At 54.1% G+C, this 69,551-nt stretch overlaps 12 protein-coding genes across 12 annotated transcripts; 7 read left to right on the top strand and 5 right to left on the bottom strand.

Annotated features, from left to right (window-relative positions):
* Positions 1–3,350: 3,350 nt before the first annotated feature.
* On the top strand, positions 3,351–5,436 carry KRP23_13157 (uncharacterized protein; the record flags this gene model as incomplete). Its single annotated transcript, XM_067883834.1, has 5 exons — positions 3,351–4,029; positions 4,090–4,627; positions 4,700–4,903; positions 4,974–5,174; positions 5,247–5,436. 5 exons carry the CDS (start codon positions 3,351–3,353, stop codon positions 5,434–5,436), a joined length of 1,812 nt encoding a protein of 603 aa, XP_067739241.1.
* A 157-nt stretch (positions 5,437–5,593) lies between these two features.
* Positions 5,594–6,832, bottom strand: KRP23_13158 (Alcohol dehydrogenase 1; the record flags this gene model as incomplete). The annotated part of the gene is made up of 1 exon (XM_067883835.1): positions 5,594–6,832. One exon carries the CDS (start codon positions 6,830–6,832, stop codon positions 5,594–5,596), a length of 1,239 nt encoding a protein of 412 aa, XP_067739242.1.
* A 605-nt stretch (positions 6,833–7,437) lies between these two features.
* Positions 7,438–10,771, bottom strand: KRP23_13159 (DNA-directed RNA polymerase 3, chloroplastic; the record flags this gene model as incomplete). Its single annotated transcript, XM_067883836.1, has 2 exons — positions 7,438–8,940; positions 9,212–10,771. 2 exons carry the CDS (start codon positions 10,769–10,771, stop codon positions 7,438–7,440), a joined length of 3,063 nt encoding a protein of 1,020 aa, XP_067739243.1.
* Positions 10,772–11,276: 505 nt separating this feature from the next.
* KRP23_13160 (uncharacterized protein) lies at positions 11,277–12,236 on the top strand (the record flags this gene model as incomplete). The annotated part of the gene is made up of 1 exon (XM_067883837.1): positions 11,277–12,236. The coding sequence occupies one exon, from the start codon at positions 11,277–11,279 to the stop codon at positions 12,234–12,236; it is 960 nt and encodes a 319-aa protein (XP_067739244.1).
* Positions 12,237–12,945: 709 nt separating this feature from the next.
* KRP23_13161 (Adenylate cyclase type 10) lies at positions 12,946–17,799 on the top strand (the record flags this gene model as incomplete). The annotated part of the gene is made up of 2 exons (XM_067883838.1): positions 12,946–13,859; positions 13,944–17,799. The coding sequence occupies 2 exons, from the start codon at positions 12,946–12,948 to the stop codon at positions 17,797–17,799; spliced, it is 4,770 nt and encodes a 1,589-aa protein (XP_067739245.1).
* A 287-nt stretch (positions 17,800–18,086) lies between these two features.
* Positions 18,087–21,008, top strand: KRP23_13162 (RING finger protein PSH1; the record flags this gene model as incomplete). Its single annotated transcript, XM_067883839.1, has 6 exons — positions 18,087–18,485; positions 18,558–18,589; positions 18,653–18,803; positions 18,888–19,418; positions 19,501–19,582; positions 19,672–21,008. The coding sequence occupies 6 exons, from the start codon at positions 18,087–18,089 to the stop codon at positions 21,006–21,008; spliced, it is 2,532 nt and encodes an 843-aa protein (XP_067739246.1).
* Positions 21,009–21,285: 277 nt separating this feature from the next.
* Positions 21,286–21,707, top strand: KRP23_13163 (uncharacterized protein; the record flags this gene model as incomplete). The annotated part of the gene is made up of 2 exons (XM_067883840.1): positions 21,286–21,427; positions 21,493–21,707. 2 exons carry the CDS (start codon positions 21,286–21,288, stop codon positions 21,705–21,707), a joined length of 357 nt encoding a protein of 118 aa, XP_067739247.1.
* A 112-nt stretch (positions 21,708–21,819) lies between these two features.
* On the bottom strand, positions 21,820–22,302 carry KRP23_13164 (uncharacterized protein; the record flags this gene model as incomplete). Its single annotated transcript, XM_067883841.1, has 2 exons — positions 21,820–21,889; positions 21,956–22,302. The coding sequence occupies 2 exons, from the start codon at positions 22,300–22,302 to the stop codon at positions 21,820–21,822; spliced, it is 417 nt and encodes a 138-aa protein (XP_067739248.1).
* Positions 22,303–22,543: 241 nt separating this feature from the next.
* Positions 22,544–23,581, bottom strand: KRP23_13165 (uncharacterized protein; the record flags this gene model as incomplete). Its single annotated transcript, XM_067883842.1, has 2 exons — positions 22,544–23,089; positions 23,576–23,581. The coding sequence occupies 2 exons, from the start codon at positions 23,579–23,581 to the stop codon at positions 22,544–22,546; spliced, it is 552 nt and encodes a 183-aa protein (XP_067739249.1).
* Positions 23,582–24,837: 1,256 nt separating this feature from the next.
* On the bottom strand, positions 24,838–25,461 carry KRP23_13166 (uncharacterized protein; the record flags this gene model as incomplete). Its single annotated transcript, XM_067883844.1, has 1 exon — positions 24,838–25,461. The coding sequence occupies one exon, from the start codon at positions 25,459–25,461 to the stop codon at positions 24,838–24,840; it is 624 nt and encodes a 207-aa protein (XP_067739250.1).
* A 14,306-nt stretch (positions 25,462–39,767) lies between these two features.
* KRP23_13167 (uncharacterized protein) lies at positions 39,768–40,476 on the top strand (the record flags this gene model as incomplete). The annotated part of the gene is made up of 2 exons (XM_067883845.1): positions 39,768–40,391; positions 40,459–40,476. 2 exons carry the CDS (start codon positions 39,768–39,770, stop codon positions 40,474–40,476), a joined length of 642 nt encoding a protein of 213 aa, XP_067739251.1.
* An 8,902-nt stretch (positions 40,477–49,378) lies between these two features.
* On the top strand, positions 49,379–49,705 carry KRP23_13168 (uncharacterized protein; the record flags this gene model as incomplete). Its single annotated transcript, XM_067883846.1, has 1 exon — positions 49,379–49,705. One exon carries the CDS (start codon positions 49,379–49,381, stop codon positions 49,703–49,705), a length of 327 nt encoding a protein of 108 aa, XP_067739252.1.
* Between the last annotated feature and the right edge of the window lie 19,846 nt (positions 49,706–69,551).

The following is a 69,551-nucleotide window of genomic DNA, read 5'->3' on the forward strand; positions in this document are numbered from 1 at the left end:
GTCCCAACAGGACGATAGTGCTTGGATTTCATCCAGGGTTCTTTTTCAGGTGAAAAGGCGACCAGCTTACCCAGATACACTTCTTGGAGTAAAGCTGGAGGTGTTCGTTGTGGTGGCCCAGGCGATCTTGTCGTGATAGCTGTCGTACCGGTCTGCGGTGTACTCACGTCATACACCTCCGATCGATTTTGACCACTTGGACTTGCCGTCACTGTGTATCAATAAAATCAGTAAGCCTACATATTTGCAACAGCAACGACAGTTCAAAGGGTGAGCTCTATTCCTACCTGGCGTAGAGGTTGAAGCTGGACTGCGACCTGTGCGTCGTTCTCGTCCACGTCCACCGATGACACCGCTCGGACTGGATGCCGCCTCGTTTGATGCTCCCACAACACCTTCCTGCGCACTAGTCGTCGTCGTTACGCTCGTACTCAATGCCGACATGCGTCCACGTCCAGATTCGGCACCTCCACGGCTCGCACCATGTCCTCGCCCTCGTCCTCGTCCTCGTGAAGCTCCGGCGTATCGGTCACCGGCAGTGCTGCGCGGTGCAGGCTCTGACTGCCTGGCTCTCGGGTCGCGCGCTGGTGCTTGGGGTTCGTCGCTGCCGACGTCACCACCGACCGATCGGGTTGCTGCGGCTGCCACGCCACACATACACACGCACAGCATTAGCAACAGCTTCACAAACACGAACACGACCGCAGACCCACTCACCACCTTTTGCTCCGCCACGGCCTCCGCCACAGCCTCCGCCACGGCCTCCGCCACGGTCGCCACCACGGTCGCCGCCACGGTCGCCGCCACGGTCGCCGCCACGGTCGCCGCCACTGTCGCGGCCTCGTCCTCGTGAAGCTCCGGCGTATCGGTCACCGGCAGTGCTGCGCGGTGCAGGCTCTGACTGCCTGGCTCTCGGGTCGCGCGCTGGTGCTTGGGGTTCGTCGCTGCCGACGTCACCACCGACCGATCGGGTTGCTGCGGCTGCCACGCCACACATACACACGCACAGCATTAGCAACAGCTTCACAAACACGAACACGACCGCAGACCCACTCACCACCTTTTGCTCCGCCACGGCCTCCGCCACAGCCTCCGCCACGGCCTCCGCCACGGTCGCCACCACGGTCGCCGCCACGGTCGCCGCCACGGTCGCCGCCACGGTCGCCGCCACTGTCGCGGCCTCGTCCTCGTGAAGCTCCGGCGTATCGGTCACCGGCAGTGCTGCGCGGTGCAGGCTCTGACTGCCTGGCTCTCGGGTCGCGCGCTGGTGCTTGGGGTTCGTCGCTGCCGACGTCACCACCGACCGATCGGGTTGCTGCGGCTGCCACGCCACACATACACACGCACAGCATTAGCAACAGCTTCACAAACACGAACACGACCGCAGACCCACTCACCACCTTTTGCTCCGCCACGGCCTCCGCCACAGCCTCCGCCACGGCCTCCGCCACGGTCGCCACCACGGTCGCCGCCACGGTCGCCGCCACGGTCGCCGCCACGGTCGCCGCCACTGTCGCGGCCTCGTCCTCGTGAAGCTCCGGCGTATCGGTCACCGGCAGTGCTGCGCGGTGCAGGCTCTGACTGCCTGGCTCTCGGGTCGCGCGCTGGTGCTTGGGGTTCGTCGCTGCCGACGTCACCACCGACCGATCGGGTTGCTGCGGCTGCCACGCCACACATACACACGCACAGCATTAGCAACAGCTTCACAAACACGAACACGACCGCAGACCCACTCACCACCTTTTGCTCCGCCACGGCCTCCGCCACAGCCTCCGCCACGGCCTCCGCCACGGTCGCCACCACGGTCGCCGCCACGGTCGCCGCCACGGTCGCCGCCACTGTCGCGGCCTCGTCCTCGTGAAGCTCCGGCGTATCGGTCACCGGCAGTGCTGCGCGGTGCAGGCTCTGCCTGCCTGGCTCTCGGGTCGCGCGCTGGTGCTTGGGGTTCGTCGCTGCCGACGTCACCACCGACCGATCGGGTTGCTGCGGCTGCCACGCCACACACGGACAGTATTAGCCCCAAATCACGAACTTGTACGCAAACCCGGCTTGTACCTGTCTTCTCGGCAGCATATTGTAGAACAGCTCTCTCTCCTAGAAGAAAATCGACACCTTCCACGCCTTCTAGGTCACCTCCCGGTCGAATGTAGCGGTGACGCAGGTCTAAACTTTTTCTGGGGGGCGGTTTCGAGTGCCAACCGAAGCTTCTTAGCCACGCCCACGCATCGTTAAACGCCACTACACCACCTAGATCCCCGACAGCGCCAGCTGAATGCAGTTCCCCTCGCCGCCGCCGCTTCCCCGCGCTTCCGCCGGCATCGTCTCGAGCCCTTTTTGGCATGCTGCCGAGGGGGCAATTTCGGTTGTGTGGTTGGATAGCGTGTGGTATCGCATGTCTCACATATATCAAATGAAACAGGGCTGATTTGCGACGCAAATGGTCTTTAACTATTATATGATATCGATCTTTTTCAGGAGGTAATCCGTTCATAGGTCCGCGCCAAAATTTTGCACCCAGATCTGTGGATGAGAAAAACAGTACGTCAAATAGTAAGTTCAAGATGTATGCACCTATCCGTGTTTACCAAAGAGCGGGAAAGGATCTGTGGATGAGAAAAACAGTACGTCAAATAGTAAATTCAAGATGTATGCACCTATCCGTGCTCACCAAATAGCGGCAAAATACTTGCATACGCAAGGCCAATCACATGAATGAGCTACATCCTGTAGGAAGTCTCTGAAATCGACAAAATGATGTTCTAAATGCAAGGTGTGGTCTGTATAACATACTCGGCTTCGTATTAGCGTTTGATTCTGGCTAGTCTGCCTACTCGACTCGGCCAGGCAGTCTTTCCGACCCAGCACTTTAGCTGGTTCGGTTTAGCGTCGCTGAGCTTGCGTGCACGTCACGAGGGGCGCGTCATCGTGCGGAGACAGGGCACATGGTAAACTACGAAGGTTGCTGGTTTATGACGGCAAAAAATACGCTGGATTTCAACCAATGAACATTCAATTGTCTGACCAACGCACCGAAAAAAAGATATTAGCCAATCAACAGTGCGCTAAAACAACTACCGTGAAAAGTTAAAAGGGCGCATTTTGTGCCCTTTTGGACCGCCCGCCTTTCTCTATCTTGCATCCGGGAGGATAGTGATCAGCACTTGTGTCTCCGGAGAGTACCGTGAAATCCTTAAAGGGCGAATTTTGTGTCCTTTTAGGTCAAAGTATCTTGACGTTGTATAGTATACTTTAGCCAAGGGACTCGCGAAAGGGTTAAATCAATCGTATGGCCAATCAAAATGCAGCGATCTTCCGTGCCCCTCCAGTCGCCGACATATCCTTTCGTGCAAATGCGACTTGAGCTGTCCACGGGCGAAGTCGTCTTCTGCCTCTGCGCCGTCGCTCTAGCGCTCTACATCTCCCCGTTCTTCATCGACAATGGCTCCAGCGCCTGGGAGTTCCTCCTCATCTGGGACGACGAGGAGAATTTTCTGAACAACGACGTGATCCAGAGCTTGGGGCTCGACAACCTCTACGCCATGTTCACCATGACGAAAATCAACGTGTACGAGCCGTTCGGCTGGTTAGTCAAGGCCATCGAAGTGCAACTTGTCGGTCTTGACTCGTGGTATATCCGCCTTGTGTCGGTTGCATTTCATTTCACGGCTGCAGCCGTGCTGGCTCGAGCTTCGGCGGTGCTGCTGGACGTGAAGGAAATCCTGTCGGCTTTCATGTCGGGCGCTGCAGTAGATGGAGAATTGCAGCGAGAGAGAGAGAGACGACACTGGCTCGGCTGCTGCATCAGTGCAGTGGTGTTTGCTATTCACCCGGTGCACGTGGAGGTGATGGGGTGGCCGTCTGCGCAGCCGTACGCGCAGTGTGCGCTGTTCAGCAACCTCGCGCTATATGTCTACGTGCGAGCAGTGTATCGGAAGCTGTGTGAGGTGGCGATAGACGAGAGAAATGTCAAGACGGTGCTGATGTCGAGTATTTTCAGTGGCCACGGACGGAGTGATCTTCTGTGTTGTGGTAAGTAGTGCCAAGCATGGATATCCTAGACTTGGTCCAAGTTAACGCTTGTTTTTGTAGTATTCTACTTGAGCGCGTTGCTGTCCAAGAGTGTGTGTATCCTCCTGCCGGCGGGTTTCTTCCTTGTGGACGTTCTAGTGTTTGTGACTTTGCAGCCTCACCTTCCCAGACTCGGTGCAAACCATCTCTGGTCGTATGTCGCTGGAAAACTACCCGTGGCCGCTACCCTTCTCACGTTTCTTGCTGTTATGTTGATGTCGAACTACCAAGGAATGCATCGTGATGCTGACGTGTTGTCACTGACGCTAACGGAGCGAGTGATCAAAGCGATGGCAATGCCAGCCTGGATCGTGCGTCAGATACTGTGGCCTACGAAGCTGCGGCCACACTACCAAATTCGCCCAGGAGAGCTGAGCATGGCCAACGCGGACTATCTACTATCCATATCGGTTCTGGTGGCACTAGTGTTGTTCACCCTCTGGCTGTTCCAGCATCGATGTGCACCGCAGCACCTGCTAGCTTTGGCATATTTTACTATCATGGTGCTACCCGTATCGGGTCTCATCCAGCACGGCATGGTTTCTGCTGGATGTGATCGGTACGCGTACTTCTGCAGCATTGTTGCGGTTCCTTATGGGGGTTCTTTGTTGGCACATCGATTCTTTGGCAGTTCGTGCAACAATGTCAAGGCGGTGGAAGATGAAAAACCCGAGCACGTCCACAATCGAGACGACCATCACCCAAAAATGCCAGACCGCCAAAGGCTCGTGAGCACGAGTGTTGTTCTCCTCATCGCGGGAACTTGGCTGTACATCTCGACAGGCTTGATGAATAATTGGCGAAATGAAGACGTTCTTCTCAGGTACTCACTTCGGTACGTCGTTATTTGTAAGCTCGTAGGTTTGGCTGTGGTTTTGGGGCTGACCTTAGTGCTTCATGGCCAGGATGGATCCGACAGATTGGAGGATATTAGACCAGCAGGCTACGCACTTTATTACCAGTAGTCGATGCACCCGTGAAGATGAAGAATGTCGGCATCTTTGGGAATTGTCGTTCTATTTCACGCCCAGAGGCACGCTCAAATCGGATCTCCAGCGTCTCAAACTGCTCGTGTGGCTGGACAAAATGGACCTGGCGTGTGAAGGGTACATGAAATTGCTGGAGCTTCGGCCAGAAAGCTGCCACGTTCACAACAATGCCGGTGTGTGCTTGGTCAGACAAGGTGACCTTAGTGAAGCACGACAAGAGTTCGAGCGAGCACTGCAAACTCCAGGTTACGAACACGTGTATGCAGCCCCCCGAGCGAACATCAAGCGGTTCGACGAGTGGGTAGCGCTCAAGGAGGACGCACAGACTCGTGGTGAAGAGGAAAGTATGCTGCAGATGTCGACTCAGATTATGTATTAGCAGGCAAAGACAAGGGCAAGTGATTCACGCGAAAAGGGTCGTTGCTTTGCTTTTTGCCTCGAAGCAGTTCATTGCAACTCATACACACACTACAGATAACGACCAAGGACACCTTCACAGCGTGCTATACAACCTTGGTCCCAAGCGAAGCCAGATCTTACGCGCAGTCCACCACGACGCGGCCGGCCAACTTGCCAGCTTCCATGCGCTCGAAAACGCTCGGCAGGTTGTCCAGCTTCTCGATGGAGTAGTTCGTGGACACATCGCCTCCAGCAGCCACCTTCAACGCTTCGATCGAGTCCTGGCGGTTGCCCACGTACGAACCGATGATGCGGTGCGCGTTCAAGACGGAGCCGAAGACATCGGCCGTGACAGTCGCGTTCTTGGGCAAACCAACCATCACCACTGCGCCGTGTGGACGCAGGAACGAAAGTGCGTCGTTGTAAGCTTCGGGGTTGGACGCCACGACCACCGTCGCGTGTGCACCGCGGCCTTCAGTTGCAGCCAAAACCTTTTCACGGACGTTGCCGTCCTTAAAGTCGATGAAGTCCTTGATGCCGTACGACTCAACAAGCTTGCGCTTGTCGGCGCCGGTGTCGATAGCGATCACGCGGTAGCCCATGGCACGCGCGTACTGGCAAGCGTAGTGACCGAGACCACCGCCGGCGCCCGGGATCACGACGGAGTCACCACACACACCTCCGATCTCCTTCAACGCCTTGTAGACCGTCACGCCGGCACACAGGATCGGAGCCGCCGCAGCCATGGGCAGCTCCGTAGGGATCGGAGTCACGTGGTCAGCGTACGACACACACCACTGCTGGAAAGAACCGTCGACCGAGAAGCCGTGCTGGTCGACCTGCGTGCACGTGTGCTCGTAGCCCTTGCGGCAGTCCTCGCAACCCAGACACGAGTTGGCGATCCACTTGACACCAACAGCGTCGCCGATCTGCAGGTGCGAGCGCGTGTGGTCCCCGATGGCAGCAACGTAGCCAGCACCTTCGTGTCCTCCGACCAGAGGCAGCTTCGGGTCCATGGGGAAGTCACCTTTCCAGATGTGCAGGTCCGAGTGGCACACGCCGCTGTAGGCGAGACGAATGAGCACTTCGCCGGGCTTCAGGTCCTTCTGCTGCGTCACGGGCCAGTCCTTGCGAACCTCGAGAGGTGCGCTGGTCTTGTCGAAGATGACGGCCGTCTGCGTCTTGGGGATGTCGTAGTGCGACTGCGACTTGACCGAGAACGAGCGCGACTGGCAACGAGGGCATGTGCAGCCCATAGCGTGCTGCGCGCAGTTGCCGCAGCGGCACTGCATGTTGTGCGCGCCAGCGAGCGACTTGCTGGAGGTCTGGACGACGCGGCGAGCAGGCTGGTTGAAGCGGGACACGATACGCAGCATGGCGGCGGGGTTGGTAAAGAAGGAGGCTTGAAAGACTTGGTGATGGGAGGGGCACCGGGTGAATTGGAGAGTGAGCATGAAAGCTTTTCTGGTCAGCCTTCTTCACGGCGTTTTCGTTGTTGGCGCCTCCATTTCGCATCGGCTCTCGTTGAAGCTGCCATGTACGCTGGGGTTCCGGCCAGCACTTCAACGTGCGTGAGTCTCCAGTCGCGCTTCAACGTGCAACTCGCTCACGCCATGGTGTAAGGCCTTAAGCTCCAGGGCCTCACAAGTCCGAGCGTTTTGCTATTGAGTTGGTGACTCGCTCACCAATCGTGAACGACAGCTTCAACATGCAACAGGCTCGCGCTCTCGATTTTCAAAGTTCAACCACTTTCGTGCTACCTTGTTAAACGATGTGTAAGTGCCGGTGATTAACGAAAGTACCACGCAGGTGCAGACTTGAAGCACTGCCACCAAAGCATGTCACGAGACCACCAGCAGCAACAGAAAGGTTGACAAGTTGGTCAAGCTCGGCTCTGATTGAACTTTGTTACACTCTAGACATACCCAACGCCGCGTAGGGTCATAAAATAGCTACTTGGCCAGCCCTACTGCACGAGAACTTAGTTAAAGAAGTACGGGCTCTCCAGCACACTGTGGAGATCCAGGTTGCCCAGCTCAGGCACGTCGTCGAACTCCATGTCCGGGAAGCGCAACCGCAGCTCCGTCAGCAGATCCTCCAGCAGCGGCTGCTCGTACAGGCCCACAAACTCTTCGCGCAGTCGGCGGTTCATAGTGTCAACGGAGCACGCGTGGGTCCAGTAACTGTCGTGCACGGCCGCGAACGCAATGTTATCATCCTCGAGGCAGCGGCGCGCCGTCAGCATCATGTGTGTCGAGTCCAGCGAGTGGACAAAGTTGGGCGGGAACGCAGACTTTTGGCGGCCGATGCTCACCGGCCGGCCCTCGTTGTCCACCATTAGCACGTGCTGCACCTTGGTGCGCACCTGCTTCGTCGACTTGCTGCGGTACGGCTGCACCACAGGCAAACCCAGGGGCGTGATCCACGACATAGGCTGACCGCTCTCGCCCACCTTCGCGGCGCACTTGGCAAGCCACGCCATAATGCTACGGGCGGAGTTGAACAGGTCTCCCATCGAGCCCATCGTCAGCTCGGCACAGTAGCAGGATGCATGGTAAATATCGTCCTCCAGCTTCTCATCCATAATATGCCCCTTGGTGAGGAACGTCTCGTGAAGACGTGCCGAGATCTGTTTGCGGGCACCGATGTACGTCACACCATACACACTCGTCATCACCGTCTGCTTCACCACCTTACGTGTAATGATGCCGTGGAGGAACTGAGCGTTCTTCTTCCTCTGAGCCTGATCCAGAAGTGTACGAAGCTTCGTCTTGCGGCTAAGCGATTCCTGCGAGTTGTCATCAGGCACGTCAGCGATCATCGCGCGCACCTCCTCGACGGAAGGCAAATCCACCTCAGCGTCGTGTTCCACCTTAGCCATGACCTGCGTTGCCACACCCATATACACATCACTCGGTCGTGGAGCTGGTACCAAGTTCACCTGTTCGCCACCCCGGCGGTCACGACCCAGAGCAGCGTAATGTTGAAGACCGTTGCAAGAGCCATCCTGGTGAATGGGGATGTTCGACTCGTACTGAGTCGGGTCAGGAGACTCGATAGCGCGCTTCAGTTCGAAGCACACGCCCAGAGCCAAGAACGGGTAGTCGGCACCCTTCCACCACGCACTATCGCCCTCACCAAGCGGGTCACTCGCGGACGCCATAACCTTATCCAGATGCGCGTCAGCGAACACCACACGCTCGTCAAACGAACATTTGTCCACACCGAAAACGTTTGCGAGGTGGATCTTCATCCAGCGCAGACCGTGCTCGCCCAACGGCTTGCGGTCGCGGAAGATCAGCAAACTACGCGAAAGATCAGATCCCAAGTGGTTAAGGTTCGGCGGGATCGGATACACGCGGCCGCGGAAGTCCATGTTGTACGGGTAGTACAGCGCGGGCTCATCCTTAAACTCCTCGGCCACCTGAAGCTTGTATAGAGTATCGCATCGCAGCGAGTGGAACTCCCGATTCAATTGCTCGATCTACACGATTCAGAATCATACCAGTCTGTAAGTATCTCGCTTATTTCATATACACATCGCAAGTTTGGGGATAAGGAGTGTGGGTCACAAAGCTCCATAGTTGGAGCCTCTCGGATGGCTCAAGGGATGTCAAATACCCACCAGCCTCCAAGCAGCAACCGCTTGCTTTTGCAAGCAGTTTGAACCCACATGACGTAGGGTGTCATCATGTGGGCTTGATTCTGTTGCGGTTCAAACATGCAAAATTCAGACAAAGATAGGGGGGCTTTACCTTGCGAACGTTCTTGTAGTAAAGAGCGGGGTCTTCCTTGAACTCGGGGCTTTCGGGGTCTGGGAGCGGTACATCTGTGCGCGTGGGCAGGTCACCGAAGTTGCCACCGTCTTCCCAGACCTGGAGAACAACGTTCAGTACTTCCTTGTTGATCACCCAGGGCACATCAGCCATGAGGTTCAGGGCTGTTAGAATGCCGCCCATGTCGCCACGCTGAACGCAGTCCATTTGCCAAGCCGAGTCACGCTGTCGCATAATCTTCGTGCGCAGCTTCAGATACCCACCGTTCACAATGCCATCCCACGGACGCGGGGGCACAAGCATCGGCAGGTAGCGCGCCGTCCACGGCAATACATTCGCATCAGGAGACGTCGCCAACACGGTGTCGGCCATTTTCTGGTGGATCTGGATCACGCCGGCGCGACGGTTCCGGTCAAATACATAGTTGTGGATAAAGGCCGGCTCAGGCGCAGGCAGGCCCTTCGCTGCGCAGAGCTCCGGCGTGGACACGTCTCCGAACTCATTCGGCACATAGCACGTGCGCTGAATGCAGTCCACCACCGCGGCTCCAACCTTGAGCTGCAGGCGCTTGTCCCACCCGCCCACAGTGTCGATGTAGTCCTTCATGCGAGTCTTGAGGCTCTCTAGTTTAATGTACTCTGTCGCGTTCAGGTAAAACTTGTCTGCATCGCCATTGTTGCGCTTGGCCATGGCTTCTTTTCGTGTGATGATTTCCTCCTGCACGGCCTTGCCCATGGCAAGCGCCAGCTTGATGAACTTAGGTCCCTTGGCCTCCATAAGGCACATGTTGAGCATAATGTTCATACCAGTGGCCGCAAGCACGTCGGGCTTGAGCAGCATGAGCGCTGGTCCGTAGATGTTGCTGTCTGTACTGTGCTTCCCTGCCTTGATCTTCTTCTGCTCTGCGTCCACGTACTTCTCGGTCTGGGGCATCCACTTGCGGATGAGCTCCTTGGCGGCGTTGGTCTCGGTGGAGCGGCCCAGCTGCCGCACCTTCTCGTGTGACGATGAGTACTTGTCCATGGCCATTTCGTACACAGAGCACTCGAGCCTCAGCTGCCGCGCGTAGCGACGACGAAGCTCCTGGACCTCTTGGGGTGTGGCGCACTTGGCCAATTGATCATTGGGGAGCGTGAAATCATGTAGCCACTTATCCACGTCCTCGTCCGACATAAAGGAGCGTGCGCTCTTGGCGATCTCTGCCGGGGTGGACAGCTCCTGCTCCGCTCTGCTCATGAACTCCTCGAGACCCAGCGTGAGCGGCGCAAGCTCGTACGGCTTCTCCATCGTGGTGCGAGGGATCAGCTGCTGGGCGCGGATCGCCCAATCCGCCTCTGCAAGGCGGCGCGGCGCCACATTCTCCAGGAGCGGCTCGAACTCCTCCTCGGCCATCGCCGGTTCGGGCGCCAGAGAGCTCGTGGAGCGCACCAAGCGTCTCAACGCGCCGCGCTGCATGTGGCTGCGGCTCTGTAGGCTGTTGGAGACGCGGCGCAGCGCAACACGCGCCACGCGCGCCGACGTCAATGAAGAAGTCTGCATGGTCAGCTGTGTGTAGGGATCTTCTCAGCCGCTAGAGCACGAAGGAGACTGCAACTTGAACGAGAAGACGCGCCGCGTAAAGACTGAGATGGCGGTACGACCGGGAGCAGGGACGGAGATCTACAGAGTGTGGCACAGACCGAGACGCGACGTCAACGAGCAGCTGATCTCGTTCTCCGGGCTTTCGAGTGTGAGGCCAGCAGCGGATTCCGACGCCGAAAAGGATGACTGGGCCAGGGCGGCCGTACTTTTTTTCGCCAATCAGATGGACGGGATTCCGATTTTCCAGCCAATCGCGTCAGTGCAAGCAGAATTAAATGCACCCATCTCCCGTGCGGTAGACACTGTAGTTGGCGAAATTCTAGAAGAAGTCTCAATACACTACGACAACAGTTAGTTGTAGCCGATATTCAGGAGGACTGCCTTTTCGCATGTGTCGGGCTTGAGTTGCACATGGCGTGATTGACCACCTTTTGCAACTCAAGCGGATCATTATCCGGAAGCGATGGCGACGGCGATGACACCTGCCCAGCAAGGCGCTTCCTGCGCACACGACGGCCACGCGCACGACCACAAGGACGACTCCTACGATTTGGAGGACCTGGCGTTCGACCCGACGCTGGCCTCGTGTTGCGAGCGCGACGAGCACGAGTACAAGAAGGCCATGCAGCTCAAGGCCGTGCTCACCGCCCATGACCGCACGTCCGGGGCTGTGCGGATGCGCCAGCAGCTGTTCCAACCGCCGGTCACTAGCTCCGCAACGCTTCAGCCTTCGGTGGTCGCTCCACAGCCTCCGCTCGAATCGGACTCGGACTTTGACGACAGCGACGACGAGTTTGGCGTGGAGGCCATGCTGTCAGCGAGACGTCAGCAGCTCCAGCAAGCGGCACAGGATGCGGTCGACGGGTACGGCGTGGTGCTGGATGCAGGGCTGCTGCAACTAACACAGGAGCTGCAGAACGAGCCACAAGTGCCCCGTGTAGTGCTCGTGGTGGACTGCTGCGAGGAGTCGGGATTTTTGCGTATTATGCGCGGTGAGATGGCTGCAGTGGCGCGGCGATTTCTAGGTACAAAGTTCTACGTGGTGAGGGCGAGCTGCGAGCGCGACGACGACGAGTTGCGACAATTGCGGCTCTCCTCGTTGCCGTCTTTGGCGGCGTTCCGCCGTGGCGAGCGCGTGGACTCCATTGTGCTGGACCCAAAGGCGTTGCTCACGGAGCTCGAGGTGCTCTGGGAGGCGCGCTTCTTGCCATGGCTGGCCAAGTGCAGTGTGCTGACCAGTGAGCGTCAAACTTCTCAGAACAGACGCCGCGCCAACAGCAAGAAAGTTGTCGACGAGGAGGAGACGGGCTTCGACTGCGGCGTGGAGAGCTGCCGCCTGCGCTTCGGCTACGAGCACGAGCATGTCGGGACCTCGCAGCAGACCAAGGACGAGATCGCTTCGTGGCGTCAGACGTCCGCATAACTTTAAAGGAACAATATCAACTAGCGATTACCCTGATGTGGGCGGAGCTGCTGGCAAGAGCCTGGTTTCCATGAAAGCGTCGAGGGAACATTCCAGGTCTCCACACGCGAGTGCCTTACGCCGCTGCACATGGTGCAAGCAGCCAACTTTATATCGAACAACGGGGCATTTCGTGGTCAGCTGCGGCATTCCTCGCAGCATGGGAATTTTGTCTCTGGCCACGGGGCTGTCTGGCGGGTGGCGTTGCCGATCGCGGGGCCACCTCAGGGGCCCTAATTGAGCTTACACGGCGGAAGCTGAACATGTAGCCGGTGGATTTTGATCCGAACTCTTGCCCTGATCGTCGCTTCAGTTTCCAAGTGTGCACACGTCACAGACGCGGCCTTTCGTCAAATGATAACTCCTCGACGTCGAAATGGAGGCGCCGCGTGGCTCGAGGCCAGCGCCGCACTGACAGTCGTGCGGTTGTCGCGCAGCTCTCCGCATTATCAGAGTCACCGGCACTGCGACAGCTCGCTTCCATGGAAGACCAACCGGCCATTGTTGCCCCAGCGCGCAAGGGCAAGGGATAAGGTCAGAGTGAACGTCCTTCAACCCGCGGTTTCCGCATCGAGTAACGCCATTTCCTATTTGGACGCCGAGTGCGCAAGGCGACGAGAGCGAAGCCTGCAAGGCTGCCTATATTTAAGAGGCCATACACAGATCGCCGATGGTGGAGCAACAGGAGGACGAGACGAGGGCGGCCCGCGACCGGGCGAGCTCTGGCATGCTACGCAAGGAGTTGGACATGCGCCTCACGGCCTATCTGCCGGCCGTGGTGCGTCGCCACCTGGAGCGACAGGACATGCACCACCCGCTACCCATGCCCACGACGCACCGCACGACGGTCGTGAGCATGTTCGCGGACGTGTCAGGCTTCACGGCCATGACGGAGTCGCTGGCGGCGCGCGGGCCCGTGGGCGCCGAGGACCTGGGCAAGCACCTGAACTCGTACTTCGAGCAGCTGCTGCGACTCGTGTCCAGCGCCGGCGGAGACGTGTTCAAGTTTGCAGGTGACGCCATGCTCATCTTCTGGCCAGAGAGCAAGGAGGACACGCTGGACAGTCTGCTCCGTCGCGCGCTGCAGTGCGCACTGCGGATACAGTCCCATTTGCACGAGGCCGAATTGGCCAGAGGAGTGGTGCTGAGTGTCAAGGTGGGCGTAGGGATCGGCGAGGCCACGATCGCCCACCTGGGAGGCGAGAGTGATGGGGCCACTACTCGCATCGAGTATGTTGCGGTTGGGCCCGCGCTGGAACAGGCCTTCAGTGCAGAGCACCAGGCTGAAGCGGGAGATGTGATTTGCTCCAGTGAGTGCTGGAAGCGGGTTAGCGGGTTTTTCGATGGCGCACCCGTTCAAGGGCATGGCAGTGACAGCAACTGTTTCCACAAGGTAACAGGCGTGAACAAACCGGTGAAGATCTGCTCGAGACGGCCATCGTTCACTCGCCACGACGCACTGTTGCATACACGTATGAAGCAATATGTTTCTCGGGCGGTGTGGCCCTATCTCGACGCGCACGATGAGTTCTGGGGATCTGAACTCAGGGACGTCACAGTATTATTTATCAATCTCGGCTTCAGGTACGAACTGCCTTATCCTGAACAACATGGATGAGGTACGGCTCCGAGGCTAACTGATGTTTGCTTGGTGTTTCTTTGTATCAGTGAACAGGACTTAGCACAAATGCTTGGAGCAAAGGAGCTGCAGCGACTCCAGGACGCATTTTCCAGTGTGCAAAAGTGCGTGTACGACTACGAAGGCACCATCAATAAGTTCCTCGTGGATGATAAAGGCAGCACAGTTATTGCTGCGTTTGGATTGCCGCCAGTGACTCATGAAAATGACCCCATTCGCGGCATCTTGGCATCTCTCGCGATCTGTGCATCTCTCGGAAATACTGACCTCAAGGCCTCAGTAGGCATCACGACAGGAACGGCGTTGTGTGGGGTTGTGGGCCACCAAGGAAACCGGCGTGAATACACCGTGCTGGGAGACATCGTGAACCTCTCAGCTCGCCTCATGCAACGCGCAAAATCGGAGGGCGGTGGGGTGATCACAGATGCCGCCACCAAAATATATACCCAGGACGTGCTGCATTTCGAGATGCGACCGGAGATCATGGTCAAGGGCAAGAATGAAAGCATCAAGATCCACCGACCGTATCCACGAATGTCCATTCTGCTGGACTACCATCTATCGTCGTCCACCCAACAGTCCTCTCGAAAGCCCAAGCCCAATTCTGTTAGGCCTGTGGAAGGCATTATTGGTCGAGCAGGGCGTGCCAACGCGCTGTCTGTTGTGAGCCGAGCAGCGCCGATTCAAAACTTGATGGAAAACATGCATCGCGTGCAGGTGCGCGACGCCCAGCGACGACTTTCGCTGCGAGCTGAGCGGCAATGCCTACCTGCCGAAGAACTTGTCGAGAGCGAAAGCTTCATTGAACTTCGTGCGGCACTTTTGGATAAGTGCTCACGCCTTAACCGGTTTGCTCCCGGTGGTGCTTTTATCCTTGAAGGTGATATCGGTGTGGGCAAGACCGTGTTGCTTCGATCAGCTTTGGCAAGCCCCGAAGCAGGGGACTACCAGGTTTTGGTTGGTACAGCGAACCCGTTTGTCACGAAGAAGCCGTATGCTGTTTGGTCTGAGCTTATCACCAGAGGTGCGATGGATTTGTGTGGAGTGAGCCAAACACAATCAGAGCCTGCACCTCCACTCTCCCCGGAAGTTGGATCGGCAGCAGTCTCGAATCCTGTTGTGCAGGCTCCGAATAGAGTGGCGGAAACGGAACGCCGCGCATGTGTGGCGAGGTTTGTCCGACAAAAGATTCGTGAAGGCGCTGCGCCTAACACGACGCTAGTCCGGTACGCGCACTTGCTCAATGCGATCTTGGACACGGATTTTGACGGCTACCCTGATCGGTGCGACGATAACGACGAAGCAGTGGATGCTTCCAGGGAGTCCAATTCAAGCACTACAAGACTGAAGAATGACGGCGAGAACAATTGTGCCCCTGCGAGTGACCCAGAAGATGAGCGTTCGGCCACCAACCAGAACGAAGAGGATACCGAGACGGAGGATCAACGCCAAAACGAGGAAGAAATACGAGCATGCGGATATGCGTTTGCTGAAAGCACTGGCAGGACCCTGAATGTAAAGGAGGAGGAGATTGCGTCGTGGTTCCTCGGTCTGCTGGAAATGGATCTGGCTCAAAAAGAGGAGGCTAGAGCGTCGTTAGATAATTCGTCATGCGCCAATTCAAGCAATGAAGACACTATCGGAGGCGATGAGCAAGAGGGCGAGTGGAGACCGGCAGACCTGGATATCAGCGGTATTCTCTTGCTTTGCGCACTGCACGCTATGTCTCGTGAGCGCGCGACGGTGTTCTGTCTTGACAGTGCGATGTACATGGACGAAAAATCGTGGATCCTGGTCACGATTATTGCGAAGTATTTCACCAACTGCCTGGTCGTTGTTGGAACGCGACCACCGAGTTTGGCGCTGGGCGAGAATACTGAAAGCTCCTCGTTTCGCAAGCAGCTACGCATGCTGAAGCGCATGAAGGCGTCGACGAGCAAATCTATTGACACGCTTACCAGTCACGAGATCGAGGAGCTTTCAAGGCAGATCCTGAAAGTTCCTGTCATTCCTAAAAACCTTCTAGCCATTCTCGGCTCACGCTCACAAGGAAATCCTCTCTTTCTGCACGAAATCATCGCAGAGATGCAAGAGCAACAAGTGATCCAGATTGATGAAAAGAAGCGCACGTGCGAGCTGCACGTGCAAGAATCTTGGGGTGACAAGTCCAAGGCACAATTTTGCTTCGCTTGCCATGCCAGCTTCGCGAGTTCCAAGAAGGAAAAGAAGTCCAATGACAAGGATAAAGACATGAATCCCTCAGGGAAGGGCAAGCTTGAAGAAGTAAGGAAGACGAAGCACCGATGCAAGTGCTGCGGATACGTCTTTTGTGCAGAGTGCACCCCAAACGCGTGCCAAGCCAAAATTCCCGGGAAGTCCAATGAGTCTGTACGCCATTGCCGCACGTGTTATAACCTTTCATCGTCACGTCGGTCCAGCGGTTCATCTCATGGCCTCGGGGCTGCTGTTGGAATTACTAACGATAAGCGAGCCCGTCCAAAAAGCCGCATTCGCTCCATATTTCAGTCTGGAAACAACGGAGGTCATTCCTCTTCTTCGCCAGCATCGGTAATGTTTCCCCCGGTCTCAGGCTCCGAAACTCTCACAAACCGCATCGCGCTGCGCCCTCCTCGGACAGTCAAAAGTGTGCTAACTACGATGCTCGATCAGCTAACGGTATCACAGCGAATGCTGATGAAGACTGCGAGTGCCATTGGACCTAGCTTCGATAGGGAAATGCTTCGTGCCACTTGCCCTATCGAGGCGCACCTTTCTCGATTTGCGCAAGACCTTGAGGATATGGAGCAATTAGCGATGATCCGACGGATCAACACGTTCATCGGAGGTGTCCCCGCGTCATCTAAGCCATCTTTGACGGCTAGTGGTGCAATCCTCACGACGAGCCAAACAGCACCACCCAGCAGCCACGTGAAGGTAAAGTTCGAGTTCAACCATGGCTTCATGCGCGGGGTCATCCGCGAACAAATGCTTCGAGGTCAGCTGGACAAACTCAACGCGCGCATTGCTGATTTCCGCGAGCAGCAGCAGAAGGAGCTTCGACACAAGTTTTTTAAGGCTACTGAGAGCCTCTCGCGTCCGCTGCAATTGACCATTCCACCTTCGCTTGCTGAAGGTGGTGAGATTGTGCAAGGCGTTCGTCGAGCACTTACTCCTACTCGAGCAGGTATGACTGGCGTCGCACGATCTCCCGTGGGCATTGATGGAGGCCGGCGGCGTTTGCGGCGGAACTCACACTCAGGTATCGAGTCTATAGGCTTCAACGTCTCCAGCAATACAGCGACTGCTTCTGATTCGTCTTCAGAGTCATCTACGACACAGGCGCTACAAGATGAAAGCGAGTACGACGACGGATTATCATCAGTGGTCAGTCCGGGTAACACTTCCATCATTTCGTTGCTCTCGTCAAACACACAACACTCCGCGTCTACGTTCATTCGTCTCAAGTCTGGTCGCGTGCTCGTGAAGAAACACTGCAGCGTGTTCTCGCATCTGAAGCTGAAGGGGCTCAAGAACGCGCGGCAGTGGAAGACACGATACGCTGTCTTGCAAAATGCACGCTTGCTGCTGCAATACGAAGAAAACGACCCAATTGGCAACGCAAATGTGCCTAAGCCTGCCGAGCTACAGCATGGCCCTCGGCAAGGCACATCACTTTTTCTCAAGGGTGCCAAAGTGAGCGCGTGTGACCCTGAAGTTGCTACGAAGGTGAACTGCTTCCAAGTCGAGGTCTCAAAGTGGACGAAGGGCAGGTATCTCATGGAGCAACGACGTTCCTTCGTCATTGGTGTTGAAAGCGAAGAAGAGGTCGAGAGCTGGGTCTATTTGATCCGCTACGCCATCGAATCCCTTGAAGCCAACCCGTGAACCCGCAGCAGAACAGTAACTTGACGTCACCATTCTTTTAAAAAATACTGGACATTGATGTAGCTGTAGGAGCAGTAAAGTCTTCATATATATTTCTCACTGCTACCTATAATGGCGCGGAATCCCATTTATAGCTTAGTCGACCGCTGGTAGTATTGCCAAAGGCAACAAGACCTTACGTCGACGATGAAACTATTCGGATACGCATCATTTTTGTCATTTTTGTACGGTATTGTAATTTTCCCACCGTCTCCTTTGGCGCGAATTGTTATTTTTGAAGCCAGACAATGTTTTTGCCGACAGCAGAGGCAGCTCCGGCGGACATGATGATGCTGGCAGAAGAAGAACAAGAAGAAAAACAAGAAGAAGAAGAAGAGGCAGTGAATGAAGAGGGGACAGCAAACAAGGAGGAGGAGGACGACGACGTAGACCAGGAGGTTGTGGACGTGGACAGGGAAGAAGAGGAGGAGGTTCAGTTCGTGGGCAGCGTGGAGGGGCCACACGGACGTGATGAGGACGAGAAGCGGCAGGAAGAAGAGGACGACGACGTGGTGGTGGTGGAGAGTGGAGAAGACCAGCGGTCGAGAGCTAACTCCAATGCTCTCATGGCAGCCAACGGGTTCGTGACGGCGGCGACACTGGAGGCGGAGCTCCAATGCATTATTTGCCAGTACACCATGTTCAAGGTATTGCATTGAATATTTATGGGGGGTTAGAAGAGATCTTGAGGATATTTGTTGTTGCTGTTGTTGTTGCAGCCAGTGTCTGTGATTTGTGGCCACTCGTTCTGGTGAGTTTCTTTTGGGGAATTGTTTTGGTTGTTTTAAGTGATTTATTGCTGTGGTGGTACCAGCCGTGTCTGCCTTATGGATTCTTTCCTGACAAGATCCATTGAGGAGGCGCAGTGCCCAATCTGCCGAGTTGAAATTTTGCAGCCATTCTCAGCCAAGTCATCGCTTTCGTCGATATTCTCCATCAATGTGACATTGTGGAACCTTGTCCAGGTAAGAGGGTGCTAGGCGCTCACAAACTGTGGCTGACGATAATACTGATTGCTTTTGTCTTTTGTTGCTGTTGTGGTGATTTAGCTCCTGATTCCTCCAATTTCCGAACGTGTTGCTGCGCACCAACAAGAGGAAGAAGAGGAATTCACACACAAGCTGGACCAGCTGGATGCCAAATGGAAGATGTTTACCCTTAGTGAGCGAGCGGCGAGGTATCACGGGGACGATGACGATGAAGATGCGCGGTCATCGGACAGAACAAGATCACCCAGGTGGGAGGAGAATCATGAAGGGCACGAGGAATACCCGGTGGTGAAAGTGGAGGACACCGAAGAGGGCAATCTGCACGTCTCGCGGAATGTGGTGCTGGACACGAACGACGAAAACGAAGATGGCTATATCAATATGCGCGTCGGCCTCTCAATTGTGGAGTTTCCCAGCATTTTTGAACTGTACAATGAGCACCAGGAGTGTTCTGTGAACATCATCAAGATGGAGGAGGACGAAGAAATGGCAGATGGGATGCCATTTTTCATGAGTGAAGACGGGGACGACGATGGGTTTGTTTGCAGCTCGTACTACAACGAAATTAGCCTTCGCGTGTGCGATGAAGCGGTGCGTGATGCTGATGCACGCTTCTTGTATAAAAAACAGGGATTTGTTACTCATTTGTGGAATGCTTGGCAACAATATGCAGGGAAATTGCGTGATGGAACGGACCCGTGGTGCTCAAGGCGGGGTGGTGACTTTTCCTGGGCTGCGTCTCGATGTTCCGGGTGGTACGCTTACTTCGAGCATTTTTGTTAGGATGAACTTTGTTATTCACACTGAGCGCTATACTGTGTCGGTTGTGTTCTTGCCCGACTAGGTGTGTACACGTTTCGTTTCGTTGACGATTTGTATGGACTGAAGCTCAGCATCACTACGCGTTTGCGCGAGCCGCATGAGCTTTCGGACACCCCTGTCGCCGATTATGTCACCCTCATCCACGATGAGGCAAGAGATGCCAGCCGTCGTGGCCGAGGTCGTCATGATAGTGACGACGAAGTTGACAACGAAGTAGAAGGAAACGAGTCGGACGACTCCTTCATTGTGGACGATCTAAACGGTGAAGTACACGAAGAGGAACCAGTTGGCCATTTCTCTGATGATGAAGTTCACTGGGAGTATCATAGCGACGATGAAGCGGCAGATGAAGATAGGGAGCAACGTCGGGTAAGGCGGCGACAGCGTTCAGGCCGACGAGCTGACCGCGATGTTCAACTTGTCGACGAGCAAGAAGAGGAGGAGTTATCTGGCGAAGAAGGTGAACACGAAAGCCCTAGTGGGCCAGACGATACCGATGAGCATGAGGAAGAGGAGGAAGTTGAAGTGCGTTCAGGGCGCCGCAACGTTCGAGTTGTTGAAGAAGCAGCAACTTCTTCAGATGAAGAGGCTGGAGAGGACGTACATGAAAGCAACGGCGGAGAAGAAGGCGAAGAGGAGGAAGAGGAGCACCACGATGCTCGAGAGGTTACTCAACCGCGAAATGCAAATCAGATTGTTGATAGCGAAGATGAAGATGGTGGCGCAGCAGCTGAAAGCGATGAAGAGCATAAAGAGGATACTGTCAGTGATGGCGCACAAAGTGAGCAAGGCACGTTTGAAGAGAATCTCGACGCGTTTCGGAAGGGCCTGGTCGTGGCGTGGCGAGAAATTCGAGGAGAAGGAGACGTCTGCAGTAATAGTGACGGTGCACAAAGCGAGCGGGCAGAAAACAGTGACCGTGATGAAGGTGTTGATGTACACGACGGCGCAAACGAAGACGACGAACCTACCTCCAGAAAAGTGAAGCGTGCACAATGGTTTCAGGAGGAGGAATCCGAAGAAGAAGACAAGCCTCCCGAGCCAGACGCAGCCTTTTCGCCTGACGAGGAAGATGAAAGACGGCCGCGGAAACGAGCTCGTGGGCGAGACCGGCAGGTTCGAGTCGTCGACGAAGGCGAAAGCGACGAAGAGCAAGAACTCATGGAGCGATCAATTGCCGTTGCAAACTCCACGTCTGCACCCGATTCAGACGAAGATGCTGACGAAGATGCCGACAGCAGCTCGCAATTTCGACGTGTACACCAATTGAACGACGAAGAGGGCGACGAAGACGATGCCTCCCAAGACTACCCCGACGAGGACGAAGAAGAAGCTGACGATGGTGAATTCTCCGAGTAATGCGACTAAACCTTTTGACACACACGTTGAAGTCATCACAAGTTGCTGCAACATCTCTAAAGTTGCTACAACATTCATAAAGTTGCTTTAATCTCTCTCTAGTTGCTGCAACAACGCCCCTTTCTGCTCGAACTCAGTCCAGACCCGCCCAAGTGAATGGCCCGCACCGGCACGTCGTGCCCCCGCCTCTAAGAGAGACCTGCCGCCCCCCGCAGCGTGTAGCTCCGTAGCGCGAGAATCGGCGCTAATTTCCTAGTAAAATCCATCAAATCTCGAGATGGCGACGCCGCAGGACGCCGCGTTCGCCCAGGGAATGTTCGTGGCGCTCTGGCCCAAGGTGGAGCGCTGCCACGAGTACGTGGAGCTACTGGTTGCCGCCCAGGACCAACTGCAGCAAACGGTGGACAAACTCATCGCCGGTGAGGGCCAAAATTTCTCGTCCTTTTCGTATGCGGAGCAGTGCTCACATTGTGCGTCGTGGCAGGTCTCCAAGAGGCGGAGAAGGCCGAGGGCAGCTCCCTCGTCAGCTATGCAGACCGACTACGCAACTTCCCAGCGAGAGTAGAGAGGCTCCAGAAGAAGCTGGCGAGGATCCAGGACCGACTGCTGACCATGAAGGAGTCGCGGAATCGAGGAGGATCCTCAATGACCAAGTTTTCAGCTCAAGAGGCGGCAGTGTTTGCAGCGCCGCTGTTTTGAGAGAGTTCGAGATCGGCAGTGCAGCGTGCAACACAAGACAGCACCACTACGTACATATCTAATGCATTGGGTACTTATGTTGTAGAAGAGTCTCATCTCCACGACTAAGAGCTCAGTTGCCCCGAGCTTCTGCCTCTTTGGCTTTCTTCTGCAGCGCTAACGTCTTGTCGGTATTCCACGAGCTGCAGCAGACACAAAGTGAGCGCATTCCTTAATATACAGCACGTTTTAGTGCACTTGTGGCGCACCTGCGGTCTTCCGTTGACACATTGGGGCGACGAAGCTGCGGCGGCGCGAACGGCGCGAGTTTCGACCTGCGCGCAGCTTTCCCCGTCTCCGTCTTGACATATTTTATCGCGGGTCTCGACGGCAGCTCGCTCTTCCGCTTGGTGGAGGTTGGGACTGGTGTCGATCGATTGGTGGTCAGGACGCTGCTGGTGTCGCTGGAGAACAATTCGTCCGCGGATGGCAGCAGCTGCGTATTGGAAGCTGCTGCGACTGGAGGAGGCGCTTTGGTGACTGGACTCGCACTCGGAGAAGCTTCCTCCTCTGAAGAGGAGGACGCATACTCAGCTCCGAGCAGGAACGACGCCATCGAAATGTGCACACAAAGTGCGACGATACATGTTAGCCATATTTCAGTATTATTCTCACAGAGTACTGATGGCGTTGAACTGGGTGACAAATGGGCCCAGGCGATACAGATTGACCGAAAAACACCAAGGTGCTAGTGGGACGTTACCACAAGAAGATCGTGCATACAAACATTGGGGTTCAAACTCACAATGGAAACGCAACGTTGTTATCCTTCCGTTCAATCCCGGCCCGTGAGCTTCTTAGGCGACCCATTCAAGCTTGTAGCCCGAAACTGCACCAGCGTTGTTCTTGGGAGTGCCACCACCAGTCTTGAGGTAGCATGCGCTCTTACCGTCATCGTTCTTGTTCACGAAGGTGAAGGCCTTGCAACCCGAGTCCCCATGACACGCCTTGCAGCACGTTTCGGGCAGTAGATCATACTTGACACTCAAGTCGTCGCCGTAGAAGTCCACGCCCACCTCAATGGTAGGACACCAATCTGGCACTGCGACGCACTGGTAGTAGCCAGGGTTCCATGGCTGGCAGAAAGCTCCAGCCGGGCAGCAAGTAGGGCCGCTATTCGCGCTACCACACGCGTCTCCGATCTTGGCAGTGCACGTTGGCTCGACGAAGTCTTTGTACGCAGCCGACACGGCGCCCTTCTTCGCTTTACGCCCCGCCGTGGACGACTTGAGAAAGCACGCGGTCTTGCCGTCGGCATTCTCGTTCACGAAAGTGTACGCAGCACACCCGCTAGTGCTAGCACACTTTTCACAGCAGTCGGTGGGGTACAGCCCGAAGATGGTCTGTAGGTCGTTGCCGTAGTACAGACAACGACGGATTTAGCCGGCAACGCAAAAGCCGGCATTTCATAGACGCCCCCATAGTAAAGAAAAAACATTTCCGCCTATCAATCATCCAGATTGTTAAACATTTTAACCAATACCAGTCATTTAATATTTGAATGGCTATGGTAAAAACACACCAACCTATTGCTATCTTTTACTTACTGCTTTGGCGCCATTTCATTCTACACTTCGCGCCATGAGCGGCACCAGGACGCCAAGGAAGCAGCGGGCGTACAGCGTGCGAGAGAAGCGCGCGGCTGTACGCCGTATCGAGGAAGTAGGCGTGGAGGAGGTGGCCCGCGAGATTTCCTGCGCTCGTGGTACTGTCCACGGGTGGTGGAAGCAGGCTGATAAGCTCTTCAGCTTTACCGGCGCTGCCACCTCCAAGACACTGAAGGGGCAGGGGCGCAAGGAGATGTTTCCTGCCGTCCCTGCACTCGTCACCTTCATGAAGGACAAGCGTCGAGAGGAGAAAGTGCGTACATTGAACTCAATTTTGCTATTTTTCAGTTTTACTAAGTGTTTTTTTGTATGGTAGGCGCTTACGACTCGAGGAATGATGGAGTATATGTGGCAGATTGACGCAGCGTGGATTGATAACTACATGGTGGGCAAGAAGAGCGGGCTCTTGGCGTTGCAGCACCTGGTCCAACGGCTCGCTATTCGGTAAAGTTTAAGTTTTGTGTAATTTTATCATTTTTGTGTACATTTGTATGAAAATGATGTATTTAGACATGGATTTACACCCCAGAAACCCCAGACTGCCAAGAAAAGCACTGCGGACCTCGAGCAGACACGCGCAGAGTTTGCGATAGAGTTCTGGGGAAAGTATGAAGCGTACGGTCCCGGGGGCATGCTCAATGTTGATGAAACAGCCATCAACTTTGACATGCCCCCCGCAAGGATTTGGGCGGGCAGAGGACGGCGAGATCCTGCGAGGATTGCCAACACGTCCAAACACGCAGGCCGTATGACGGCAGTGCTCACAGTTCGGGCGGACGGTAAGCTTTCGAGCAGCTATTGGTATTTTTCCAGCCATGCACTGTACTAAATGAGTTTTTACTTGCAATTTGTTAGGAAAAAAGCTGCCGATTCTGTTTATCGCACGAGGAAAACCGGGTGGCCGCATTGAAGCCACCGAGTTTGACGACTACCCGGAAGGTCACTTTTACACCGTCCAAGAAAGCGCCTGGATGGACGCTGCTTGCTGGCGTTTCTACGTTGAAAGATTGCTCAAGTACGAAGTGGACGGACCCGCTGTCCTCATCCTAGACAACTTTGAGTGTCACGTTTCTGAAGAAGGACAGCGGGTCGTCACTGAAGTTGCTAACGCCCTTGTGGTTCCTCTTCCTCCTAACAGCACGGCATCATGCCAGCCCCTTGACGTGGGCGTCATGGGGCCGCTTAAGGCGAAGATGCGAACCAACTGGAGCGGCATCACAGGCGGCACTGCGAAGGAAAAGCGCATCCGTGCAGTTCGCGCAACTATTGCTGCCTTTGACGCGATTTCTAAAGAGACGGTAATTCGTAGCTTTGAGAAAGCTATTCCACGCTATCCTGAGATTAGTCTCTGATACAACCACCACTTTTGCATCGATTTATGTAGAAAAGTGTATTGTTTTTGTCATTACTGCATGCCCGCTGAATCCATGCCGGGTTTTCCGTCACACTACTTTAGTATGGCGGATGGCACTCAGTGGTGCCGGCTAAATCCGTCGTTGTCTGTAGTCGACGTCCACCTCCTGCTCGGGGCATTTGTCGGGAAGATCGATGCACTGGTAGTACTTCGAGTCCCACGGCTGACAGTACGCGTCGCCAGGACAGCACGTGGTGCCATCATTCGAGTTACCGCAGGCATCCCAGACGCCCGCAGTGCAGGTGGTATTCGCCGGCACAAAGTCCTTGTAGGCGGCTGACACCGCTCCTTTCTTCTCGACGCGACCGGCAGTCGATGTCTTCAAGTAGCACGCGGTCTTGCCATCCGCGTTTTCGTTGACAAAGGTGTATGCGGCACAACCGTCAGTGCTTGCACATTTCCCACAGCATTCATCCGGTTGCACGCCGTAGATGGCTTGAAGGTCGTTGCCATAGTAGTCGATATCGGTCTCTTGGTTCGGGCACAGCTCCGGTTTGTCGAGGCATTGGTAGTAGCCCGAATTCCACGGCTGGCAGTAGCCGTAGTCGCAGCAGTTCATGGCTCGGTCGCGAGAGCTGTCCCCGCAAGGCCCACCGATGGTGTTTTGGCATCGGATGTGCGACTGCGCAGACGAAATCGCCGTCCACGTCGCCAACAGGGTGGTCATCGCGGAGACTTTCATCATGAAATCCATGGTGGTAACTTGGATGGAAAGTTGCGGTCTCGCTCTTTGTCACTTGGATGCGTCTTCAACGGGGGAAATCGAGGAATGACGAAGCTCTCGCGAGAGGCATTTCATCATCACCAGAACGTCAGCGCGGGAACCGGCACCCGCCCCGGACTTTCTAGAAACGAACAGCAAAAACCAGCAACTGGGTGACGAATCGGTTGAAGTTGGCTTTGTACAACCAACGAAAATCCGGTGTTGTGGATATGAATCTTCCAGCGCAAAGCCACCACGCTGGAGTTCTCGTGTTGGAGAATTGCAGTGCTCATTGTTTTTAGTTTTGGACGTTCGTTGCTTGGAATAGCTGACACCAAAACGGTTTGGTTTCCACTGGGTGCATTGCTCCAAGCGACCACAAACCACCTCGCTAGTTGCTACTCTCGCTCTATACGTTGGTTATGGCAGACGCTATGCCCGCTGACGGACCAGCGGTGGGACGAACGTGGAGCGCGTCCAACCTCCTGCAGTCCTTCTCGGAAGCCGCAGCTGCAGTTCAACCGCTGCCAGCAAATTTGGGAAGACTCGTGGAAGACCTCCAGACAGCGTTGGCCTCACCGTCTAAGCTGGACTTGCTGCAGCCAAGTGATGGAGCGACCGAGCAGGATGGAGCAGTTCCTGTCACTTGGACTCGACCGGTAGCGATCGTTGTACCAGAATCGGGCGACCCATGTCTACCAAATGGAGTTGGCTCACCAGGCTCACCTCCCAATCAGTTGCACTCGTTTGCAACGAAGCACTCGGCTAGCAGCCTGTCTGCACTGAGTGCTGCAGCTGCCTCGTTGAAAGACAAGACGCACCAGGTCGCACAGCAGCAGAAACGCGCGCTCTCCGCTTTTCAGCAGAATGGAGGTCTCGTCGGCTGGCTTCATGGCGAGATGGAGTCATCGGACAACCACGGAGTAGACCAAAGTTTGCTCGGTATGCCAGCATCACCAGCAACTCCGACTCCACCAAGCACCCCTCGAACGATTCTTGATTCCCCAGCTTTTGATCTGTGCCCACCACAGCGCTCACGTTCGCCGTTTGACTCATTGAAAACGAAACAACCTGCAGGGGGGATATCTACAGGGCGGCGACGCTCGATGCCGAATATTGGATCTGGATCTCTACTCAATAATCTCTTTGACAAGGTTTCAGGTGTCACGATATCGCCTGATGACCCCCCACAAGGACATTCTAGAGAAAAGCTATACCCAACGACAGCAACCACGACGTGTCCACCTTCTTCTTTTGACAACTTTCTGAATCGACAGCAAGCTGGTAGTCCGACATTTCATCCGAAGACCCAAGAGACTGTCCGTCAGCGAGCTGCTACGACAGACCTACCCAGTCGTTCGCCTCTTTATACCGACCTTGGAGACGATGACTCCACCCCGCCAGCACTTTTGAAAGCTCGATCTGCTGCCTCGCTGCATCCTCCGCGGCCTCCACCAGAAACTTGGTTTTCACTTGACGACGTTCTCTCAGACGAATGGAGCTGCACTGTACTGTGGGCACACCTGTACAGCACTGCAGGCGAGCGTGACCATCAGCATCACTTGCGATTAAGTTTTTTGATCGAGACGACGTTCCAGATAACCCCACTCTACCAAAATCTGGCAGGGGCCGATACTATTTGCTCTGACAATCAAGAAGGCAACAAGAAGCTGGTCGCACGCTTAAAGCGATTGCACCACCGTTTTCTCATGCACAATGGCGCTGCTTCGCTGGCTACGAGTGGCGTTCCAGTAGCGTCACCTGCTGCGAGTCGTGCTAAGAATCAACTCGCGCTGGCTGTGCATACGCTGACCGACCAAAGAGCACCAGACAACGAGCTACTTGTCGGTCCACAAGTTGAAAAGGCCATGTCAGCGTTGTTGCAACTAGCGCGGGAGGTCGAGCGCGAGTTCCGAGTGCTTGGCACCAGAAGCTACACTACCTTTGCTGATACCGCGCTCTATCGTGGCTTCATTGCACGCGAACCAGGCCCTCGCAACATAGCGGTGCTGCTACGCGCTGCCCATATACCATTTTACCAGCAACCAAATGACACCGTGGATGCTGTTTGCTTGAGTTCACTTGCTACTGAAGAGGAGACACCAAGAACAGTCTTTCCACGCGCTGGATGCCAAGTATTCACAATCGCAGTGCAGCCTGATGGCTCGATTAACTTCACAGACATTTTACCTGGAGTAAATGATGCCAGTTCTGCTGCAGAGTCTATCGCAAGACACGCAATGCTGCAGCAAACTGTTGAGCCATTCTTAAACCCATCAGCGAATGTCTGCCCAGCAGCTACCAAGCCACTTGCTTTCAACTTCATCGCTGGAACTGGCAGCAATGCGTTTTATGGGGCTGTTATGTGGCTTCCTGTTGGTTGGAATAACGTGTTGGGGACGCAAACAATACCCGGCGGTGTCTGTATTATCTCAAAATTCCCACTTGTCGATACCATGCGTCAGTTTCTCAGCTCGTTGTGGAAGCTTCTTAGAGACAAAATTGAGGTTAGCGACGGTGAGATGTCTGCAGTCTCACCGATGGAAGTGGTTAATGGTTCCCAAGAAATGGGAGAATATTTCCTTGCTCATTTACGTGAGATTTCATCGGAACAGCAAGGTGGTGATTTACTTCCGACAATTGACTTCCGACTTAGTGATTTGTTCGACTGCCTCTCGTTGGCGAACGTCCTTCGGCTCTTTGCCTTTGTGCTGCTGGAAAAGAAGATCGTGTTAGTGGCGTCCAGCTATACGGTACTATTCTCCGTGGGTGAGGCATTGCGAACATTAATCCACCCACTGGTCTGGAGTCACATATACGTCCCAGTGCTGCCACTTGCCCTCAAAGACTGCTTGCAGTGCCCAACACCTTTCATTTTTGGTCTGCATGACTCGTACGTACGCCGTAGCGATATGCCAAGACCGTCGAGCGACCTCGTTGTCGTCAATCTGGATCGCGATGCACTAACAGGAGGTGGTGACATTTTCCTGCCGCCTCTACGTCACTCGATGCTACGAGAAGAACTCTTTCGTATCTGCAAACCACACATAATATCTCGCGATAGCGTCGACAACTTTGCCGCTGATAGCAAATCTACAAAGATGCCCCCCTCAATTGCTATCCGCCGAGTGTTCTGCAAGCATTTACGTGAGATGTTGGCGTTGCTGGAGCCCTGCATCAATCGCTTCGATCTAGACGGCCAAAACATCGCTGTGGTGGACAATGTCCAGTCAAGTCAGTGGCCTGCAGACACAGCTCGATTCTGCTCGGCCATACTGCAAACACAGGCCGTAGCCACGTATCTTGCTTCACCTCGATCGACGAAAAAGCAAACGTAGAGCGTGTGAAACAGAAACATACATTCCTCTCGAGCATGTTGTGCTCATATTGATCTGTACTTCAGCTTTTGGTTGAGGATATACTATGTAAGCTCATTCAAGAACGAACGCATCGTTTTCAACTTTTACTGAAGCGATCTTCCGCAGTTTTAGCTATCCCTACCGATCCACTCAAATCGAAAGGAAAAATCTGCACCTGATTCCATAGGCACAGATAACCATAAGAACCAAGTAGCAGATTGAGTTTGCGATGATGAACGTACCGAAGTGGTCGATGCGGTAAGTCAAGGTGAACAGCATCCAGAGCAGTATCTTGGAGAGTACGGACATCATTTGTGTCTCCAAAACAAAGCCTAGTTGATACAGTGAATGAATGCCACAATTTCGTTTCGTGATCACCGCAAGCATCACAAACGAGACGAGCTCAAGCAGAGCATAAATACACATTCGAGATACAATACCAGCGACATTGTCACGATTGATTCCCACCATTTCCATGTGATATTGCGCACTGGGCAAGTGGACCATCACCATCACGAAAACGGTGTAGCAGAGCGGGATGACAACTTCCACGTACTCTGTTAGAATGAGGCATTCGGAGGTGAACAAAAGCTCCAGAGCCTCCTGGAGAATGAGTGTCTGCTTGGTCATTGACTTTTTGGGCTTCATTTGATTGACGCCAGTGGAGTTACTAGTTGCCAGTTGTTGCGACGGGGCTCTTACAAGAGCCAATGGTTGAACTGCTGAACCATGCAAACCACGCTTTACAAAATCAAATTTCGCCTTAGTAGGGTGACTGGATTTGTTCGAACACGGAGCAGTATGAGGAGCGCTGCCAGACGGAACACTTTGTGAACAGGCATCAAGATTATCTAGCAGAGCTTTGCCTTGAGGAGATATTCTCAGCAAAATATGGGAGCGAACTCGAATTGAAGGCCCCATTTGCTTTGATAGTGTTTTCGACAAGTAGCACAACGATCGGGTCGCAGCGAGGAGATCACTCGTCGCACCGGAGCTAGATATGCCCGCTGCCTCGTGAAGGCGGGTTAAGACACTCTGAGTTCGCTGGTGAAGCTCACGCAGTTCAATCGCTGTCTGCACAAAATCCAACGCCAGTACGGATATAAGTGTTGTCGATGTCAGATTCGGCATGAATGTGGCGCGATAAAATGCATCGAAGAAGTCAACTGTGAATATGACCTGTTCGGGAACCAAGTCCTCTTTATGTGAAGCAGCGGATGCGAAAATGATTTTCATGATCAGCTTGAACACTGGTAGCAGCAGCAAAACTGGTAGCTCGTAATTTGTATGTATTACCTTCACGAAAAGGATTTGATAGACTGGATATGCGGCACATAAGAAACTCTGAAGTGCTCCCATCCTATTCAATCGACGTAGATCCTCACGCTGGGAGAGAATTTGCTTAAAAGCTTGAGCTCCGGCTACAATGCGGAAAAGTCCCAGGAGCAGAACTGGCCAAACCATTGACAGGGATAGAGTGAAAAACGGAACAGGAAACGTCCAAACCTCGGTAGCCGCCATTCCGGCCACGATGAAGCCGACTCCTTTGCATAAACAATATGCCAGCGTTTGCCCCACAGAGAGCCCTGGAACGCCAAGCCAAGGGCTAAGCTGGCTCGTAAACGCAAAACCTATGGCCGCTCCAAGAAATCCCACACGGACCCAGAATCCGTAGCCCACTTTCCAACCGGATTTTGGGTCTTGCAAAGGCACGCTTTCTTGACACAAGACAAGTCCAAAGACGAGAATCGGTGCCCCAATGCTCACCACAATGACGCGAGTGAGTGAAGTTTTTCGAGTGTACTCCTCGAGTCCCAGCATCCGTTCGATTGAGTACGTGCCTCCGTAGTGCGTGAGCTGCATAGCAAACCACGCATCGCACATTTTCGCCCACTGAGCTTTCAAGAACTCGCGTACACGCCTCGTAGGTGACGATATCGTCTGACTGGGTTGTGCAGAATCGAATGGCGCTATCATATTCTTTGTGTCGTCGTGTTCTTGAGGATGAAGTGTAAATGCATTGGTATTCATAGCTTCGTTGTGGAGTGAAGAGGGGAGGACAGGACGTAAATGGATAAAACGAGGCTCATCGCCGAATAGAATAAACGATTGTTCCTCTCTACGTTAAAGCAAGTGTACTCAACAATGCACTTAACTACTTAAGCTTAGTTGCCATTTGCTCACTCATGCAGAATGCGTGCGCTGTCTATCATGGATTTTGGCGCTTCATCATTTGTCGTGGAGAAAAGTCATGAATTGCGGCATTGAGGGACGATTGATAGGCCGAGACGGCTGTACGGCACCATTGCGTAAGATTCGCGAAAATTTACCGAACACTGAAGGGGGGTGTTGAATTAGCAACGTGTTGGTCAGCGGCAGTACGTGAATTAGATTGTTTGAGGATTCCATCGGACCATTGGAATGTGAATAGATGCTGAGTTTTCTAGAAATGCACTGCCTTCACGTGATAATCGTTGTGAAATACATGAACGAACTTGTAAATCTGGGTGCATTTGGCTGTGGAGCGTTTTTGAGGAGTAGCATAGGGACCGGCCGCGCCCAGCAAATTGTAGTCGGCACTGGCTTCGATTCTGCTATCTCTGTCAGCTACGTCTTGAAGTCAAGCTAAACCGGTTTGGGTCCGCACATGTGATTAACTTTCGTGAAGAGGAGTTGATAAAGCTCCCATAACCAGAGCTCTTATCCTCACTCTCCAGTCGAACTTCTACGACGAACACTACCCCAGTCGTTCTCCTGGCAGCACAATCACCGTATTGGCGAGTCCACGAGGTGGCTTCTCCTCATGTTCAAAGTCGGCTTGGCATGGCGGCCGCAAAATTCTGGGTCTTTCCCATTCCGTTCTTCCTGTTTTCTCTGTCTACGATGATGGCTGCAATGCTGGTGGGGGGCTTGCGAGTTGTGATCGGAGCTCCAACCTTTCAACAAGTCCTTTCACGGCGCGAACAGCTTGGCCGGCTGAATAAAATTGGTTCGCTCCAGGGTTTTATGTGCGTAGCGTATCCCGTGTATCAAATCCTCTTCACGAGAGTCAATCACACGCCGTACGAGCTGCCAGTGCTCCTACTACTTTCGGCATTCAAGTTTATTATGAAGAAAGTGATTGCCTCTGCTGTTTCACACAAGGAAGCCATGGTTACAAGTTCTTCTCAACGTAGAATGCTCGACGCATTTTATCTCGCCACATTCATGTAGTTTGCCATCGACAACACTGGCAGCAGTGTTAGCTATTGACCTTGTCCTAGCAGCGAGCGAACTACGTGAGCTTCATGCGGACCCAAACCATTTTAGCCGACTTTAAGACCGCCGGAATCGGTAGCAATGACAGCGAAGCAAGCGCCTGCATCAATTTGTTGAGTGCGGTCCGATCACTATGCTACAGTTCAAAAACGCTCTCAGGCCAAATGCGTCCAGATATACAAGTTCGTTCATGCATCCCACAGCGATTATCACGCGAAGGCAGTGCACGGCTAGAAAAACTCAGCATCTATTCACAACACTCTACTGGCCAGGTACAACCCCCCACCAATTCTATTCGTGTGCAGCCGCGATCCAAGACGGAGTCAACCATTTTAGTTCAACACCCCTTTGCAGGTGTTGATAGGCTTTCGCGAATCTTGCGAGGTAGTGCCGTGCAGCCTTCGAGTCCAGTATCAATCGCCCCCCCCCCCCCCCCCCCCCCCCAACGTTGCATAGCTCATGCATCCTCTCCAAGGTAAATGATGAAGCGCAAGCAATCCATGGTAGACAACGCAGGCATTCTTCATGAGGCACTTAAAGTCCTATTCACCTTCGAACGCCTCGTCCTGACCGAATACGTGAAGATTGTCATTCCTGTCTGCTACGCCGTCTTTGTGATGGCGAGGGTACACTTACCTTACCCGGTGCCCAGTATCACGCAGAACTGGTGGGGGTCTACAAAGACAACGTTGGCGGCATGGTGTCGCGAATGTTCATCTACGCATTGATCGAATTGTTGTCGTTTATGGTGCTCGCTGGGACCACGACGCGGAATTGCGGTATCAATACATTTCACCAACCGCTGGTGCTTTCCAAGATTATGCATTACAGCGTACATAACTTCATCAACCTGCTACAATGCACACAGGGAAGCCGTAAAAGCAGCGCCTACCAAAAGAAGAAGTCAAATATATTGGTTGGTATTATCGTGTGTGCGTTTCCAACTGAGAACGAGTGACTATTCCACTAAAGTTAGCTACTGTAGTGGCGCCCAGCGAGCACGTAGTACCTGAGAGAGACCGCGCACTAATGTTCGTAATACAATAACGGTGTTTAAAAAACTGGCTGTGTCTTTCCCCTCTTCACTCCACAACGAAGCAGTGCATTTACACTTCATCCTCCGGAGCTCTACGAACAGAGAAGACGATAGTGCCATTTGAGTCTACACAACCCAGTCAACCGACAGCGCGGGTTGTTCTTATTATCGAAGAAATCAGAGCGTTGTCAGAAGCAGCATTCGCAACTAAAACGGCCACGCTTCTTCGAGAAGTTTGGGGAAATGGTCGTCACTTATCGGTACGTCGGTGCGGCCAAAGTTGTCCTGGTCGTTGAGTGCAGCCCGAGCTGCGTCCGTGAGCTGATCCCACATGATCAGATCTTGCAACTCGAAATCGTTAGGAAAGGAACTGGTCGATAATGCGGCGGTTTGCATGGGGGGCAAATACCGAGAAAGACTTGGGGTCGTGCCATATTCGAAAACCGAATCGTCTGTATACGTGCTGCCATACTTGTTCTCGGACCTCGATATCGATAGACCCAACGCTTTCGGGTTTTCAAGGGCAGGGTTGTCGATCCACACGACAGCGTTTGACCAGTCATGACGCCAGAACGGAGATGCATCCCAGAAACCTTTGGGGAAGTACCAGGCGTACATGATGGCCCAGACGTCGTTGTACCAGCCAGCACGGCCGTAGACCTGTGAGCCCAATGGAGGCAGCGCACAACCAGAAGTAGTACCTCCGCTTCCTTTTAGGCCCCCACTGGTCTCACCCGCAGCATTCACGGCGGGGTACGAGGCGCACCCGGTGATGATATGGAGGTGCGGCTTGAACTTGACACCAGCTTTTTCGGAAATGGTAACAGGGGCCGGTTGAGGGAACGGCTGTACTTTGTCGTGGTCAACAGTGACGCCCTCGACAGAGTAAAACGCGGCAGCCACGACGATGAAGAGCCGTCCGATGTTCATCGCTGGAGCTTGTATTTCAAGTTGTCGAGGTAGGAGAATCTTGTGCCTTGCACAAGGGATTCAGAAGTGAGCTCTTACTATTAATAAGAGCCTCTCAGTCATAGATTCCCACTGGGTCACGCGATCACGGAACACGTGGGCAGCCGGGATAACGTGGAGGCTGGGAGTCCCAACCCAGTACATGTAGTGGGGCAGGCAAGCCCTGGAATACTGTCTGACTCATATTGCTGTTGAAACAGTCTGTATTAACAGGAATATGAGTCAGTAAGGTTAACCCATTATTCCCCGAAGGACGTCCTATGGGTACGTAGGTCTACAGAGTCCGAAAGGGCTAATGCCTGAGCCGGTTATCACCATGCAACCTTCCCCACCTCCAGACAGGCACATGACGACACTAGAAAACTTTTCTGCTACGTCTTGTCTTGAAGCAAACTTGGACGGTGCTCAGTATCATCATGCAGGTCGCATGACATGACATCCGTTGAGCAGCTCTCGAGTCGACGCAGCATTCTCCTCGAGCCTTACGTCCGCACTGGGAGATCCGCCAAGAATAGCATTTTTAGATGTGGCGGGCAGCTCTTCAGCAGCGAACAACGGGCTGTCGGGGCTCCTTTAGCGATCTTCTTCCTCCTCCTCCTCCCCCTCTCCCCCCTCCTCGCCTCCGCGGAGGACGACGTTTGCTCGCTGGAGCTTGGAGACTGGATGAGTGCGCTTGACGGAGCGAAATGAAAAGTGAGAGCTTGCTGGAGCAGCGAAGCCTCGGGGCGTAGTCACCAACAACACCTTCGAGAACACCTTCGAATTGGCTGCGGATGCTGGGTTCATGAGAACTGGGTAACAGCTCTCACCTTTGATTTTGATCAATACATTGCGGCAAGAAATCCTCGAGAGCAACGACAACCCCCCTCGCTCCATGTAGTGGCTTACACTTTCCTACACTTTGTGAAACAGACGAAAGGTCATCAAAAAGTAGCCGACATTCACGGCCGCCTCTGGATTTCAGCCTTGTCGTACCCTCTGACATCGGTGAATGGGGGGGGGGGGAGGTACATCGAAGTGTCTGCTGCCGCGGGAGCAACAACGTCCAGATTACATCGCCCCATCCTCCACGTTATCCCAGCTGCCCACGCGTCCCGTGATCGCGTGACCCAGTGGGAATCTATGACTATGTAAGAGCGCACTTTCGAATCCCTTGCGCCAGCCACAAGCTTCTCCTACCTCGACAACTTGAAATACAAGCTCCAGCGATGAACATCGGACGGCTCCTCATCGTCGTGGCTACCGCGTTTTACTCTGTCGAGGGCGTCACTGTTGACCACGACAAAGTACAGCCGTTCCCTCAACCGGCCCCTGTTACTATCTCCGAAAAAGCTGGTGTCAAGTTCAAGCCGCAGCTCACTATCAAAGCCGGGTGCTTCCCGTACCCCGCCGTGAATGCTGCGGGTGAGACCAGCGGAGGCCTAAAAGGAAACGGAGATGAACTCGACTGTATACTTTCTTTATTGGGCTCGCAGGTCTACGGCCGTGCTGGCTGGTACAACGGCGTCTGGGCCATCATGTACGCTTGGTACTTCCCTAAAGGGTTCTGGGATACAGTCCCGTATTGGCGTCACGACTGGTCTAATGCTGTCGTGTGGATCGACAACCCCGCCCTCGAAAACCCGAAAATATTGGGTCTATCGCTATCGACATCCGAGAACAAGTATGGCAACACGTACGTACCGGTACCTGCGAGGACTATTGAAAATGGCACGACCCCAACCCTATATCGCTATGTGCCGGCCCTTCGAGCCGCTGAATTACGACTCTCTACCAGTCGTGGCCCAGTACAGGATCTGATCATGTGGGGTCAGCTCACGGACGCAGCTCGGGCTGCACTCAACGACCAGGACAACTTTGGCCGCACCGACGTACCGATAAGTGACGACCATTTCCCCAAACTTCTCGAAGAAGCGTGGCCGTTTTAGTTGCGAATGCTGCTTCTGACAACGCTCTGATTTCTTCGATAATAAGAACAACCCGCGCTGTCGGTTGACTGGGTTGTGTAGACTCAAATGGCACTATCGTCTTCTCTGTTCGTAGAGCTCCGGAGGATGAAGTGTAAATGCACTGCTTCGTTGTGGAGTGAAGAGGGGAAAGACACAGCCAGTTTTTTAAACACCGTTATTGTATTACGAACATTAGTGCGCGGTCTCTCTCAGGTACTACGTGCTCGCTGGGCGCCACTACAGTAGCTAACTTTAGTGGAATAGTCACTCGTTCTCAGTTGGAAACGCACACACGATAATACCAACTGGATCTTAGACTACCGAGTTGTCAGAATTAGTATCGCGAACAAGCTCGGATGTAAGAACGCGTGTCAGCAAGAGCACACACGAGCTTTATGATATAATTCCCATTATTTTTCCATTTCGCGGTGAGAGAGCGACTTTTTCGCATTTTTCGCATTTTAATGCTGTTATCAAAATACGGTGATGAATCATTTAATGTTTTATTGTTGTTTTTCAGTGATGTACATTGATGTCACTTAGGTATCCTAACGACGTCTTATGTCCGTTCTAGCCACCGTCCTTAAGTCGATCACTATCTTTCCTTACGGCCCAAGCTCACGCTTCACCGCTGCTTGCCGTCTCTTCCATTGTTGCCAGCCAAGCCACCAGGTCTGTGCCCATATGCTTTGTGATCTTTCCCAAGTCCGACGAGGTGTCGTCTCTACAAAATACTGTGGTCTGGAAGCTTTGCTTCCGATCCATTGCCGTCAGCGCCAGCTCCCCAACCATCTTATTGTCGTCTCGTGCCTGGTGATGCCAGCCTTGTATTACAATCCTGTCCGCGAGCCGGCGGCTCTTCCAGTATGTCGCACGCAAGTGCTTTGCCTGCGGTGGGTACCGTCGTCGTTGCTGTGCCACTACGTGTGGGTTATCCCCAATCACGTGTAGCGGTGTGTATTGTTTTCTCGCGCATTCCCGTAGTCCCGTATATAACCCAAGTCCGCTGGCCGTGTGGGCCAATAATCCTCCAGTTGCATACGACATCGAGGCTTGCCAGACAGCTGAGTTGTCTTGAAAGGTGTTGCCACTATTGCTCCACTGCTAGCCGCGCGTTTGTTTCCTCGCGCTCTCCCTCCGAAGAAGAGTAGGTAGCGGGTGCCCGTGGGTGTCGCCAATTGGGGGTTAAGTTCCATTGTGGGTCCCCGTAGAGCTCTGCGTAGAACGTTCGCTGCCACTTCTCTAATTTGTGGTGTAGCGGCCGCCTTGCTATAGTTTTGCACCGTGCTGTATCCCTCATTCAACTTGTTCAGCATCGTTGCCGTATGGTGACCTCTAGTGATATTGTTGTGTTGGTCAAAATAGTGTACACGCCATCTCCATACAGATTGCAGATACACCGCTGCACCCAATTGCCAGCAACATTCCGTCATAATAGTGACTATTGCAGTCAGCTGTTGGTAAGGGTCATCCGACACATTCCGAACGGTGTCCATGACATCCCAAATGCCTGATGGTGTCTCCTGAAGCCTTAGTCCAAAAATCGCTCTCTCCAGGCCAGCTGCTGAGACTCCAAGCCTACGCCAAGGTAGTAGCATGTGACGACGTAGGTGTGTGGCCGCCGCGCATTCCCAAAATACGTGATGTAGGGTGACATCAGTCAGATGTACGCATTCCTCATGGGTGCAACCGACTTTGTCATTGAGAGGGTCGCATGTAGAAAACGAATGCAGTCTGAGCCGCTGAAGTAGCTGCTCTCCCCATGGTCTCATTCCAACAATCTTGCGCAAACGCCTTCCGTCAAGTTTCGTCAGTCCATTTGCCGCTGACATGCTGTACTTGCTCCATTTTGCTGTACGAGCTGCAAGGCTCCGTCCTCCACGACTCAGTGAAGCTGTTGCTACCCGTTGTTTGTATTCATGCCGGCGTCTAGTCCAGCGTCTGCGGCCCGCACAAAGGCATACCAACCGGCTCAAGTCTGGGTGCGTGTTGCCGGTGGTCCACACCACACGGCAGGCTGAACCCCGCGGCGGCGTGAGGCGCCACAGCGGAGCCCAGCAAGCGGCTACGTGGCTTTCAGAACCTACGTGGCAGTGACGTGGCAGTCGGGAATTACGTGGCAGTGACGTGGCAGTGACGCGGCTGAGGACGTGGAGCGACGCGAGCCGCGGGAGGCGTCGACAAGGCATTTGCGTCGACGTGGCAGGCGAGGAGCTGTGAGCTCGCTCGCTGAAGATGCATGTTTACGTGTGTAGAGGCAGGTACAGAAGGTTCGTGGTAGGGATCCGAGTACAAGTAGCAGAAGCACTGCCTTTGCAGAATCAATCACTTTTCATTTTGAAGTCAACGTGTGAGACACAACAAAGAATTCTTTAGTAGGAGTCAAGCCACGGTATGGCATCTCCCGTGAGAAGTCGTCGTACCTCAGTCGATGAGGACGACTCAAGTGCGGAAGAGGAAACGCTGTCACGGCGCGCGTCGGTCGCGTCCATGCGGCAAGCGCTTGAAGAAGATGAAGAGCGGCAGCGGCAGGACGCCGCAGTCGCTGCACTGGCGCAAGAGTCTGCAGCCGTGCAACAGCTCACGTTCGAGCAGCTGAAGAAGTTCCACGATCAACAGGAAGAGATGGTGCAGCGGTTTTCTGGTTATCTGCAAGAGCAGTTTGAGAACCAGCTGCAGCTCAAGGGGGAGTATGACGCGCTGAGGGCGCAGATGGAACAGCAGAAGCAGCAGATGGCTGCGCACACCTCAATTCTCCGTGAGGCCTCCGAGAAGGTAGGCCACCAAGCGCGAGAGATTGAAACGCTGAGGGACGTGGTGCATCACCCAAGTTCGCCTCGAGGACAAGTTCGATGGGGCTGGTTTGCCCAGCCCCCACCCGACGAAGCTGATGACGTGAAGATGGAAGATACCACCGAGGATGGTCACAGCGGTGGGGGGGAGGGTCATAGCGGGGAGGGAGTAACGCCTCGCAGTGAAAGTGCCCAGCACCTAACCTTCGCTATGGGGACGAACACGCCAACCCCACCCGTGTACAAGGGCAGCTCTCGGCAGGAGAAGAAGGCGTTCATGGACAGCTACTTGGTGTACGAGCGCAGGATTCGGTCGTTAAATGCAGGGACAAAGCTCGGACAACTACGCCTGATGCCACTCAGCTCCTGTATCGAGCACAAGACACTCCTGCGCATTTGTGACTACGAGCTGCAACGCCCCGAGCTGAAAGTGACAGAAGAAATGTGGAAGGTCTACTTCCTGAAAGGGAGGAAGAGCGACACCAGAGACTACGCAAGACTCGCAGCAGCGATGCGCAGTCTCACCATGAATACGAAGCTGTCGGATGCCGAGTCTCGCGTGACGAGGCTGCTTGCAGATTTTCACTCGATCCTGGACACTGAAGACATGGACGACTTCCCATTGGAAGAGCCGAAGCTGGCGGTGAAATACTTGTGCAACGCGCTTCAGCCTCAGGCGCTGAAGACGAAGGTCTTCACAGAGCTGAAGAAAAACGCCAACAAGCCCTTAAAGAAATCGGTCCAGGCGTTCATTAACTGGCTGACCCCAAAGGTACAGGCGTTGTGCTTGTTTGAAACAGCACTGCCCGATCAGGCGGTTTCGAGTCGGACAGGCACGAGTGGAAACCCCGCCAGTACTCCAGGGAAGTCCGGGAGCCAGCGAGATGGAACTTCGAAGAAGCAGCGAAGCGGGCACGGGCAGAAGAACGGCCCGATGCCGCCTCGTCCGGCGCCGCAGGTGCCACCCGTCAAGTTGGGATCTGACACGAAGCATGCCAGTCCGCAGCAGGAGAAGAAGTGCTACAAGTGCGGCGACAAGAATCACTTGGTGTTCCAGTGCCCCCAGGTAACACGCGAAGAAGCATTGGAATTGGTGCGTGAGAGACGCAAGGAGGGGGTCGGAGCGGTGACCAGTTTGCCTACAGCACGTCCAGTCGGAAGCCAACTCGACCAAGACAAGCCGACCATAGCCTGCGAGATCAACGGCACGGTCGCAGGTCACATTACGCCAGACACAGGTACAGAGTACTCTATTGTGGCGGAATCTCTTGTCAACCGACTGAAAATGGCAAAGCAATGGCTGCCAATTCGCAATCTGGATGCGCGAGTCAAAGCCGAAGGATTTGGTGGGGCAGTGGTTATCATTACGCAGGAGGTGAAGTTAAATCTCGCTGTCAACACCCCTGCCGGAAAACTTCTGCTCACTAATGTGGTTTGCTGGATTTCGCCCGAAGAATTGCCTGCTGGCAAGGGCGACGTTCTGCTGAGTCGACCCTTGATGCGAAAGCTAGGCTACGATCCGGTGGAGATCTTGGCAAAGGCTCGGGCGCTGAACAGTGTGATGGACATGGAGGATGTGACAGCTGGAGTAGAAGGAGGGCTACGCCATGTGATGGCCGTGGCAGCCCGTTCGGACCGCCTAACTACGGCGCCCGAAGAAGCTTCGTTTTATCCGGACGAGGATCAGGCTTGCTTCCCGACTATTGCTAGGGATCGAGATTTGGAAGCAGAGCAGAAGGAAGTCTGGGACGCCCTCCTCAAGAAGATACAAGAGGCAGAGGCTAACGGTGCCAGTGTGAAGTACCTGAAGCGACTTGAGAAGCTTTTGTGGGAGAAAGTGGACACGTTCCGACTGAAGCTGGGCAATGACCCACCCGTGGACATGCCGCCTCTCGAAGTGACTCTCAAGCCAGACGCAGTCCCAGTTCGCTGCAAAGCCCGGCGATACCCACCAGAGCACCGAGAGTTTATGCGCCGGCACGTGGAGGAACTAGTTGCGGCAGGAATGGTGTATCGGAACCCGCGCAGTAAGTGGTGTTCGCCGCCGCTGATCGTGAACAAGAAGGGACCAGATCCGTTTCGCATGACCATCGATGTGCGAAGAGTGAACACGCAGACGCTGCGGATCCTGTGGCCCATGCCAATGCTGGAAGTGATTTTGGGGTACCTGTATGGCTCCCGCTACTATTTCCTGTTGGACTTTTTCAAAGGCTATTGGCAGTTCCTGTTGTCGCTGAGCAGCCAGGAGCTGTTCTCGTTCCTCACCGACGTGGGAGTATTTACTCCGACTCGAGTTCTTATGGGTGGAAGCGACAGCGTCGCCTACTGCCAAGCAACAGTGCAAGAAATGTTCGCCGAGTTCCTGTACAAAGGGTTACTCATCTGGCTTGACGACCTGTTGGGATATCACGCCACGGAAGACGGGATTTTCACACTGCTCGAAGCTGTACTCAATGTCTGCGAGACCAAGGGTTTGAAGCTGAACCCGCTAAAATGTTCGTTTTTCCTGCTGGAGGCACGGTGGTGTGGCCGCATCGTATCGGGTGACGGCGTCAAGCACGACCCGGAAAGGATCCAAGCGCTGCAGGCGATGCCCGCACCTGCTACGGGTCAAGAACTACAGCAATTCGTATGTGCGCTTAATTGGATGCGCCAGTCGATACCAGGCTACAACAAGCTCATGCAACCCCTGATGGATCTCATGGAAGAGGTCTATCAAAAAGTGGGTGGCCGCACGAGGCGTCTGGCTGCGAAAGCTCGCTTAGCCGAAATGGGCTGGAACGATGAGCACCAGATGTGCCTCGACACATGCAAGAAAGCGTTGGGTGACGCGGTGCAGCTGGCGCATCCCGATGACAGCCAACGTCTCTCCGTTTTTGCGGACGCTTCGGAGCTGCACTGGGGGGCGGTTATCACGCAGGTTCCATACGAGCACTTGAACCGAGAGCTCGCCGAGTAGCAGCATTCCCCCCTCATGTTTCTGAGTGGAACATTCTCAGGCGCAGCGCGCCGATGGGCTATTGTGGAAAAAGAGGCATTCGCTATCGTGGAAACGTGTAGGCGAGCCGATTACTTGCTGCACCGTCCGGGTGGGTTTGCGCTTTACACGGACCACCGGAACCTGCGATTCATTTTCAACCCGTCCAGTGTGTTGTCCGCTGTCCCGAAGTATACTGCGGAAAAACTCGACAGATGGGCTATGCTGCTCATGGCTTACGACTATGAGATCCATGACATCAGTGGCGAAGCCAATGTATGGGCGGATTTACTATCAAGATGGGGGTCGACTACTTTTTCTATCTGCGCGATCCGCCAAGTGCCTATGCCACTTTCACCCATGTTGGATGATAGTTTTGAATGGCCAAGTATGAATGAGATCCTGGTCGCTCAGAAGGCAGCGACGGAACAAGAACCAGAGATCGTTACTGAGCAAGAACTGGTAGTTGGTGATGATGGTGTGTGGCGCACCGAGCGCGGTGCTATCTGGATTCCAGCAGCGGCCGGTCCGCTGCAAATGCGACTTTGCATCGTCGGTCATTTTGCTGCAGCCGGCCATCGTGGTGTGAGGACTACCGTCGATGCTTTGAAGAGCCGATTTGTGTGGAGCGATATGGAGAACGACATCACTTTCTTCGTGCGTCATGCGCGAGCACACGCGACAGTCCGCCAGTACCTCGTCCGCTTGGAGAAGCTCTTCATGCTGAGAAACCTAATCAATTGCTGCACTGGGACTATTTGTATATGCGTCCTGCCCACACGGGTGATCTCTACATCTTGGTCATCAAAGATGACGCTTCGAAGTTCGTGTGGCTACACCCTTGTTCTGAAGCAACGGCCGAAGTCACATACGAGGAATTGCTGGCCTGGTTTTCTGTTTTTGGAGTCTGTCACTCTTGGGTCAGCGATCAGGGGACTCACTTCAAAAACGAGGTGATCAAATCGCTACAGCACGGGCTGGGAGCGCACCATCATTTTACCACCGCCCGATCACCATGGGCAAATGGTACGGTCGAGGTTGTCATGCGAGACACCCTGCGCTGTTTTCGAGCTCTTCTCTCGCAGAGTGGCGAATGCCGCAGAAAGACTGGCCGCGCATCATGAAGGTGGTGCAAATGGCACTTAATCACTCCCCTTCCGAGGCTCTAGGTGGAAATGCGCCTGTTACTGCAATGACTGGTCTGCCGGCGGTGTCCCCGCTGGACGCAATTCCGGTGCCAAGGCCGGTGGAATTCACGACTTTGGAAGCCATTCGTGGGGTGCAGCAGGCGAATATAGCCAAATTGCAGCAGTCTTTGGAGAACATGCACAAGGCCATAGCTGTTCAGAACACCAAGACACGAGCTCGTGGCCGGCGGGCCAAGGATGCTCGTGACTCCGCCGTGATGGCTCAATTCGCGATCGGAGATTTCGTTCTATATGCGGATGTATGGGCCAACACACGGACCAAGTTAAGCGTTCGATGGAGCGGGCCGGCAAAGGTGGTCGACACTGTTTCCAATTGGATCTTTGTCATTGAGAACATGCTTACTGGCGACAGGCGCGAAGTCCACGCGAGTAGACTAAAATTTTACGCGGATTCGTCTCTCGACGTCTCTGAAGACCTGTTGCAGCATATCGCCCACAACAGCGAAGGGCACGTCGTGGAGAAGCTACTCGACGCTCGGTACGACGCCGCGACCAAGCAGTTCCAGCTGCTCGTTCATTGGCGAGGTCTTGATGCGCTCGAGGACTCATGGGAGCCGGCGGTCTCGCTTTTCGCCGATGTTCCGGTGTTGGTGCGAGCGTTCGTCCGTGATCGTGCAGGCGTGCCAGAGGTCAAGCGCTTAGCAAAAGCACTCGCTATTCGGCTGTAACCCATTTTCCAAGAGGGAAGTGTTGCCGGTGGTCCACACCACACGGCAGGCTGAACCCCGCGGCGGCGTGAGGCGCCACAGCGGAGCCCAGCAAGCGGCTACGTGGCTTTCAGAACCTACGTGGCAGTGACGTGGCAGTCGGGAATTACGTGGCAGTGACGTGGCAGTGACGCGGCTGAGGACGTGGAGCGACGCGAGCCGCGGGAGGCGTCGACAAGGCATTTGCGTCGACGTGGCAGGCGAGGAGCTGTGAGCTCGCTCGCTGAAGATGCATGTTTACGTGTGTAGAGGCAGGTACAGAAGGTTCGTGGTAGGGATCCGAGTACAAGTAGCAGAAGCACTGCCTTTGCAGAATCAATCACTTTTCATTTTGAAGTCAACGTGTGAGACACAACAGTGCGGTTCACTTGCAATCAACATTACGTCTGGTGACATGTAGCTTGATATTGCTCGGTCGAGGGCTGCTTGACTAGTAACCCATCGATTGGTGGTTGGACCGACTACAGTCGAGCTAATGATGGCTTCAACTCGATCTCCAACACGCAGGTGAGCCACTACAGGGTGGTCCGTCGGATCCGCCAGAAGTCGCACTTCTCTATCGTGAGTGTTTTGTTGTAACAACTCCCAGTAGTTCGCAAGTAATGCCGATATGAGAGCCTTCGCGTGCGCGTGCTGCTCCGTCGTCTCGGTCGGGCGCAAGAAATGAAAATCTACCCGTCCAGACGCTACTCGTCTCCATTTGACAATGTCCACTAGGAGCAGTGGACGCTTGTAGTGCTCGATTCCGTGTAATTTGGCGAGTGTTACGCGTGAATCTGACTGTGTGTGTACGTGTGGTATATGCATATCCACAAACGGGAGCCACTCCAAGCGTATGTGTCCTCGATTTTCCCGTTCCTCGGGCGTCAGTAGCGCGGATACCCGTCTTAATAATACCAAGCTGTCCACGTGCACATGGTGTTCTCGCCAACTCATCGTCACCCCACCCAGGTTATATACCGCTGAGGCCGTAATGCGCGTGTTACGTCCGTCGTCTGGATCAGGTGCCCCCGCTTGCGCAATGAGCGATCGACCCATTGTCCACAGCGTCGGTTGTCGACGTGCTCCACTCAGTGCAGGCGGCACATATTCTGGCGTGATGTATATGGCCGGTGCGTCTCCGCTGGTCCCCTGGTGGAACAGTATGCCTCCAACTATGTGCATTGCTGTGGTTCCCTTCTCGGCCCATGTACTAACTGTTGTCGCCGCTAATGCATATAGTTCTACCCTGAGATCTGGTATTGATAGCCCCCGGCCGCTCTTGGGAGTGCGGACAAGTCCGCGTCCAGCCACGCTTTGGCCCCTTTTGCCTCCGTGAGAAATTATCCGCACCACATGACATTCCTAATTCGTGCATTCATTTCGTTCACCTCCGTGGTCCTTGGCCATGCATGGCGAGCAATGTAGAGTAGATTTGGAATGACGACCACCCCAGCTATAAGACTGCGTTGATCGACCGTCAAAAGTTTCTGACTAGCTAGACGGAGCCGTATCTCCAGCTTGTCAGTTGCCACACGCCAAGATGCAGCCGTGGATATCGCGCTGCCCACTTGAAGCCCTAAGTACCGGCACGCGGCCGTTCTGTCTTGATAGCATAATGGTGAAGGCAAGGTCATGTGTTGTTGCGGGCCGCGTGGATGTAATGCTATAACCACCGTCTTGTCAGCATTGATTTGCAGTCCCGATGCCAACCCAAACGTTGTTAAATCCCTCATCAGCTTAGGTATATCCTCCAGACAGCGCACAAATACCGCGGTGTCATCCGCATAGCCAGCAACGCGCAACTCGAAACGTCCCGCCGTTGATTCATCCACACAGCCAGCAACGCGCAACTCGAAACGTCCCGCCGTTGATTGTAGCACCCCCCCCCCCCCCCCCCCCCCTGAGTCCCATGAAACTATCCAATCGTGTATACAGCGGGTCCAGAGCAAGTATGAAAAGCAAAGGCGCCAAGGGGCACCCCTGTGATGAATCATTTAATGGCAAAAGACGGGGTCGTGTGTCTAGCCATAGCTCATGTAGCTGTATTGACTACTGTATTGGCTATTGGTGTAAGCTTACTCGCTGGCAGCGAGTAGTAAGATACAGTGAAGTACGACAGCTTGCTCGTTACCAGAGAGCTGAAAAGAGGAAAAGGCGTTCGAGACTGCGGGCATTTTCTGCAGTGGTGTCCGCCTGCAATCGTCGGAGCATACTAACTATTCGGCTGGCGGTCATCAAACCTAGTGGAGGCTTCGGAACGCAATTGGTTACGGGTATTCATGTTGTTCACCTACTCAAGAAATGCAATGCATATTTGTATTCTTCAGGCACGAAGAATAAGAGTGCTCTTTGTATACAGGCGTGCCTAGCATGCTGTTGAATGCGAGAGTCGACACCCAGCGACCTCGAACTGGTTTGGAGGCTCGCGTAGGGGCATACGCACGGCTGCACGTGCTACTTCGCGACCATAGAGAACACCTCCATAACGAGGTTGCACACTTAACGAATTTGCGTGTCAGAAAACGTGGCGGCACGTTTATCACCACGCTTTCTGCATTTAATTTGAAATCACCACGGATTCTGACATTTGCCCAGCGCCTTTTAGTTTTGTCCCGCTCTCTACCTACCGTGTATTAATGTGTGTTCTACTCAAAATTTCCATCTTCCACCTCGCAATCGCGCAAGCCTCTATCGGTTAATAGCCAATGTATTCATAAAGATCAGTGTACACCACATCACGATGCTCTCAATGAGAAGCGCGGCAACATGGCCGAAGAAGCTGAAGGTGCTCCTGCTGCGCCTCCTGTCGCTGATACGCAGCGAACGGAAGCTCCAGGCTCTCATGTATCACCTAAAACTCGCCGAAGCACGCCTACACGGCCTCGATTCGCGAGATTGTGGAACAACTACAAGATGTCTGGGGGGCAACTTATCAAGGGAGCGCAGTGATATGGCGAATGTGGGCAGCACAATATTACTACCAACTAGTATGGCAGCAAGCTGCCAGCATCCTCACGTAGGTACGCCCCGGTAGCTAAGGGAGGCGTTGCTGCTAGAAGTATGCAATATTGTAGTTTTCAGCACCCCCCCCCCCCCCCCCCCCCCGCCTAACGCGATATTGACGACCTTTCGAAATTCTCTTTTATCCCAGTCACGCACCCGCCTCAAATCCGCCAGGGAGAGATGGAGGGAGGTATGTGAGATGCTGGCGCGCTAGGTGGCTGGTGCCAAGCTCCTACTGCTTTGCTTACGCTGTGTTTGCGTTGTGTTGCGCGCGTTCGCGCTCGCGTTGACGCGCTTGCGTGCTACAGGACCCGCCTTCGACTCGAGCCAAGATTGCTTGGACTCGTCGGACTGCGCCGAGACTCCACTCATCGTGACACGTGGCAGAGTTGGCACAGCGCACGAAGAGGAGGAAGAGGAGGAAGAGCGAACATGATAATAAGTGGCACGCGCGTCAGCCGAACTCTTTGGAATGCATGTACGTCGGTGGCTGCAGACTGGAGAGATCTTTCAAGCCCAATGGCGAGAGGCATACGCTGTGCGAGAAGCATCGTATACGACAGAACACGCTGGCGCGCGCGCGTTACAAGCGGGTTCTCGCAAAGAATAAGGTGACCCAAGGTCGCCGAGCTCGCTCGGTTGAAGACGCCGCACTGGACGTCGCACCTTTCAGCGAGTGCAACAGCAAGACACCACAGAGCGAGGTTAGCTCCGTGACGACCGAGAATGAAAAGACGAAGAGAAAAAGAGCTTTAAGGACGAAGGCTGGAGCTGGACAGACTACCTCCAAGCGTATAAGGCCACTTCGGGATCAAGAATTGTCGGGTCATCTCGCAGTACCAAGACAACCCAATGAGGCGAGGCGGGTGAACGCCTTTATCGTCCAGGGTGTATAGCGCACGCGCGCCAGAAGACTCGGCCGATCAAGAAGCTTAAACTTCGCCTTTCGGAAAGCCCAATGGGGTCAGACTACCTCCAAAAGTACGGGACCTCCGGAAGTAGCTTGGCGTGTGACCTTGTGTAATCCCTATAGGTGTCGTTTGTCTTCGGAAGACCGGACTCCACCTGATGAGTTGTTCCTACACAATCAAAATGAATACAAGAATACAGAGTGCGTACGTTCACTTCCCGACGCAATTAGTACAGCTGGGGTTAGACCACTAGCAAAGCCTTCCCAGATGACCAAATAATACAGAGAGTTATACACAATATACAGCTGCTACTTATTCTTTTGGACCCTTGAGCAGTGGGTCCGTACACCAGTCTACTTGTGTTTCACCTGGAAGACTGGTCACTTCCAGATGCACCCTTGTTGCGCACCACTTCCAGTAAGGAGGATTTATAACTCCTTCCAGAAGGTAACTTTCAGATATATCCAAAAGGAAAACCACTTCCGGATCACTCAATATACAGTCCTATCACACAGCAGTCTATTCGATCAAATTCCGGGGGGGGGGTGACTACTAACAACCTCCTGAAACGGCAATTACTATGAAATGGGGGGTCTAGAGGACACACTCCCAACTGAAATATGAAATAGGACAGATCACGTACGAATGCGCGTCACTCGGTCACCGCCTAATTTGGTCTTGAGCCTTTCGGAGAGTTCCACGGCGGTCTTCGCGATCACGACGCGTCCAAACGCAGGCTGGGTGAACCCGGGTCCCCGGAAATACACGGCGGCTTGTCCGGCGTTATCCCAGCGTGCTTCCAGGCCAACTGATAAGGGCCCTGGAAAACACTTGCGCCCTTGGTGGCAAAACGAACTCTCTGTTATTTTTAGTCTCTGCTAGAAGTCTTCTGTAAAGGTCTCTGCTGGAAGTCTTCCACATGCACATTTGTCTTGGTTTCACTATAGGGTTCTTTGGCGTAATCAGCATCCGGGAGGCTGACACATCCTGGTCGCAAGCCGGCTCTTCGTGCATAACATATCCGGCTGGTCGTCTTGGTCGGTCGCTAATATCTTGGGCTTTGTATACTGGAAAATTGGAAAGGTCTTGGTGGGTACAAATCAGGAGCGTCTGGTCAGCCTCCGCACCCACGACGTCTGGGTCATCTGCGAGTCACATCAGGAGGGAACTTTCGGAAGGCACACGTGACTTCCGGAAGTAACTCGACATTGGGAGGACTTCTGGAAGTCACTTGGTCTCAGTATGCTGTGGGAACTTGTACCAGTTCTCCGTTCGTCCTCGTTCTTCCCTGTCGCGCGCACTTCTGGACCAATCATCACCGCGAGTGCTTCCATGGGAAATGGGAAACGACGCTCGGACATTTTACGTCCAGTCGCCACGTGTCACCAAGATAAAGATGTACTGTCGGCAAATTCACCGCAGCAGCATCCCCACGTTTTTTCTAGCTCGTCGAGTGTCCAGAAAACCCCGCCACAACACCGCAACGAAGAACTCGGACTGCAGCCCAATTACTGCCTCAAGAACAGAATTCATCCTCGCCGTGCACTTCTGAGACGTAAGCTGCCGTGGTCACAGACCGAGGTAACAACATCCCGGTGCAAGATCAACCCCCTGTTCGAGAAGTGGCGCTGTTAGAGAGTGCACATCAAACATACTACATGTTGGCCCCTGTCACTCTTCGCCCATCGTGCCAGCGTGCAGCGATTCGGCAAGTGGAAACTCCTGTCGTTGCTGTTCCTACCGTACTCACTGCGCCGATGCAAGACTACGAAGCTCTACGAACGTCGCAGATGCTCCAGAAGAACCGCGTTGACGATTCTACTCAGGTTGGTGTCAGCGCTACGGCACGACGTGAAGCTACACCTCAGCCACGTGTCCAGCCAACATTGCCAACAGAGACGTACGTGGAGGGAATAGCTGAGAGCTCCAATCACCACCATGAAGGTCATGAGCCGAGATGCAGAACGTGCCACCGAGTCACCGACAAAGAGCGTGAGCACATCCTTCAACGGATGGTGGAAGACGATGCCTTCATGCGAATGTGCGCCGACATGCTGAAGAAGCCGTTCGGCACGATGTCGTGATGCAACAGCTCTTTTCATCTGCGTATTTGTTTCAGTAGTTACAGTTTAGTCACGATGACTAACGAATACATATACGTACGCGGTTGATACCACAGGGTTCAATGGTATCATATTCCGATCGTAAGTCTAGCGATGCGTGTGTCGCTCTGCAATCTGCCGTCTACAAAGCAAATGTAGTATGGTTAGTAAGTGCATTAGTTATGAGCAGCACGTATGACTTAGCATTGTGCATCATGGCGTACCTGGTTTCCTCGAGCTCTTACTCACCGTTTGACCGAGAGCGCCTGGGTGCAAGACACGAGACTCCAATATCCGCCGGCAGCTTGGCGATGTCTCCGCGGCCCTGAGCGATTTACTCGTAGCTGGGTCGACGCCCCACAACGCTTTGCGTGAATCCATCGGTGAGACTCTTTTTAATTCGAGTGCTAGGTCTGGTTGGTGCTGCGTGGGTACAAATGGCATGCTGCCATCGTATACAAAGACCCGCACGCTTCATCACGGCGAAATACATTTGTCGTGGGCTAATGCTACCTCTTTCACATCACGAACTATCGTAATAGCGGCGTCCGTCGTTTCCGCAACTGCACTCAAAACACATGCATTCTCGTCCGCAAAAGTAGCAATTTTGTCAGGCGACGATGTCAACTTTTCAAGTGTTAGACGGTGTGTTATGACAATTGAGTTCCGATTCCTAATTCTTGACAAAGCAACGTACGCGAAAGCAACGTTTGGGATGGAGTTAGAATGAAAGACAACGCACAGCATGTTAGTCCTTGCACTTTGTGCGCTGTCATACCATATGCCAGTCGAAGAGGGATTCCCCTTCGGACAACGCGAAGGTCGCTTGAGGATTTACTCCATGATACATCTTTCAGTGCAATAGGCACAATGTTAGGAACATCATCCAGTATCGAAGGCCCTAAGTAGGCATCGACGATCTGTGCATTGTGTGGGAAGGGCACAACTGCACGTACCCTGTGACGGCCTAGCCAGCCCCCAGAGGATCCCATCCCTGCCCAGCGAGCCAGGCTGACCTCTCTCGAAGCAATCGTGACGGTTACCCCGTATTTTCGGGCTATCTGGTGAACATGCTATTTTTTTTTTTTTTTTTTGGGGGGGGGGGGGGGGGGGGGGGCTCCCTTCACCCCCGGGAAGCATAATTCCAGGTTAGAGGTCCGATAAAAAGATTGCAGCTGGCGCCCGAAATGCGTTCCAAGACAGTCCGCCATCCAACCTGCTCTTCGGAGCCGCGGTGCTGAGGCGCCCATTTATGCCCGCCGGCATAGTGGGAAGTCTCATACCAATCCGGGGGACTGGGATGGGTACACACGGCGATAAAAGCCGGCCTAGCCGGGTCGTCCATCCTAGCCCCGGGCTTGATGCCGTGTAATGGGACCGGCCCGTAGTGTGGTAACATGCTATTTGGGTTTCTGCGCAGCTCTGGCTCTGGCGGACACTTCCCAATCAAAAGGATGAGTCGGCACTATTGTGACAAGTGGGGACAGCTAGACGGTGGCCAGTTGCAGTGGTACCGGTGGAAAACCGTTGGTTTGGTGCAGTCTGCGCGCGAACTCGGGGTTTGTACGGCCCTTTAATGCCTATGATGCCTTGCTGCTAAAAACAATATTAAAAAATATTCCCAAAAAGCTGACACGTGTCCCTTTACAACCAAAACGGTTAATTGCCTGAGCTGATAAAGCTCAGTGGCATTGAGCGCGACCGGTAGACCTCCGTTGCCAAAGGAAGCAACCAAAAGAAAAGAAAACAAAAGAATTGAGGTACCGAGTCGCGCTTCAGCACCTCGAACCCGCAGCTGTGTCTCCAAAGGTATTGAGACGCAGCACCAATGCGGGGGTGCTTTAAAGGGATAACGGTGGATGTGAGGGACCAGAAACAAACGAAAGCAAACGCGGCAAGGCTAATGAGGTGTTTTACAGCCGTGGAGCACTCGGGTTCGTGGCGAGGACTGTGCAAGACTGGCGGTGCTACACGGGTATTCTGCAGGTGTGTCTCCAGAAGGCGTCTCCTTGCGAATTGCGAGGTACCGACCGTCCTTTTACTAACGACAGCAATTTTGGGTGGTTGTTTTCCAATGCGCGTGCGCATTTATTGGGAAGTCCGCTAACGCTGAATTTGCTGTCGCAGTTGTTGCGGGCAGCACCATGGTGAATGTCGGCAGCAAGCGGGAGCGGTACGGCTGTTTCTTGGTTGTTGTCAAGTGTCCCTTGCTCAGTGGTCTCTTTTGTTAGTGATGAGCGGCGTCAGGAGCTGGACCAGCGCCATACCCAGGCCCTCGATGCGAACGCGTCACCACAAGGATATGAGTCTCCAGCGTCTAAGAGGCGACGGTTGGGACGCCGCCGCGCGGCTCAAAGGCGGTTTCGGGTGGCAATGGAGCAGATGGAACAACTGAGTCTACAAGAGGCGGCCGCAGGTGGGGGGGACGTCATCACAGTTGCAACGGGTGAAACCGCCCCTCCTGTGCCGACGGTCGTTGGACAAGGGGCGACTAGCCAGGTCTCTGCAGGTGCTCAAATGGAGAGGGCAACTGATCCACAAGCAAATCCACGTCAAATGAAGGAAGCGCAGCGAGCGCGATCCAGAAGAAGTAACATGACCGACTCCCAGCGAGAGAGTGCGCGGCGGCGTGACGCGGAGCGAAAGCTAGCCCGGCGAGCCCAGCTCCGTGCCGAACAGCTTCAGGACGTACGAGAGCGAAACCGGATCGCACAGCAGGAACGTCGGCATAATCTGAACGAAGAGGTCCACGCCGGGGAGCGTGAACGCAACAGTGCTTTTCGCGCGCTTCGCAGGAGTGTACACGATCGCACTGAAGAGCGCAGGACAGATCGTGAGCAACACGCGGAGCGCCGGTCTCAGCTTACGCAGGAGGAGCGTGCTGAAGCGCAAAGGGTAAACCAAGAGTAGCACGCGGAGCGCCGGTCTCAGCTTACACACGAGGAATGCGCCGAAGAACGCATGGTAAACCAAGAGCAACATGCGGAACGCTGCAGAGAGCAGACTGAGGAAGAAACACTTGAGCAACGCGAGAGAGAGCGATTTCGGCGTAGATCGGCTCGACGTGGAAAGGCGTTGGCAAACCATGAGGATTTTGACGTGGCCTACGTCCAGGGTCCAGACGTTGTGAATGGGCGCCATCGGCTTCCTCCCACCACTGTTTGTGAACATTGTGGTGCTTGGAAGTGGCCTGGAGAATCAAAACCGAGCTGTTGTCTGGAAGACAAGGTTCGTCTTCCCCCTTTACGGCCTGTACCTTCAAGATTGTTGCAACTGTATCAGGATCCAGCGTTTCGACAGCACATACGAGCGTTTTACCAAGCTTTTGCGTTCACGTCCATTGGCGCTTCGTGCTCCAACCGATCCTTCCAGGACGTCAATCAGGATGCAAGCGTAGCGGGACAGAGGGGCGTGTACACGTACCGCATCCAGGGTGCAATGGGTCACTACTTGGGATCTCTACTCCCCTATATTGATCCCGCCACCGGACAGCGCACGGACCCTAAGTTCGCGCAGATCTATATTGTGGACCCGGACATGCAGCAGCGCGCCCAACGCCGCAGAGGAATTTTTGCTGACTTGGATCCTGTGGCGTTGATGGACATTGAGCAAATGATGGAGCAGCACAACCCATTTGCTCAGCAGTTCCTGAATTTCGGAGAGCAAGTGCGCTCACAAAACACGAGCGACGTCGTGGATATGGTGTTCCGCCTCCACGAAAATATAGCGCATCCTCGGACATACAATTTGCCAACCGTTTCTGAGGTAGGCGCGACGCTCATCGAGGACGTGAATCTGGATAGGCCTCGCGATCTACTACTGTATACTCGGGATGACAGGCTTCTGCGACTGTTCGAGACGCGCCCGGAGTATGATCCTCTTCAGTATCCTCTTCTGCTTCCGTATGGGGAGCTGGGTTGGACCTACACAGACACATACGCGAACGGAGTCAGACGTCGCAACAAGAACCAGATGTCCCTTCGCGAACATGTCGCCTTCCGGTTGCACCAAAGAGTGGGAGATCAGTCTGCTCTTCATCAAGGCGGCCGTCTCTTTCAGCAGTGGTGTGTCGACCAACGCGCTAAATGCGAGCAGGGCAACTTCGCTGGGTGGCCTCACATCAGAAGCAAATTCGCGCCGATCAGTACAGAGGGCTTCAGGATGCACTGCTGAACGAAGGAACAATTCAGCTGGAAGCAGGCGAAGGGCTACTCTCCGAGTTTGACAGAGGCGATGGTACGTTGGTCCACCCTGATCGAGGCCGAGGTGGTGATACCCATTTTCTCAACCAAGTGGGACGCCGCGTTATTCTGCCCTCATCTCATATGGGCAGTCCTCGCGCGATGTACCAGTCCTACCAAGACTCAATGGCCATTGTTAGAGAATTCGGCAAGCCTGATGTGTTCATGACAACGACCTGCAGCCCTACATGGGAAAAGATAGTCGAGGCCCTTGGGTCCGATCAACAAAACGCTCAGAACCGCCCCGATATTGTAGCCCGTGTCTGGCAGCAAAAACTGCAAGCTCAGCTTAAAGACCTGAGCGAAGGAGTGCTGGGCCGTATGGAAGCGCGGATTTACGTGGTCGAGTTTCAAAAGAGAGGGCTCCCTCACGCGCACATCTTGATCGTTTTGGCTGAAGAGGACAAGCCGCGTACTCGCCAAATCGTAGATCGTATGGTGTCTGCAGAGCTTCCTGACAGAGAAAAGTTCCCGCAGCTATTCGAGACAATCATGACATGCATGCTGCATGGACCCTGTGGAGCGGCAAACCCGTCGTGCACTTGCATGAAGGACGGGAAGTGTACGAAAGGATATCCGAAACCTTTTGCAGACCAATGTGAACGGCTATCCGGTCTACAGACGGCGTCGACGAGCTGAAGGCGTCTGATATGGAAAGGCAGGGAGTACGACAACGCCACTATTAACCAGTGGGTTGTTCCGTACAACCCGTACTTATCCCAAAAGTACAATTGCCACATCAACGTCGAGGTGTGCACGGATATTTCAGCTGTGAAATATCTATACAAGTACGTCTACAAATGGTCTGATAAAGCTGTGCTAACTGTCGAGACAGTTCGCGCGGGTGGAGAGCCCCCTCGTCAAGAGTCAAACGAGATTCTGCGCTTCCTCACGGCCAGGTACATATCTCCAGTTGAAGCCTGTATCCGCTTACTCGACTTCTTGATCCAAGGAAAGACACACGCAGTCACTCAGCTTACCGTTCACGTTGAAGATGCCCAAACCGTGTTCTTCAGAGCGACGGAAGACCCGGAGCGTGTCATTGGTCGTGGGAATCACACAATGTTGACCCGCTTCTTCGAATTGTGTGCCAGCGACGAACCCGAGAACCAGATCGCGAAGACTATGCTGTACCAGGATATACCCAAGGAATTCCGCTGGATGGGAACACGAAGTGCTGAGTTCGACGTAAAAGGTACCAGGCTGCAATTGGTCGGATGGTGCATGTTTCACCGCGTGATATGGAGCGCTTCTATTTACGCCTGCTATTATCTCATCGCCGAGGACCGAGGTCTTTCGAAGACCTGCGGACAGTTGATGGTGTGCTGCGTCCCACGTATCGAGACGCGGCTGAACATGCCGGCTATCTGGAGAACGACAGCGAATGGGTTTTGTGTTTGTCGGAGGCTGCCGAGTTCCAGATGCCGTACCAGCTGCGCCAGCTCTTTGCAACAATCTTGGTCTACTCGGCGCCTACGGATGTTCGGGGCCCTTGGGACCAATTCTTCAAAGACCTTTCGCTTGACTATGTCTACAGGAACCGAGAGATGTTGGACCCTTTTAAAACGTCTGTTGTGACGTTCGACACACTGAAGAGTATCCAAGACTTGCTCAGTGTCAGTGGGTACATCGTCCAAGACTTTGATCTCCCTCGGCTGAGCGAGTTCCCTCGCCTGGTGCTTGAGTCTGTTCTGCAAAACAATCTCATCCGACGAGAGCTAACGGGATATGACGCGTCTGTTCTTGAACAAATTGTGAGCGAGGAGGACCACCTAAATGAGGAGCAGCGCTTGACCTATGATCAGATCACCCAAGCTGTCGAGGACCCACAGGAAGGCAGGAAGTTATTCTTCGTTGATGGACCAGGCGGTACCGGGAAGTCGACACTGCTTCGGAACATACTGGCCAAGGTTCGTCTATCCGGAAAATTTGCAATCGCGGTCGCTTCCAGTGGGATTGCTTCTCTGCTGCTCATGGGAGGTCGGACAGCGCATTCTACCTTCAAAATCCCATTGAAGATAGACGGCGAATCTACTTGCAACATCAACAAGCGATCTCAGGTCACGGAATTGATGAGGAAAGCAAGTTTGATAGTTTGGGACGAGGCACCCATGGCGCATCGGCACGCGTTTGAGGCAGTGGACAGAACGCTTCGTGATGTTTTGGATAACGAGGCAGAACCTTTCGGTGGGAAAGTCGTTGTGCTTTCGGGAGGTTTCAGGCAGATTCTCCCGGTGGTAAAGGGCGGCTGGGCTACAGAGACAATCGACGCATGCCTGAAGTCATCCGAACTGTGGCCACTTTTCCATAAGGTGCGTCTGACAGAGAACATGCGTGTTCGCACGGCTGCCATGTCCGATAGTGCTGCAGATATGGCTGCGTTTTCAGAGTACCTACTGGAGGTTGGAGAGGGGAGACACGAGGTACACCATGATCTGGGAAATGACTACATTAAGATTCCACGTGACATGCTCATCGACAACCCCGCCGGTGATCCAGATGAGGACGAGGAGATCCGTCCGGGAGCTATTCCGCGAGGTATGCGGCGCATGATCGACGAGATGTACGCCGGCATCAACAATTCGGAAGTCGCAACAGACGAGTATTTCGCGAGTCGCACCATCCTCACCACCACGAACGCGATAGTCCATCGTATCAACGAAGCCGTAGCGGATCGTATGACTGGGCCAGCTCGAGAATATGTGTCCACAGACTCAGTGGAGGATGACGAGGACGGGAACGTATTCGAGCAGGAGGTGCTCAACTCCCTGGACATCAGTGGCATCCCACCCCACAAGCTGAAACTCAAGAAGGGGATGCCGATCATCATGATGCGGAACTTAAATCCCGACCTGGGGTTGTGCAACGGAACACGCCTGCGAATCGAACTCAAAGATCATGTCATCCACGCCACCATCATGGCCGGCGACAGGCAAGGCCAGCATGTGTTGATCCCGCGCATCGTGTTCATCAGTGATGGCGACATCCGCGATTTCCCATTTCGACTGAGACGCAGGCAGTTTCCTATCCAGACTGCCTTTGTCATGACGATCAACAAGACGCAGGGACAAATGGTGCAGTACCTGGGACTGTACTTGGCGACTCCTTGCTTTTCCCACGGTCAGCTGTATGTGGCCATGTCAAGGGTTACGTCGAGATCGAGATGCACGGCGTTGGTCGAATATCCAGAGCGGGAGGAAGAAGACGGAGTGTACACGGCGAACATAGTGTACCGACAGCTGTTCGAGAGGGCGTAGGCAGGGACTTAGTGTCAATGCATGTGCACGAAATGAATACATTTGTGGTTTTGCATAGCGCGGTAATTGTTGAGAGTCACCATTCCCCCTCGAGCGCAGCGCGCATGCCTGTGGTTTGAAGTGAGTGTGCGAACCACGCGGGTGCAAACCCAGGACCAAGCAGTGCATGGTAGACAAGCGGAGGCGAAGCTTGCGAGCCGTAGCGACCTTAGGGTTGTGGTTCAAGTCAACAGTAAAATATACCGATATAAAGCATAACCCTGTCATAGTAAAAATAGTAGTGAAGTGAGCTGGAAGAGCGAGCGAACGGGCACCAACCAACCATGCACCCACCGCCCGCAACGCGGGCGGCGCTCAGCTATTGTGTACAGTATGTTGGCAGCATATGCTTATTAGTATTGTGTGAACTCTCACGTTTATTGCTGCCACGCTATTGGTCAACATTAACGAAATACCCGTAAAATATACACTACACACCGTACTATATACTATACACGGCTGTCCGTTATGCACTGTATACGTATTGTCGCTATACACGGCCGTCCGCTATACACTATACACTGCTGTGAGCTATACACTGTTGTCCACAATACACACGACTGTGCACTATAGACTGCCCACGCTATACACGGTTGTCCGCTATGCACAACCGGTAAACACATTTGTGCTATAACGGGGTTACATGAAGAGTGTCCGTCACTCTTCTGAGTTGGGTACATGCTGTACCCAACACCACTGACACGTGGATGGCGGCCCACAGCCACCCATACATAAAACATTTAGGAGAAACTATAGGTGACTTAAGAATTGTATTGCAAGACGATCTCTAGGTAACTAACTATAAATATCAATCTATAAACTACGTTGTCTAAGTCAACCGTTCCCCAAGACCGGGAACTTGTGAACTTCCGTTCACTTGGATTTTGTATACTCCTAACACTTCCTCATGCGCAAAGTGCTGTGTGACTCCCGTCACACTTGGTAGCACTTGTAGCCAATCCACGCCTACGCGGGTACGATTGGAGTACCTGAATTTTCTGTGGTCTCAAGCATTGAGCCACCATGGATCGCAGTGAGTTTCCTCACTTGAACAACTCGCAGTTCGAGTCCGTTCGCCCTCCAGAGCTTGGCGGCAGCAACACCTGCCGAGCAGCTTGAGCACGTAAGCGCTTTCGACACGTACGAGAAAGGCAAATCGCCCATGTACGTGGGAGCCTACAGGCCCCTGTTGTAGCGGGGCTACACATTCGGTTCACCACTCCATAGAATGCGCAACATTGGTAGAAAGCAACATCTTTCTATCAATAAGAGTCACTCAGTAGATAGGGATCCTGCCAGCCACCCGATGACAGAACCGTTCATTATAGATATCAGTTTTAGGAGAAAACCCAATGAACAATTAATTCAGTTCTCGTTTTACACCAAAGCTATCGTTTAGTCCCTTTATTTGGGTTTAATTAGACTTGTGGATACAAGTATACTTAATCTAAGTTAAAATACTCATACGCTTCCTCATATCCGTGCGCATACGTGTAAGGTAAAGTATTGGATCTAAGCAGACCCATTACAGCAACAACCGCATCAATGTCACATGAAGTAACAATGTCTGGTCGCCCAGACAACTGCGCCACATACTTGAAAAGGCATAAGCCCGACATATCCGCTGCAATCGTGTGACCACCAATAGAGTCACTCTTGCAAAACTCGTCGAAACGTTGAACGCCTGAGGTTTGTCACCGATCCAGTAACGTGACGAAAATCGTCGTCAATTAGCGGCTGCCATGGATCCCAAGTACGTTGGAACCAACGGTAACTTCGTCTACGTCGATTGATCCACAGTACGCGGTACTCATGCCCACGAACCGTGTTACGGCGGTCTACAGGGCGCGCAATATGCCAGATCTGCTTCGTCATTGCATACCCAGCATTCACAGTAACGCGACCGGACCCGTAGTTGGTGCCGTAAATACGGTAATACATCATTGGTGTAGCAGCACTGTTACTAACCATAATAGATTTGACGGTGTTTCAAACTGTAACTGACTCGGTGGTGATCCTAACAGGTTCGTCGCTATTGTTCCCCATGCAAGTGACATCGCCCGCCGGAGACGACGAGCTAGCCCGATCAACTGGCTGCAACGCCGCCTCGACTTCGCCGCCCTCCATTGTCTCGCCTGCAGATAATTCTCGCACCCTCACCAAGTTCAGTTCCCGCGGCTGCAAGCTCTGCCCGAAGCGTAGCTCTGGCCTTCTTCTCCCTAATGGCGACTGCCGTGCGATTCTTCTTCCTGCTTCGCTTTCGCGGCCCCGCCGGAGCCTTCACCGGCGACGTCGCTAGCCGCGCTCGGCCTGTCGTCCAGATTCTCGCCATGCTATGCCTCAATGTCCTTCTTTCCACGACTTCGAAACAACCGGGACCAAGATTGGATAAGCTGACTCGGGGCATCCTCAACAAAGAATTTTCGACAATAGGGAGTCGCCCTGATTTTACATTGGGTACCTCTCATGTCCAATACATCAGAGAAAGCTGAATATAATGAAAAGAAGCAGGGAGGCTGTACGATATACCTCTCTATATAGTGGTACACAGTATCATGGCTTCTCTTGGACTTGATAGTAAGCGGAGACCCCTTTAAACCAATAAGTATGGTATCCACTATACTATAGCGGATACCAGAGTGTTTGCACGCCTGGCTTGTAAACCAGTTATCGCTACGCTGTCCCTCAGACAGCTTCCTAACTCCTTTCACTAAATATCACTCACTTCGTCTTTTGACATCTACTACTCAATCTTCAGTCTGCTCTTCTTCCAGCCAACACCTTCAATAATCCATTCTGATACAAAAGCAACCGTTCCGGATTTGCATAAAAATATGTCCTCCGTTTAAGGGCCGTTAGCTCATTCGTAATGGGTGAGCTCCTCAATCTGCTATTTGAAGGCCTGGACAATGGTTTTATTTATTTTGTCGTTATACAGAGGCAAATTTTAAACGAAAATGACCGCATGATACTCTATCATCCCTAACCCATGTTGTAAGTTTATACGTGCACTTGGTAAAAACGTTTGTAAAAAGTGCTAAATATGCAAGTGTCATTTGATTTGGGAGGGGGGGGAGGTGGCTACTCCCAAATCAGGCTACTATAGGAAAATGATAGGTATAAAAAAAATGCCGTTACCCCCCCCCCCAGGTGGAGTCGATTAAAGGTGGGGTTAGCTAATTAATTAAGTCTAGTTAGTTAACCACGACAGGTCTACTCACCAGACAAGAAATCGGGTAAACGGCCTTTGAACGGCGCCACAGGGGCTGCCCCTCACGTTATCCCAGCTGCCCAAGTGTAATGGGGCCACGCTGGCCTACACCGTTGCCGAGCAAAAGAACTTGTGAAAGGGGGAGACCCATTGTTCTTCGGTGTGGTTCACACTGGTCACCTTAAGTACGAGTACGTACTTCACACGAGTTGGTGCTTGTCACTCGGCAGCACGTTAAGTACGATGGTGTACATCACACTAGATACGGAGTCGGACTTACCGTAGCGGATCAAATGGGGGCCACCCATTTGGAAGATCATCAGTTTAGACAGGAGTTCAGTATGCAGATAGTTTACAGTAGTTAGAACCTTACAAGTGAGATTAATACAGACAGTTTAACTCTAACCTGGAAGTTCGCAAGTCGTTTGGTACCCGGTACCCGGAAACGACTGGAAGGCAAGCTTACAACAGAGACGCCAGGCGTCTGTTGTGGTTAGCGCGTTAGCGCTTCCTCAAAGGCTAAGGTGCGTGTGACCCCCGTCACACATGGTAGCACATGTAGTCACTCCCGCGACCGGCGCGGATCGCTACAATCAAGATCTCTCTGAGTATGGAAGACTCAGAGAGCAGGCTGCCGTCCCGGCAGGACTTTCCTCATTTTTCAGATGCCCACTGGGCTACACTGGAGGAGATGGTCAATCTCCTGGGCGAGGCAGCGTTTGCTGGATTCCCCAACCTTCCTGCAGAGCAGCAGAGGTCACGCGTAGAACGCTTCGATAAGTACGAGTCGTCGCTGATTGCTCACGTGAGTACTGCAGCACAGGAAGCTGCTCGCACGGCGATGCGAGCTGAGGCGCAGAGTGTGGCGCAGGCGAACCCCTCGGGTCCTGCTTCATACGCCGCACGACAAGAAACTACAAACCCGTCAGGATGTCGGTACCGACGTTCGACGGCAAAGAAGCAGACAGTCTTGTTTTCTGGATTCGCGAGATCGAAATAGCGCTGAGCGCTGGGCAGATCTACGAGTCAAGCGCCCAAGTTGCCTTCGCGCTTTCCAATCTGGGAGGGCGTACACGCGCATGGGCGATGGCACGAGAGACTTTGTCTCCGGGGTATTTCACCTCGTGGGCGTTCATGGAGCAAGAACTGCGTTCGACTTTCCTCCTGGCCAATGTGACCTACCGTTACCGGTCACTCTTTTTGCGGTGCAAGCAAGGAAAGCGCACGCTTCAAGACTACGTCATGGAGCTGCAGAATCTCGAGGCTGTTATGGCAGGTGCTCCCCTATCTGAGGACGTTAAGGTGACGGTCTTCATGAATGGCGTCCGTCCGGGTTTGATCCGGACTGAGCTCTTCCGCAGACAGCCAAAGACGTTCAACGATGCAGTGCACATCGCCATGTTGGAAGATCATTGCGTGCGCTCGGCGCAGGGTTACGCGGGTCGCGCAGAGGCGACGGAAGGTCCCACTCCTATGGAGATCTCGTCGGCCGAGTCGGCTCGTCCCCAGCGAAACCAACGCACGAGTGGTCGCTGTTTTGGCTGTAACCAGCTTTGTCATTTCCGTCGGGACTGCCCGACGAATTCGTGGAAGACGGGGCGCGGCAAGGCCGCACCGTTGCTCAATGTGATCGAGTCTGCGGTGTCGAAAAACGGCGACTCCCAGTAGGCGCGGGACGCCCTGCTGGGAGACATCGCTCCTCCTCGAGGTCGGTAGCTCTGCTACCTCCATCTCCTTGAGAGCAAGTCCCAGGGACGACACTTTTGTGTCTCTCCGTGGCCGCCGCGCGGTCTAACCTCGTGATTGTCACAGCCAGCGTTAAGGGATATGACAAGCCGTTGAAGGTCCTGATTGATTCGGGAGCGTCCTACAACTTCGCCACGAAGGCCAGTGTGGCTAGGAACAATGCATTGTATGCTAGTGCTTTGGAAGCATCTAAGCGAAATACAAACGTATCTGTTCGCCTGGCGACTGGATCCATCGTGTCTACACGGAAGGTCCTTCTATCCCTAAACGTCAAATTTGACGATTTCAACTCGGTCGAACCGTTCGTTGTCCTCGACATGGACGATCGGTACGATCTTATCCTCGGCATGCCTTGGCTTGCTAAACATGAGCCGTGGATTGATTGGCGAAGTCGCACCATTGGTGCTAGTCACAAGCCCCTCGCGGACAGAGCCCTGGCGGGTCATGTCCCCTCCACTTCCCGAGACGGGTTTGTGCATGAACATCATGTGCCACGTGGCGAACGGCACTTTGCAGGTACTTCGGAAATACTTGGACTGCCTTCGGCTATGCCGACCGCGAGTTCTACATCTTCGAGAGCTCATGAGCCTTCGGTGGATGTGGGAGAAGATATGGGATTTTTGTGTGCTGCTCAGGATGAGGCTCATGAAACTCTCAAGAACGAGAACGTCGCCTTTGCCCACGGGGCGGGTGGCATACAAAGTGTTCGAGCTGCGACAGCTCACGCAGGAGAAGACGCTAGAGCTGGGGCTCGCGCACGGACGTGTGGTCAAGCAGAGACTCCCACGTCGGAAGACGCTGAGGCTGGTACAACTGCAGCGGGACTACGTCCAGGCGTAGTACGCCGCATTGCAGACCCCTCGGATAGGGTGGTCGGACCAACGGTATTGGACGTGCTCACGGGCGAGTACAAGGACGGCGGGGGGTTAGCTATTCTGCCTACGGTAGCAGAGCTACTGGAACTCGAGGAGCTCTCGTATGTCGAGTTTCTCGACTCCCTGAAGGCGGGCGAGCTCGAGGAAATGGTCCTGATCCGTCGCGAACTCGATTCGGTCGAGCTCAACACCTCCTCGTTCATGGAACCCGAGGTGTTGGAGGACGAGAGGACCTCCTCGCGGCAGAAACGATATGGCGCGGCCATTTTGAAAGACCCGTCGGATCCGTACTACCCCCTTTTGAAGGAGTTCTCGGATGTGGTCAGCGATAACCCACCGTCGGTGTTACCTCCAGATCGAGGTGTGCGACACGAGATCGATTTGGTGCCGGGCACCAAATATTGCACCACGCGCCAATGGCCACTACCGAAGGAGCAAGTCGATGTGATCGACGCATTCTTCGCGGCGAAATATGTCGCGGGCATGGTGCGCGAGTCAAAATCGCCGCACTCGTCTCCGACATTTTGCGTGCGTAAACCCAATGGGAAGTGGCGTATGGTACATGCGTTCAACAAGTTGAATGCAGCAACCATCCCGGCGTCCACGCCAATCCCTCGCAAGGACGTGTTACAGAACAACATGGCGGGCTGCACCATCTTCAGTGCACTCGACATGGTCGATGGCTACTAGCAGCTGCTGATGCGGGAATCAGACGTCCCGCTCACAGCGGTGAGCACACCCAGCGGGATGCTGTCGGAATGGCTCGTGATGCCCCAGGGGCTGTCGAACGCACCAGCCACGTTCAATCGACTGGTGACTCAACTCTTCCGGCCGATGCGGCAGTTCGCACAGATGTACTTTGATGATATCTTCGTGCACAGTCGTGCCTCAGGAGGTAAGACGGCTGTCGAAGTGCACGTTAACCACCTCCGTGAGGTATTGATGTGCGTGCCCGATAATCGCTTGTATGCGAACATCAACAAGTGTATCTTCGGAGCCGAAGAGATTCCCTTCTTGAGATGTTTCCTTGGCAAGGATGGTGTCCGTGCGGACCCTGAGAAGATATGCGCGATCGCACAATGGCCAGTGCCAGTATCTCAGAAGGACTTGCGCAAGTGGCTTGGCCTTGGCAACTACTTACACAAGTGCAGCGCCAACTACGCTGAGATGGCACGGCCACTGACGAACCTCTTGAAGAAGGAGGCGGAATGGTTGTGGGACGATGAAGCCCAGCAGGCTTTTGAGGCAATCAAAAGCAGCCTACAGAGCGCTCCGATTTTGGCTTTGCCCGACGATGATCGTCCCTTCAGTGTGGTATGCGACGCATCCGACTTCGCCATAGGCTGTGCCCTGCTCCAGGTCGATGCCGATGGCAGAGAACGGGTAGTATCTTTCCAGTCGCGCCAACTCAGGGCGGCTGAAAAGAACTACCCTGTCCATGACAAAGTGCTTCTGGCGATGAAGTACGCACTCGTAAAGTTTCGGGTACACCTGCTTGGCAGCAAACCCTTTGTGATCTACACAGATCATGCGTCCTTGCGGACAGCGACGTCGTCGCCCCACCTCTCCCAGCGTATGGCGAGGTGGCTCTCCTTCTTTGCGGAGTATAACTTCACGGTGGAGTACAAACCAGGGAAGCAGAACGTTCTCGCGGACGCGTTGTCTCGGCGTCTGGACTATGAGCTGGTGCACGTTGCGTATCTCGAGTCCCCACTCTATGAGCTGCTACGCGAGGCGTACGCAGAGGATGGCGATCTCGCCGATCTCATAACTTCACTGAAGGTGCCTGAAAAGGCTGTGAAACTCACTGCTCGGCAGCGCTCACGGTTGCACCGCTACTCACTAGCAGATGGTCTCCTCTACTATCAGGTAGATGAAAGCGACGAGCTCCGTATCGTGGTTTCCAACGACGAGAACTTACGTCATCGAGTCCTCTACTAGGCACACGACACACCGCTCAGCGGTCATCTTGGCCGAGAGAAGACGTATACGTCTGTGGCGCGCAACTTCTGGTGGCCACATATGTACAAGCGGGTGTGCACGTACGTGCAGACGTGTGAGACGTGCCAACGCGTGAATCCCGCCCCATCGTCGTCGGCTCCATTGATGATCTTGCCGGTGCCGGCTGACTGTTGGCGCTCGGTGAGCATGGATTTCATCTTTGAGCTTCCGGCGGACACGCGCGACCACACTGGCATCTTGGTCTTCGTCTGCCGACTGACCAACATGGTGCGGCTTGTCGCGGTAAAGAAGAGCGTGACGGCGCCGCAAGCGGCACGGCACTGCGTCAACAATGTCTTTCGACACCATGGCCTTCCGGGGGCATTCGTGAGTGATCGAGATCCGCGCTTTGTGTCCCACTTTTGGACACACTTGTTCCGACTTCTCGGTACGAGATTGGACATGTCCACAGCGGACCATCCACAGACCGATGGTCAGACGGAGCGCGTGAACCGCGTCTTGGAAAACGTACTGCGCAGCGTCTGCGCTGAAGAACCCACCAAGTGGAGCACGCTGCTACCCCAAGTGGAGTTTGCGCTAAATAATGCTGTGCATTCGTCGACGGGTTTCACCCCATTTTACGTAAATGGCTTGCGGCATCCGCGTACGCCGCTATCGTTGCCACCGGCTTCGAGTTTGGGTGGGGGAGAGGCTATCGCCGAAGATCCGCGTGGCCTTCAAGGCCTCCGTTCGTCCGTCAAACGGAATCTCCTCACGTTCATCGAGACAAGTGAAGCAGTACGACAACGCGTCCGGGACGCTATGGCGGCTGCTCAAGACACGCAAAAGGAACACAGTGACAGGCAAGGGCGTAAGAACACGCACGTGTTTAAACTTGGGGACCAGGTCCTCTTAAACGCTAAGAATCTCCCTATCCAGGCAGTCACTGCGGTGGGCAGCACCAAGATTCGGCCACGATTCGTGGGGCCGTTCACGGTCATTGGGGTCCACGGCAACGCGTACACTCTGGACCTGCCATCGACCATGGCCACGCATCCAACGTTCTACGTGGGCTTGCTCAAGCCTTATCGCCCGGCTGAGGCAGATGACTCTGATAGTCCGACGAGTTCGAGTACTGCCGAAGGACGCTCGCCATCATCTGCATCAAGTCAGCTTGGGATGGGGCTGGAACAGCCGGCGGAGCAGCGGCCCTCTGAGGGGTCTGATCCTCCAGTGCGCCCACGCGGGCATAGAGCTGTCGGATCCAGTGAAAATGATCCCGGAGGGCACCGCGGCCCTCCTGAGGGGATCGTTCGCTCTCCGAGCAGCGGTGAGCGACCTGACGAAGCTCCTGATCGAGGCCATCAACACGCTGTTGCAGATCATGCGCTCCGCGCTCGAGACGACCTAAATCGTGAGGGACGTCCCGTCTTGACTCAACAGTCGACTCGACAAGATGCACGCGACCGCGTAGTGTAATGGGTCTGCTTAGACCCACTACTTAAGCTTACACGTGTGCGCACGTGTAGGAGGAAGCGTAGGAGTAGTTTACTTAAGTTCAGTATACTTGTATCCACAAGTATACTTAAACCTAGATAAATGAACCAAACGGAAGCTTTGGTGGTAAATGAGAACTGTATTGATTGTAAATGGGGTTTCCTCCTAAAACTGATATTTCTAATGAGAGGTTCTGCCATTGGATGGCTGGCAGAACCCCTATCTTTTGAATGACTCTCATTGGTAGAAAGGTGTTACTTTCTACCAGTCATATGCCTTTTGCTATGAATGTGGACCACCCTGTGGTGGTCACCTGAATGTATGCCTTAGTGCATGTTGCACTAAGGTAGGAGGTGAACCGAATGTGTAGCCCCACTACACCATCCCCCCGTTAGGATTTGACGTGCCGGTCTCGACACGTCAATCCGTATTTTCTTCGGGAGAACACGTGCTCATTCCCAATGAGCACGCCAACGACGTCTTCGTCCAAGACGCCGGCCGCTTCGGCAACAGCAAGTGCTGTCGTCGCCTCCACGGCGACGACGGCCGCTGCCTCAGCCACGACCGCTACTGGCATCGCCTCGACGGCGATGCCGACAAGCGCGGCAACAGAGAGTCGCCTCTCTGTTGCTGGATACCACTCGAGATGGCATGAGAAACATGCCATCCGAAACAAGACAGGCAAGATCATTGCTGTCGAAACCGGAGTGGGTATCTACTCTCCGGGTGGAGAGGGAGTTCCCCTCGACTATGGGAGTGAAGTCGAGGAGGGGGAACTCGAAGGAGACAAGGACACCTTGTCTCCGGGCCACACTGACCCCAATGTGGGTCTGCGTCGTCCACGCGAGGACGACCCGAACGCTTCGAGCTCGAAGCGTTCGCGCAGCGGCAGTGGAACACCGCTCGCTGCCGCTGGAGCCTTAACGACTCCGCGGGATGGAGATGACTCTGCTCCATCCGCTGTTGTTGCGGCCTCGCGCACTGAACCGGTGCGCGAGCCGTGGATGCCGTCTCAGTCTGAGATCGGCAGCCGATTCGGTGCGACCGCGCCACCGAATCTGTACGCGCTGTACTCGTGCAACGCCATCGTTGACGATGACGTCGCGAAGCGAGTACACTTTGATCCGTTAACGAATCAAAGGCGCGACTACTACATCGGGCTCTTCCATGAGCTCCGATGGTTTGCGAGCAAGAAGACTTCTCGCAGAAGCAAAGTGCCCGAGTGGCAGGCACTTTGTCAAAGTTGGAGTGCCTTTGTTGAAAACTTCAACAAGAACCCCGCTGGCTATCGCGACCGGATTAGCCAGGCGCGGGAGCGCTACGAGAAGTTCTCGAAGCGTGGTAAACTTGAACGACTGCACCATGGTGCAGTCGGTATTGGACTTCCTTGCGCAGTGCCTTATGACACTGCTTGTGAGTACTGCTACCCTGGAGCAGTACGCATCACCGAGCGGGACGTCAACGGGTACACGTCCATGTGTGTACCTGACGACCTCAAGACCCTGCGCGCCAGTTTTCAGGCGCAGGCGTCTTCTAGTGCTGCGGATAATCGCAGCACTTATCCGAGTGCTGTAGGCGACTACAGCGCTCGCCCAAGTTTTACGCCCTTCGGCGGAGGTGGCGGTGGCGGCCTTCGTACGCCGTCACCATTTCCGGAATGTCCTCCATCAGGACATTCCGTGATTCCCACGTATCGTGTTGGGGAGGAAATCCTCTCCAACGAATACGAAAATGAACCGGACCTCGGGTCTGGTTCCGATGACCAACAATTCGCTGGACGATCCAGCGAGTTGCCCCGCGTGCGTCTCGCAACGGGGGTGGGGGGGGCGGGAAGACGCCCCGGGTTTGGTCAGCCAAACTTTGAGTCTCGCTTGGAGGCTGTTGAGCGTCTCCAAGCGTCGCAGTTCGCTGCTCTGCGTCAGGAGCTGAGCTTGTTAAAGGCTCAGCTCGCGGAGGTTGCGCAGACGACCTCGAACGTAAAGGTCGAGGTCGGGACGAGACTCTCTGGCGTCTCGAAGCGCGTCGCCGCGCTCGAGAGCGCTTTGGCGAGTCACCAGACGTAGGTGACTCGTGCTGCACGTACGGCTTCAGCCGCCCAACGTAAAACGTTGGGTGCAAGCGCATGCTGGACGGTATGTCCAGTGTGTACGCGTTGCCATGCTTCGCCAACACGGTGAATGGCCCAATGAAGCGCGGAGCAAGCTTGCTTGCTCCGAAATCGGAAACTGCATGTTTAGCTAGGTTCTGCGTAGCTAACAGAACTAATGAACCAACTTTGAATTCATTTGTGTTTCCCCTGCCGATGTTATCGGCATTCAGCTTCTGTCGATCGACAGAAGCTGCTATTGCATCTTGGACAAACCGAATTACGGCTTGTCGACGCTGGACAAAGTCCATTGCATCCGAGCTGAACCCCTGGTTCAGTTCGTGCTCCTTGTTCGCAGCAGGCCCGGCCTGCGCGTGATGTCCGTTGTGGTTTAAAGTGTCTACGCCCGTCGTAGACACTGCGTTGTCGACGCCATGACTGCGCGCAGTACGTGCGCGAGTCGTCACAGCTGATACATTGCTCGTATCAGCGTGCTTATCCGGTTGTTTTGAATTAACCGGATATCCTCCCCCACTTAAGGAAGGAGCTACCGCACCGAGTACGCTCGGTACGCGTGGGTGCCTCATGGCATTCACGTAGAACGGTGTGTGTCCTGTCGAGACATGCACCGAGTTGTTGATGGCGAACTCCGCCATCGGCAAGCAGTCGCTCCATTGATGGAACGAGTGCGCGTAGCTCTTCATGGTGTCAACCAGCACGCGGTTGACACGCTCTGTTTGTCCGTCGGTCTGCGGGTGATCCGCAGTCGACATGGACAACTGCGTCCCAAGAAGTGTAAACACTTCTTGCCAGAATCGCGCTGTAAAGCGCGGATCCCGATCCGACACGATGTCGAGTGGCATACCATGGTGTCTAAACACCATGTCGACAAACAGACATGCCGTCTGTTTGGCTGTCACCTCGGCTGGTACCGC

Source organism: Phytophthora ramorum, assembly GCF_020800215.1.
Source record: "Phytophthora ramorum isolate Pr-102 chromosome Unknown Phyram_PR-102_s0016, whole genome shotgun sequence".
NCBI lineage: Eukaryota > Oomycota > Peronosporomycetes > Peronosporales > Peronosporaceae > Phytophthora > Phytophthora ramorum.